Genomic DNA, 65320 nt, shown 5'->3' with positions numbered 1-65320 from the left:
AATTTGAGCAACAAAACAAAGTACTGTAGTACTTAATTATAATTCCAAGTATAAAATAAACATCTTTAAGTCGTACTGATATAAATGGTTGATTAAATAAAAAATTTGAGAGAGGAAACAAATCTCTCCTGCAGAAGACTCCAAATAATTTACATAGTACTCCATTCTAAAGGAGGGAAGAGTAACACTCTGTCCCCTGACTGTGGGCCAGGAATTTTGACTGTCTTCAGGAGTGCAGAGTGGCAATTGGCAGTGGGTGGGGGTGCGTGAGAGCAGTAATTTTATAGTGGAGAATGCTGACAAACACTATTTCAGCCAGAGTCCTAAATTATGTTGATAGTTTATGCCCTTGATCTGAGATGATTAAAAGGGCACTTTATCTGTGTCACCTTCCTTAGAAAAACACTAAACCTAGGCTAGTTATAGGTAAAACATTAGACAAATTCCAGTAGGTGGGCATTCTACAAAATACTCGAGAAATACTCTCTCAAACTGTCAAGTTTCTATATAAACATTTTGTCAAAAACAAGTAAAATTTGAGAATCTGTTACAGCCAAGAGAAACTGAAAAAGGTATAAAACTAAATGTAATTTGGTGTGTTAAATGGGATCTTGGAACAGAAAAAGGGCATTGGGTAAAAACTGAGGAAATCTGAATAAACTACAGTCTTTATTGAATAACATATTGGTATTGGCTCATTAATTGTAACAAATATACCCGAGTATTATAAGATGTTAATAACAGGGGGAAATGTGAATGGGATAGGTTTGGGGGTATTTAAAGGGGAACTCTCCCAACTATCTGATCATTGTTTTATCTTGTAAATCTAAACTGTTTTAAAAAATAAAAATATAACTAAGTGTAATAAAATAAAAAATAAACAAGAGAAAGTATCAAAGAACAATATTAGAATAGAAAAATAGAAATTAATCAATTTTTTTTCCATTTTTTTTATTTGTTTTTTTTACAGAGACAGAGAGAGTCAGAGAGATAGATAGATAGGGACAGACAGACGGGAATGGAGAGAGATGAGAAGCATCAATCATCAGTTTTTCGTTGTGACACCTTAGTTGTTCATTGATTGCTTTCTCATATGTGCCTTGACCGTGGGCCTTCAACAGAATGAGTAACCCCTTGCTCGAGCCAGCAACCTTGGGTCCAAGCTGGTGAGCTTTTGCTCAAACCAGATGAGCCCACGCTCAAGCTGGTGACTTCGGGGTCTCGAACCTGGGTCCTCTGCATCCCAGTCCAACGCTCTATTCACTGCGCCACCACCTGGTCAGGCAATTAATCAATTTTTAAGAAGTCTACTGGCCCTGGCTGGTGGCTTAGTGGATAGAGCACTGTCCTGGCATATGGATGTCTTAAGTTCAATTCCCAGTCAGGACACACAAGAGAAGCAACCATCTACTTCTCCCCACTCCTTCTCTCTCTTCTTGCCCTCTTCCCCTCCTACAGCCAGCTGCTCAAATGTGACCTCAGGCACTGAGGATAGCTCTATTGGGGCACATCAGCCTCAGGTGCTAAAAATAGCTCAATCCTGGAGCACTGGCCCCAGAAGGGGTCTCACTATCTCCCTTCCTCTCACCTAAAATGATTTCTAAATAAATAAGTAAGAACACAACATTGCCAGTCACTTGGGAGCTGACTTTTGCTACTCTTCAGGAGTGCAGCCCCATCTTCCTCTAACAGTAACCTTATCCTAAGTACAAGCATATTAAATTTGGTAAACAATATTAAAATAAAACTGCCCATTTTTGTAAAGTTCATAAAATTTTTATGCCCTAGCTGGGTAGCTCAGTTGGATAGAGCGTTGTCCCAATATGACAAGGTTGCAGGTTAGATTCCCAGTTATGGAACATACAAGAATCAACCAATAACTGCATAAGTAAGTGCAAAACAAATTGAGCTCGCTCTCTCTCTCTCTCTCTCTCTCTCTCCCTTCCCTTCTTCTCTCTCTAAAAATCAATAAATTTATTTTTTTTTAATTTTTAAATAAAAAGAAAGGTATTCTGTGTGCTCTACTTATTTAAATAAACCATTTAAAATAAAAATAAACCTTCATAAATAGAATACAAGTCGTCCTTCACCATTTCGCGGTTCATTTTTCACTGTCTCACTGTATCGCGGATTTTAAAATTGTATATATTTAATTTTGTATCCTAGACTTTTTACTATATTGCGGGATTTTGCAATATACAAAATTTATATATATTTATTATTGTAATTACTGTACTTTCATGGTAAAATAACCATTTTCTAGCCTAAAAATTGAAAACAATATAAAAATATTAATTAAAAGAATATTAAATCAAAATAAAGCCTACAAATGTATATAAATAATAAAGTAATTATAAGGTCACTACTTCACGGATTTTCGCCTATCACAGGGGGTTCTGGAACCTAACCCCCACAATAGACGAAGGACCACTGTACTGTAATGCATTCTTTTTTGTGTATTTTTTCTTCATTTATGTTGTTGCATATAGCTAGACTCTGTTCAGTTTGGGAGTTGTATTCAATTGTATAAACATCTCTACTGTTTCTTTTTTTTCTTTCTTTCTTTATTTTTTTTACAGAGACAGAGAGAGAGGGATAGAGACGGACAGACAGACAGGAACAGACCTTGCTCAAGCCAGCGACCTTGGGTCCAAGCTGGTGAGCCTTGCTCAAACCAGATGAGCCCACGCTCAAGCTGGCGACTTCAGAGTCTCAAACCTGGGTCCTCCATATCCCAGTCCGACCCTCTGTCCACTGCGCCACCGCCTGGTCAGGCCATCTCTACCATTTCTGAGCCTTTGGGTTGTTTCTTCTTCTGGCCACTTACTCCATTGTTCCAAACATTCCCCCACATGTATATTGGAACACCTCTCACTTGTGCCTAAAATTTAACCTCTTGGCCATAGGTTATATGAATTCAAATTTTATCTTGTAAGACTTTTTTTCAGCATTTTTTTTTCTTTACCAATTACATGCCCACTAGCTTTATATGAGTACTCACTGCTCTTCACTTTTGCAAATGTTTTGTAATCATCAGCCTTCTTGGTCTTAGCCAATCAGGTGAGGGTATGTCTCATTATGATTTGCATTTCCTTAATTATTAATGAGGGTGAGCAACTTTTTCATGTTTATCAGACAATTAGATATGCTCCTTCATGAAGGATATAATCAAGTATTTTGTCCATTTTTCTGCTCGTTTGTCTTTCATTCTATCTTTGTGGTGGTTCTTTATATATTCTGTATACCTGTATTCACTTTTTATTGTATATGGGTAATATAATCTCCTACTCCTTGATTCTTTGTTTCATTTTTTCTTATCTTTTGATGAACGGAAGTCCCACTTTACCTCTAATAATACAAATATTATTAAAACTAGTTAACACATATGGTGACTATCAAATGCCAGACACTGTTCAGTGTATTCTGAATAGACTAACTCATTTAATCCTCATAATGACCCTATAAGGGAGATCCTATTAACCCTCTTTCTCAGATGAGGAAACTAAGTCAAAGAGACATTAAGCAACTTGCTCAAGGAGATCTAGTAAGTGATAGTAGAGTCAGGTATTTAAATAAGAATTGGCAGCCCTGGCCAGATAGCTTGATTGGTTAGAGTATGATCCTGAATTGCAGAAGTTGTGAGTTTGATCCCCAGTCAGGGCACATACAGGAACAGATTGATGTTCCTGTCTTTCTTTCTCCCCCTTCCTCTCTCTCTCAAATCAATAAAATAAACATTTTAAATAAGAATCTCCAAGATGACTTTTTAAAAAGAGAAAAAGAGAGGTGACTTTTTTCCCTAACAAACTGCAATATTTGGGCTGGATGGATAATTACATCTATGTACAAATAGAAGGACCAGACATGATATATGTATATGAGGGAATCTGTATCTAATGAAAGCGGCATACCAAACTGGTGGAAAAAAAAATGGAAAAAAAATTAAAAGAAAAAAAGACCTGTGGTAGTGCAGTGGATAAAGCGTCGGCCTGGAAATGCTGAGGTCACCGGTTCAAAACCGTGGGCTTGCCTGGTCAAGGCACATATGGGAGTTGATGCTTCCAGCTCCTCCTCCCTTCTCTCTCTGTCTCTCTCCTCTCTCTCCCTCTCTGTCTCTGTCTCTGTCTCTCCCTCTCTAAAAATGAATAAATAAATAAATAAATAATTTGTAAAAAATGGACTGTTCCGTATGTGGTTCTTAAATAAATTTGGAATGGTTTACATACTAAAGATACAAAACAGAACTTTAAGACTGTTTGGGAGAATATTGAAGAATGTCTTTATGAACTCTGGGTGAAAAAAAAAATGTCTCAAGGAACCAAAACATTATGATGGGAATGTCTGATATATTTAACTGATTCCAATATAGTGACAAATGCGATAGTGAATTTTATGTATGGATCTGGTTCGGCTAAGAGATGCCCAGATAGCTGGTAAAGCATTATTTCCAAGTGTGTTTGTATGAAAGTCTTGGGAAGAGATTAGCACTTGCATCATTTGACTGAGTAAAAACGCCTTCACCAACACAGGTGGGATCATCCAAGCTATTCAGAGCCTAATTAAAATGAAAGAGCAGAAAAAAAGGACGAATTTACTATCTGCTTGAGCTGAAACGTTCTTTACCTATCCTGGCACATCTTACATAGGTACTCCTGTTGCTGGGCCTTTAGCTTAAGACTTGGACTTCTGTCATTGGCCTCCAGATACTCAGGCCTTCAAACTCAGACTGAATTACACCACCATGTTCCAGCTTCTTCAGCTTGCAGACTTGGTAGATCATGGGATTTCGTGGCCTCCATAACTTGAACTAATTCCTGTAATAAAGCTCCTCATATACCTATATTTTTCCTATTCATTGTTTCTCTGGAGAATTGACTAATATAATAATGTAAAAAAATGAAAAAAATTACAGGCTAGAAAAAGTTTCTCATCATACATAAAATAGACAATGAATCGATATGCTGAATATCACAAAACTGTCACCAAAACAAAAACAAACAAAAAAAACAGGAAACCTTCCACAGATCAATAAAAAAAAAAAATAGTTGACTTCAAAAAAGTGGGCAAAGCCTGACCGGGCGGTGGCGCAGAGCGTCGGACTGGGATGTGGAGGACCCAGGTTCAAAACCCCGAGGTCACCAGCTTGAACACGGGCTCATCTGGTTTGAGCAAAGCTCACCAGCTTGGACCCAAGGTCGCTGGCTTGAGCAAGGGGTTACTCAGTCTGCTGTAGCCCCCTGGTCAAGGCACATATGAGAAAGCAATCAATGAACAACTAAAGTGCCACAACGAAAACCTGCTGATTGATGCTTCTCATCTCTCTGCGTTCCTGTCTATCCCTCTCTCTATCGCTCTGTCTGTAAAAAAAAAAAAAAAAAGTGGGCAAAGCCTTAGGTTAAACATTTCACAGAAGAGAAAATCCAAATGGCCAATAAATATGAAAAAAATGTGTAGGTCACTAGTAATTAGGGAAGTGCAACAAGGTACTATATATTTTTCATCCATTTAGGATTAGGAAAAATGAAAAGGTCTGACAATATTAAAAAATGGCCAAATACATGAGAAATCAGCTCTCTCACACTGCCCAAATGGTAAACAAACTTGGAGGCCAACCTGGTTGTTCCTAGAGAAGTTGAAAATGAACATAAACACAATCCAGTAATTCTATTTCTATGTACTAAGCTATTCAGTAAACCATTGTTTAACAAAGATATGGAAATAACCCTATTGTTCATCACCAGGGGAAAAATACAATTACAGATCTAGTTCACTTCGTTGGACTGACCAAAGCCTCTACATAACAATGTTTTTAGATCTTGCAAAGATAATATTGACTTTTTAAAAAGAGCGCTGGCCAGTTGGCTCAGCAGTAGATTGTCGGCCTGGTGTGTAGAAGTCCTGAGTTTGATTCCCGGTCATGGCGCACAGGAGAAGCATCCATCTGCTTCTCCACCCCTACCCTCTCCTTCTTCTCTCTGTCTCTCTCTTCCTCTCCTGCAGCTAAGGCTCCATTGGAGCAAAGTTGGCCCAGGTGCTGAGGATGGCTCCATGTCCTCTGCCTCAGGCACTAGAATGGCCCTGATTGCAGCGGAGCAAGGCCCCAGAGAAGCCAAGCATTGCTCCCTGGTGGGCATGCCCGGTGGATCCTGGTCGGGCATATGCAGGAGTCTGTCTGTCTGCTTCCCTCCTGCTTCTCACTTCAGAAAAATACAAAAAATAAAAATAAATAAAATAAAAGATGGTGGTGGTGGGGATAAGTTGACAAAACCACACATGATATATTATTACCTTTAACTGTGTAGATTTTCATGATAACTTGGAGAATATACACTAAACTTATGATTATTTCTCAGAAGTGGAAAGAGGCCTAGGAGAGATTATGGCAGTGAGAACAAAGGTAGATCTATCCTTGCCTTTATGTACTTTTCAACATCCCTTGCTTTTCCAAGACCAAGTAGAGCAAAAACCTACTGGACATGAAGAGACAGCTGGATGTGAGCATCTTTTACTGGCACAAGTGTATTTAAATTAAATGTGTTGACATGGGCCCTGGCCGGTTGGCTCAGTGGTAGAGCGTCAGCCTGGCATGCAGAAGTCCCGGGTTCGATTCCCGGCCAGGGCACACAGGAGAAGTGCCCATCTGCTTCTCCACCCCTCCCCCTCTCCTTCCTCTCTGTCTCTCTCTTCCCCTCCCGCAGCTGAGGCTCCATTGGAGCAAAGATGGCCCGGGCGCTGGGGATGGCTGCTTGGCCTCTGCCCCAGGCGCTAGAGTGGCTCTAGTTGCAACAGAGCAATGCCCCGGAGGGGCAGAGCATCGCCCCCTGGTGGGCAGAGCGTCGCCCCCTGGTGAGCGTGCCGGGTGGATCCTGGTGGGGCACATGCAGGAGTCTGTCTAACTGTCTCTCCCCGTTTCCGGCTTCAGAAAAATACAGAAAAAAAAAGTGTTGACATGTGCAAAACAATTTTGAATAGACTTGCTCAAAGAACACCCTCCACTACCACCCCAGCTCCTTTTCAAGATAAATTTAGAAACTAGTTTATTGGTACAGCTAAAATATATTTTCAATATTGCTTGTCCTTACTGGGAAAAATGAATTTTAAAAATCTATGCAAGTAGCCCTGGCCGGTTGGCTCAGCGGTAGAGCGTCGGCCTAGCGTGCGGAGGACCCGGGTTCGATTCCCGGCCAGGGCACACAGGAGAAGCGCCCATTTGATTCTCCACCCCTCCGCCGCGCTTTCCTCTCTGTCTCTCACTTCCCCTCCCGCAGCCAAGGCTCCATTGGAGCAAAGATGGCCGGGCGCTGGGGATGGCTCTGTGGCCTCTGCCCCAGGCGCTAGAGTGGCTCTGGTCGCAACATGGCGACGCCCAGGATGGACAGAGCATCGCCCCGTGGTGGGCAGAGCTTCGCCCCATGGTGGGCGTGCCGGGTGGATCCCGGTGGGGCGCATGCGGGAGTCTGTCTGACTGTCTCTCCCTGTTTCCAGCTTCAGAAAAATGAAAAAAAAAAAAAAAAAATCTATGCAAGTAACTGAATGAAAACATTAGTGCAATGGGAGCAATATTTCCTGGTAAAAAAAAATTTCTTGCTCTCCAAAAACTCCATTTTATTTTTAATCCTACGTTTCCCAGGACATCTATTTGCCAAAGAATAGATTGTGATATTCCTGAACTATAACAAGGAAAATTTCAGTTTCTAAAATTTAATATAGGAATATGAGCCTTCAGAGACTTCTCAGAACCCTTTAATTTCTATGCACTGACATATCCACAATTGACCTAAGTTGAAGGACAAAAAAAGAAAAACAAAACACAACTCTCCAGATTTGTTACTTATCACAAAAAGTTTATTTCTTGCTCATGTAACATCTACTGTGAGGCCAGTCGCTCTCCAGGGCGCCCCCCTCCCAGGTGAGAACAGTCTGCTTCCATCTCGTGGCTCCACCATCTCAATATTTGGCTTAATCTCCTTTTCAGCCGGGCATCTTGCTCCCTCCTCCAGTACCCAGACTCCCTGAGTTCACACTCTCAGCTTCAATCTTCTACAGAATACACTGCCATCTCCTGTTATTAGGAAAAAGAAAGTTGCCTAGCTTCATGGTGGTAAGGATGTGACATGGGTTTCTGATGCTCTTCAATCAGAATGTCTAACCATCACTACTTCTTAATTATGCCTGTCTTCCATTTTATACTGTGCTTCAAATTCCTGAGCCTTACTGAAATTCTGTAAGGGAGAGCTGGGGACAGGGGAAAGATCATTTGCTTCTTTGAAATATTTCCTTCTGTATCCAAACTATCATTTTTAATTTCCAAAATTTATTCTGAGTTTGTCCACTTCTGTGCATTTTCAGTACTAACCCCTAAGTCAATTCGATGTTCTAAATAGTACTTCTCCTGCCCCCACACTGTCCACAGAACTAAGCTGATTATTTAAATATGTAAATCAGATGTCTAGAGCTGTTTTAAATTTCCAATACCTTCTTATTTCAAGTTGAAAAATATTCAAATACTTAACATACCTGCCCGTCTCCTCCCATTCTATGACCAAGCACGAGTGAGCTTCCTTTCTATTCCAAAATAGACCTATTACACTTGCTCCTTCCCTTAAGCGGAAATCAACAGTGACTCCCGTTTTGTCAGTTGCATTTGGGAAAGGTCTCCTGCCTAGGACACTTTCCCTGATCACCAGAAGCCAGGCCAGTCCCTGCCAGTTCTGCTCTGTCATCCCATCCCCACGTACTACCAATTCAAATTATCTTGTTTATTTATCAATGGACTTGTTTACTGAGAAGAAACAATGAATTAACCATGGAAAATATACAGACAGCTTTGAAAAAGCAGTACAATTGAAGAGAAGATATTTGAATGATGGTATTTTTGTCCTATGCTTCCTTATCTCTCCCAGCATCTTGGGCACTACTGCTCAGCCAAGTACCAGATGTTTTCCACCAAGTCATCCTCAAGATGATGCCTGCACATCAAATGCCCTGGCCAGCTAGCCAGCCAGAGCCCAACAGCCACCCCCAACTTCACTCACCAACTCCACACAATTTTACCAGGCCATAAAATTATTAAGTATCACTTAAAATGTTTTGATATAATTATAAAAAAAGTACAGAAAACAACCTCAACCTCTCAATTGGTTGAACGGACAATGTTAGAAAAAAAGTCAGATTTTTGTTACCTTTAATATATTTGTGACAAATACTGGTGATAACTTTTTAAATACATCAATGACTCAGAACGATCATAAATTATTTTCTGAGCCTCTGATTAAAAGAGCTGAGGAGAAGGAGGAGGAGGAAGAGGAGGAGGGGGAGGAGGAAGGGGAAGAGGAGGAGGGGGAGGAAGAGGAGGAGGAGAAGAGAAGGGAGGGAAATTAGAGGGGACCGAAGTCCCAGATTCTACAGAAGCTGGGCAACATCCAGAGTTGTTCTCGAGGATGGGAATTTGGAGTAGAACAGGCTTTGGCAAACTCAGCCGAACCTATTGGGTTTGCAGAGACACAAGGGTGTCCAGTGGATGAAACCTCAGTTGGTGACACAGAAGTTAGCAGTGTCCATAGACATTCCAGGGTCTGGGAGGAAAAACAAACTATGGTAAACTTGGTAAATAACACGGACTCAGCCCAACTAGCCGCAACACCAGAAACTCTCATGCAAGACCAGGCTTACAAACTTGCTCAAAGTTCTGAGTTGGAAATGTGACTAGTCTCAATGAGTCTCCACGCTAAAACAGCAATGGAGAACAAAGGCAGGCGTCCCCTGGGTTTAGGGAACAGGAACAAAGCAGCCTTCGGAAGTCACCCCAGGATGCCGGGATCCAGGGCTCAGTACCGCAGGATTGTTCGCGGAGGGTTTATCCGCCAGCACAGGCCGGACTTCGGAGTCCCTGGCTACACGCGCCGTGTCCACTGAGCGGCGCCTCTTCGCTCGAGACTGAACTGTTGACTCTTGAGTTCCCTGTTCCCGGGGACGACGACCACGAACACACTTGCCAGTTGGCTGAAGATCCCGGGCAGAGGGACCCGGGGTTGGCGGCAAGGATGGCTCGGATTTCGAGGAGCAGCGGGAGGCAGCAGCTCTGGCCTGGGCGGCAGACGCAGCGCCCCGGGCTGGCGAGGGGCGCACGGAAGCCTGGCGCACAGGGACGCGGCGTCGGGGCCCACTGCCCGTGCCCCCCGGCCTAGGGCTGCGCGGGGACCGCCGGGGCAGGAGGTACTTCAGGCCCAGCGCGGTTCTCCTCGCGGACCGGCCCGCCCTCCAGGTGCTCAGCTCCCGGCTGTCCGGCGCCGTGGGTTCCACGTGGTCCACAACAGTCCGGTCCTGCCCGCGTTTCCACTGCTCGTAGCGCTCGGGCTGCAGGATGCGCACAAAGGCGTCCATGGAAAAGCTGACCTTGGCTTCCCCGCAGCTGCACCGAGAGGCCACTTTGCCATAGTCGATCCATCGCAGGGTGGCAAAGTTGATGGCCTCCGCACAGTTGAAGCCATGGTTGAAGCCAGCGTGGTAGCCATAGGGAAACGTCACCATGAACTCTCCGGCCTCCTGAGTGATGCGACTGAAGGGGATCCCGTTCTCCCTGAGCACAGTGGGCGAGATGAGAGCCACCTTGTGCCGCAGGAAGGCCTCACAGCCCCGAGCGCTGCCTGGAAACAGCTCCCTGGCCAGGCGTTCCAGGCGCTGGCCGTGCTCTGGGGGCACTGCGTACCAGGTTTTGGGCTCCCCGAAGTGCAGGTAGTTGATGCTGTAAAGGTCCATGTCTTCCGTGTGCCAAGCAAAGGTGGTCTTCCACATGCCAAAGTACAGGTACGGTGTGTTGACGCCTTCGATGACAAGTCCACACTCCTGCTCCAGCAGGTCCTGAATGGTTCCCAAGTGGCCAAGGTTCCACTCTTTAGTGTTTACATCAAATAAGGAACCACTGATGTCAGCGCCATAGATGGGCGAATGGTAGAGCCGGGTTTTCCAATATTTTCGCTCCAAATCCTCAAAATCCAAGTGTGGTGGAGTGCGGTATTTTCCACTGTTTGCCAGGTGGCGGTACTCCCCCACAGTCATGGCTTTCTTCCTCTTGTGGTATTGAATAAACACGCCTGCTCGGCCATGGGCCACCTGCTGGAGAGGAGTGGTTATTAAGATGTCACTGATATCATCATAGGTCTGTCTGGCTTTCCATTCCTTGGGCGGAATTATCTTAGCCAGACCAGCTCGGTGGGCACCTTGGGATTCTATGGAAGCAATGTATTTATCAAAATCATTAAACTCTTCTTTGGTTGGATAAAATATCATTATATTACAATTTGGGTTCTGGGCACAATTAGCCTTAGACTTCATAGCTTCCATGAATACGAAACAAACTCCAACGATTTCTAGAGTGTTTTAGGTAGTTGAGGATGCTGGAAAATGCTACTTTTTAAAAAATGAGTTTGAACTGAGGTAGCAGGAACCACTAGTGGACTTTTATGAAAATTAGATAGTAGTGTAGGGCTTGCTGATTCACCGAGAGACTCTGCTCTGGTGGAAGCTTTGCCCAAGGCTGAGACTCTGCGATGTTCCTCAGTTGGCTGTGTCCTCTTGAGGTCTGTGGGGTCACAAGGCCTGGCTGGAGAACACCAAAGGTAGTGTCTTCAAAGCGGGTTTGAAACAAAACCTAAGGAAAAGAATACAGAAAGGTTTAAAATGTTAGGAAAAAGTTATTAGGGAACTACAAATAAAATACCACCCTGGGTTATTATTGCACACTCAAAGAAAGGCTAAAATTTTATAACATTGACAATATAAGAGATGGTATAAATGTGGAACAATTGAATTTTCATACCTTAGTAGAGAGAATAGAATCATTTCACTTTTGAAAACAATTTGGGCCTGACCAGGCGGTGGCGCAGTGGATAGAGCGTTGGACTGGGATGCCAAGGACCCACGTTCAAGACCCCGAGGTCGCTGGCTTGAGCATGGGCTCATCTGGCTTGAGCAAAATAAAAAATGCTCACCAGCCTGACCTGTGGTGGCGCAGTGGATAAAGTGTGGACCTGGAAATGCTGAGGTCACCGGTTCGAAACCCTGGGCTTGCCTGGTCAAGGCACATATGGGAGTTGATGCTTCCAGCTCCTCCCCCACTTCTCTCTCTCTCTGTCTCTCCTCTCTGTCTCTCCCTCTCCTCTCTAAAATGTATAATAAAAAAAAATGCTCACCAGCTTAGACCCAAGGTCGCTGGCTTGAGCAGGGGGTTACTCGGTCAGCTGAGGGCCCGCAGTCAAGGCACATAAGAGAGAGCAATCAATGAACAACTAGGGTGTCGTGGCGAAAAACTGATGATTGATGCTTCTCATTTCTCTCTGTTCCTGTCTGTCTGTCCCTATCTATCCCTCTCTCTGACTCTTTCTCTCTCTGTCCCTGTAAAGAAAAAAACAACAACAATTTGGACAGTATCTACTAAAACTGGGCATATGCATGCTTAGAAAAGAGAACAGATGCATGTAGAAAAGAGAACAGATGCATGTAGAAAAGAGAACACATACATGTGCTATAATCCAACTGTTATCACATGCCTAGAAAATGTGTGCTGCTGTGCACAAAAGTCATATTCAAGAATGTTCATAACAAAATTATTTCTAGTAGCCAAATATTATAATAACCCAAATATCCATCATAGTAGAATGGGTAAATATATTGTGGTGTACTCATAAATGAAGAGAAACAAAAACTACATTTAAATACAGAAATAATTTTATAAATATAATAATGAGCAAAATCATCCACACTCAAAGTAACACCTATTCCATTATGTCATTTATATGAAGATTAAAATGTGTTAAGGTAATCATGCTAGAAGTCACAGTGGTTACCTTTGGGAAAGAGAGAGATTGTGAGTGTGGACATAAGGTGGTCTCTGGTGTGATGTTAATATTCCGTTTTAATCCTAAGTGTTAGTTACATGACCATCAGAATAGCTAATGTGATAATTTGTCAAGCTTTGACAACTTTCATAAATTTCTGTATGTTTATTTAAAAATATAGTTTAGGGTGAAAAGCTTTAAAGAACAGTAAAATACATATTTCATTATATTAAAAGTAAAGGAAGGAATGAGTTAAAATAAATGAACTAAACATTTCATTGAAGAAGGTATAAAATAAGAAGAGTAAAGAAATAGTAAAGATTAAAGGTTATTAATGAAAGATAATACATGCAAAACAGAGAGGTGATGACCAAAAATGTTCTTTGAAGAGACTAATAAAAGCAACAAACCTGGGCATAACTGATCATGAGAAAAGAAGGAAGGTAAAAATAAACAATACTAGGAATCAAATTATGCTCAAAGCTAGTAATATAGTAGAGAATTCCTAAAACCTCCAAAGACAATCTTAGCAACTTGACATTAAGATTTTGAAAAGAGAAGGGAACAATTTTCTAGAGAGGAAATATACCCAAAGTGAATCCAAGAAAAAAAACTAGAAAGTTTGAATATACAGTATAAAAATCTGGTTCTGCCTGAGCAGGTGGTGGCGCAGTGGTTAGAGCATGGGACTGGGATGTGGAGGACCCAAGTTTGAGACCCTGAGGTCGCCAGCTTGAGCGAGGGCTCATCTGGTTTGAGCAGAGCTCACCAGCTTGGACTCAAGGTCGCTGGCTCGAGCAAGGGATTACTAGGTCTGCTGTAGCCCCTCGGTCAAGGCACATATGAGAAAGCAATCAATGAACAACTAAGGTGTTGCAACGAAAAACTAATGATTGATGCTTCTCATCTCTCTTAGTTCCTGTCTGTCTGTCCTTATCTATCCCTCTCTCTGACTCTGTCTCTGTAAATTAAAAAAAAAAAAAATCTGGTTCTAAGTATGATCCCTAAATCCTATCAAGTCACATCATTTTATAGGTGAATCTAAAAATGTAAGCAACAGTTAACTCTTATTATGCAAATTCTTTCAGAGCAAAAAAAGAGTTGGAGCCTGACCTGTGGTGGCGCAGTGGATAAAGCATAGACCTGGAAATGCTGAGGTCGCCGGTTTGAAACCCTGGGCTTGCCTGGTCAAGGCACATATGGGAGTTGAAGCTTCCTGCTCCTCCCCCCCTTCTCTCTCTCTCTCTCTCCCCCCTCTAAAAAAATGAATAAATAAATAAAAATAATTAAAAAAAAAAGAGTTGGCGAGCTGCTCAGATGATGCTGTCCCTGTCTCTGACAGCAAAATTAGAGGACAACAGAAAATAACACTACCAGCCATCTTTGTTTTTAAACATAGATGAAAACATGCTAAATAGAATACTATCCAAATATGCCAATGTATCAAAAGAATAATACTGTACATCATAACCAAACAGAATGTATCAGGAATAAAAGAATGTTATCCCAATAAATTTAATTAAAAACAAAAAAACTTTAAGGTACAGAGTTCAATGTAAAAAATAAATACCAAGTATTATTCTTTTTTTTTTTTCTGAAGCTGGAAACGGGGAGAGACAGTCAGACAGACTCCCGCATGCGCCCGATGGGGATCCACCCGGCACGCCCACCAGGGGCTACGCTCTGTCCACCAGGGGGCGATGCTTTGCCCCTCCGGGGCATCGCTCTGCCGTGACCAGAGCCACTCTAGCACCTGGGGCAGAGGCCAAGAAGCCATCCCCAGCGCCCGGGCCATCTTTGCTCCAATGGAGCCTTGGCTGCGGGAGGAGAGGGACAGAGAGGAAGGGGGGGTGGGGTGGGGGTGGAGAAGCAAATGGGCGCTTCTCCTATGTGCCCTGGCCGGGAATCGAACCCGGGTCCCCCGCAAGCCAGGCCGAAGCTCTACCGCTGAGCCAACCGGCCAGGGCCCCAAGTATCATTCTTAATAGTGAAACAAAAGAAAAATTCTCACAAACTCAGGAAAAATGTATCAGTAAATCATTTCATTAACACAATCTCAAGTGGTCCCTTAACAAAGATTGTACATTCTCTTAATTTTGAAGCTTTTTCATTCTCCAAAATATTCTATTTCACCTTCCCCTCTCAAACTTCGGGAATGCCTACTCCATCCTATTTAAAATCCTTCAAATGCCCTTAAAGTCCCTACATGATCTGGTCCACCATTACCTTGTGACTTTTACCTCTTCCTACCCTACTCCATGCTCTCTCTGTTCAATCATTCCTGGCTAGTGTCTCAGAAAAGCCCAGTATTCTGCACAGGCAATTCTCTTACCTCCTTAGTTTCAGCTCAAGTATCAACTTCTTAGGAAGAGCTCCTCTGATGGTCTTGTTTTCTCTGAAGAAAACATCTCCAAATGAAACTTGTATTGATGTTTAGGGCTCAAACATACGTGTCTTTGAAAGTCTAGTCAGATCAGCCCCACCCTAATTCCATTATCTTTAGTCCAATCACAGTTGAATCCAATCAGCTGTCTAACCATCTCTTCCAATTGAACTTCCTTGTTCTAGTAAAAAGCATTTTCGATGTTATCAGCTCAAAAACAAAGGTATTTTACCTACACTTTTTTCTTTGAGCTTTCTTACAAGAAAATATGGGAGAGTAAGGACTGCCACTCCTCAACAAGTCTGAAATCACATTTTAAAAATAAAACTAGGGGCCCTGACCAGTTGGCTCAGTGGTAGAGCGTCAGCCTGGCATGCAGAAGTCCGGGGTTCGATTCCCAGCCAGGGCACACAGGAGAAGCGCCCGTTTGCTTCTCCACCCCTCCCCCTCTCCTTCCTCTCTGTCTCTCTCTTCCCCTCCCACAGCCGAGGCTCTATTGGAGCAAAGATGGCCCGGGCACTGGGGATGGCTTCTTGGCCTCTGCCCCAGGCACTAGAGTGACTCTGGTCGCAACAGAGCAACGCCCCAGAGGGGCGGAGCATCGCCCCCTAGTGGGCAGAGCGTCACCCCTGGTGGGCATGCCGGGTGGATCCTGGTGGGGCACATGCAGGAGTCTGTCTGACTGTCTCTCCCCGTTTCCAGCTTCAGAAAAATACAAAATAAAATAAAATAAAATAAAAATAAAAATAAAACTAGGAAGACAGTTTGACTTTGGGTGATGGGTATACAACATAATCAAGTGTCAAAATGACCTGAAGATGTTTTCTCTGAATCTATGTACCCTAATTAATCAATGTCACCCCGTTAAAATTAGTTGTCTAAGTAAAAAATAAATAAACAAACAAGGATGGCAAAAAAAAATTAATTAATTAAAAAAAAAAACAATATGTAAGTTCAAACAAATGGTTTCCTCCATAGCCTACTGTGCCTGGAAAAATTGCTAAGAAGACCACAGGTAGACTTGCAGATGAGACAGTGGGATTTATGCCGGGTTCCCTAGGACAAGTAAAACAACTAAGACTCACCGGTCAGGAGGCTCAAACATGCCTACTCCTCTTTTAAGTTGGTGCATAAAATCAGAGGAGGCTTCCTAAAGATTCTGAATCCACTTGAAATCACCCTAGTAAATTATTGGAAATTTATGAGTTACTGGTTCTGGATAAATTTCCTGGAAGTTTGCCAGAAACCATGAACAAATCCAGGTTTTGGGGGGGCCTAAATTTAGGTTATGCAAATTTCAGCACCCTCTTTGGAACATAAAGATTTCTCTGCCAGAGTGGAGGGGAGTAACACAGCAGAGCCAGCACAGCTGTCAGGGCACAAAGGACCATCAGCATCAGGTCTGCGCAAGGACTATGCAGGGGAGGAGCTCCCAGGAGGAGGAAGCCCATTCCCTTTAGAGACCAGGCACTTCATCTTCTTCACCCTGCATTCTCCCCAATAAGACTACAAATATCAGCTTTCTGCCACTGCTCAAAATAATATAACCCTCGCCTGACCATGCAGTGGCTCAGTGGATGAGCGTCAGACTAGGACGCAGAGGACGCAGGTTCAAAACCCCGAGGTAGCTGGTTTGAGCACTGGCTTATCTGGTTTGAGCAAGACTCGCCAGCTTGAGCCCAAGGTTGCTGGCTTGAGCAAGGGGTCACTCGGTCTGCTGTAGCCCCCCAGTCAAGGCACATATGAGAAAGCAATCAATGAACAACTAAGGTGCCTCAGCGAAGAATTAGATGCTTTTCATCTCTCTCCCTTCCTGTCTATCTGTCCCTATCTGTCCCTCTCTCTGACTCTCTATCTCTGTAAAATAAATAATAATAATAATGATAATAATAATAATAATAATAATAATAATAGAACCCTCTACATCTCAATGGTCCCCTAGGATCTTTGTGCCAGAGATCCATTTAGATGAGAGAAAGCTGGGCCTAAGCCCAATCGTCCTCCATCCCCATACCTATGGAGGTTACCACAATCTGGCTTCTTTGACTAAACATAAATCCTTTTTCCTTTGGGTCTGGAGTCAGAGGCAAAAATAGCCAAGGAAGGTCTTGCTCTCTGTAACCATTTGCTTGTGGCTTTTCAAAGAACGTATCAAAGCAATGTAGCAATGTTTGCTGCTGACCTGAATGCTAAGGGGCCCTTTGAGAGGGCAGTAGTGGCTCTTGGCACCTCTTCCCCTGCTGGACCCTCATGCACCAAGGAATCTGCAAAGGGTGAGATAAGGAGGATCAATATACTCTCTCCTTTTGCCACTTTAATGTTAAGGAATGACTGAAGGGTTATAGCTGGTGAAACAATTTCTAGGTCTCTATAGAACTTATTGCTAATAAATGGAGGTGGGGGAGGCAAAGTGGATGACAATCTGGCTCATCCTTGAGGATTTCATTGATTTAGACGCTAAGTAATAACATTGCTCTCTTCCTATTTCAGATACATGTAGTGAGCATTCATAGTATTAGAGATAGACATTGTCCAAAAATGACCCTAGATGTTCACTCTAGAGTGCCTGAGCAATGGGCTAGCCCAGAGCTCTTATCAGCTGGATGGGAAATGCTCCTGTTCAGCTTCCTATGGGAAGAATGGCTTCCTTTCCATGACTAGAGGACAATATCATCTAAAAGGACACAAGGTCTCCAGCTGCTTCTTAAAGTACAGAGCCTCCGACTTTCTCAGACAATTCCTGTAAATGGCTGGCATGACATCTGGGCAATTTGATTCCCCAGGCAGTCTGTTTCCTGATAAAGTTACTGTCATTGAAGCCCCATATGAAGGAAGAGCAATGGGGGAAGGGACCCCTAACAAAACCCATGCCATTCCCAGCATCCCTCCTGAACATGGGATGCCTCTCTGCAAGTATGCTGAAGAAATGGGGAGACTGTGTGTGCCTTGGTCTTGATGTGTTCCCTTAAGTCATACTGTGTAACCTGTGGTGGTATTTTTCCCCTGCCTTGTACAACTGGTGGCAGGCCCACAAGAACTAATTTAGCACGACAGAATTTTTCCTTATAAGAAAGGAATATTAAAAAGAGAGGAAAAAAATAGTAAGGTTCCATCAGGATTAGGGTTTTTCCAAGCAAGTATATCTCAGAGGGAAGGGGACAAGGGTATTGATGGATTGAATAGAATGATTATAATGGTGGACCATTAAATCTATCTTAGGTTAAAAAGGAAATGAAAACATGAGGGGGGTGATGGAGAATGGAGCATTTGCTTTGTGGGATAAATTTCTCCACTATGTCAAATAATTCTGTTAGAACTAGGCAATGTAAGCTAGACATAAAATGGAATGCTTGATTTTTAAACTATGGACATTTTTTTTCAGTTGAGTATCCATTTTATTGATGTATTGAAATCTTTTTTACTTTATTCTGTTAAACCTCAAACTGTCTCCCTCTCCTCACATTCTCTCTTTCAAATTTCTCTTCCTTCTCAGTCCTGAAATTCCACCCCTTCTTAAGTGGATGAATTAGACCCCTTATCTTCTTTTATTGCCCCAACAAAATACCATCTCTTTTTTTTATCTCCTATAGCTTTCTCTTAGCACTTATCATTTTTATGTTATATTATGTGAACGGCAAAAATTGCCCTTATTTAGCACTTCATCTTTGCCAGGCCCTTTAAATAAGCACTTTCTATAAAGTATTTCATCCAAACCTTATAGCTAGTCTATCATTATCCCCATTCTATGGAGGAAAAGATCAAGGTGTAGAAATACGTATATTTAACTCAATAGCTTGTGTTCTCAAGCTGTAGAGTTATCTCTGTACTTGTCTTATCTTCCATATAAAAGTATTCTGAAAGCATGGTCTATGTCTTGTTCATCATTGTATTTTCCTTTGTACTTTATAGAGTGAGCACTTCAATAATTGGTATTAAATAAATACCTGAGTGAGGTCCTTTGTCACACACTGCAGCCTCTCTCATCATGTCATAGCCCATCTTTCTTCCTGCTCTCCTATCTCAAGGGAAGAGGAGGTACTTCTTCCTCTCCAGGGCTCATCTTTCTATTCAAACTCAGAGCAACACTTTACACTTGTTCAAGGATTATAGTCAATTAAATAATCACTATTGTCTTTGTTTCTCTTAAATCATGTTGTCAGTCTCTTTCATTTAAACTGTCTTTTCTCACCTTCCTTTCAATAGCAAACATGTGAAAAACAGAAATTACAGCAGTTTACATTTGCAAACTCATTTCCTCAACTCCATACCCTAGAGAGGCTCTTATACTGCCCTTACCTGCCTTACATAAGAATCCAAGGACCCAGCTTGCCTTCCTCTCCTACTTGACAATTGTCGCCACCCAAGCTAACCTGAAGTTCTATAAGTGCCACGATTACCAGCTCTTGGGGATAGTCTTCCCATTGCACACTCATTTTTTAATCATAAAAATTCTTCTACAACCCCCTGGCAATGTGCAAGGAGACACCTGATTGGTGGTGTTGCTCCTATATCAGTTAGGGGCAAAGCAGATGTACAGTCCTTAGCTCACTCTCACTTGATGACTGCTGTTGCTATCCACAGAGCTGTTTCATGCCTGGAGTACATATACAAAATCTCCTACAATTATTTTACTATAAATCTTTATGTGCTTTTTGGCATACATATCATTCTTTCTATCTGAAAATTTGATTGAAAGAAATGAAAAAAGAAAAGTGGAACAATTTAGGAGAGTTAAATATGAGAAACTTAATGCCTAACGAGACAGTGGCACAGTGTATAGAGCGTCAGATTGGGACACAGAGGACCCAGGTTTGAAACCCTTAGGTCACCAGCTTGAGTGCAGGCTCATCTGGCTTGAGCACAGGCTCGCCAGCTTGAGCGCAGTCTCATTGGCTTGAGCGTAGGATCGTAAACTTAAGCCTAAAGGTCGCTGGCTTGAAGCCTAAGGTTGCTGGCTTGAAGCCTAAGGTTGCTGGCTTGAGCCCAAGGTTGCTGGCTTGAGCAAGGAGTCACTGCTCTGCTGTAGCCTCCCCCCCTCATCAAGGCACATATGAGAAAACAATCAATGAACAACTAAGAAGCTGCAACAAAAATTGATGCTTCTCATCTCTCTCCCTTCCTGTCTGTCCCTATCTGTCCTTCTCTCTGTCTCTCTCTGTCACACACACACACACACACACACACACAAATATGAGAAACTTAAATACCATGCTAAGGGCCTTTTCTCTAAGAAATAATAAAATGCTGACTATGAATATCACATAAGCCCTCATGTCTTACTGAATTATTAATATACACTTAAAATAAGCTTTGAGTTGAGCAATTTGTATTTGTTTTATAAACTAAATTATTCCTTTCTACATGTCTAAGGATTCTAGGAAGAATGAGGCATGGTCACCATACACAGACACACAGACACACACACACACACACACACACACGCACACATAATCAATCTTCAGATATTGAGCATCAAATGGAAATATTCTGATTCTGTAAGTAAAACTCTGTGCTCAATACATGCTGTTCAGAATTGGCCTTGCACAATGACTATGATCCTTCAGTGCTCCAGGCAAATATGTCACCTTTATTAGTCTCAAAAGGTTGCCTTTACTGTGAAACTGCTTCATGCTTCTTTCAGTTGGAACCTCACGTACCATTAGAGAATAAATACCCTTGCACTTCAGATACTCATCCATTTCATCCTTATCCATAGTATCCATAGTAACACAGAAATTCTTCATCTAAAGAAACCTAACAGTTATGGTTAAAGTGAAGTATTTTCTTATTATCAGAATGATTTAAAAATACTCGGTTTCTTCAACTTGATGGATTTCTGGAAATTAAGAAGTCTTTATTCTACATCTTTTAAAAATAATTCCTCCAAGCTTCCTCGGTGTGTGTGTGTGTGTGTGTGTGTGTGTGTGTGTGTGTGTGTGTGTGTGTGTTTTAAAAACTGGAGAAGGTGAGGCATGAAGTAAGTTTAATAGTCCCTACTACTGTGGTCATTGACCAGATTGCTTTCCAATTTCAGGACAGCAGGAGAGTCTTTTTGTCCTTCATGTTGCATGAATATATCACATCTTTTATTTCAAATGGGAATTGTTGACAAAATATCTCAGAAATTAGCCATTGTTTCTGCTGATAATATCTAAATGCTGTGTCTAATAAATTCTTCTCAAGTTAGAAAGTCTACTTTCCATTCTTTGAAAACAATTTATAACCATAATATTTGATGGCTAAATAAATTCTTTTTTTTTAGAGATAAGTGACTCAATGTTCTCATTATGAAAGAGCTATTTTGTTTTCACTGTTACACAATTATTACTAGTCATTTTTTATAAATACCAATCCTATATTTCAGTACCTAGAACAGTATATACAGCAAAATATTGGTTGAATGAGTGAAACTTCTTAGTTTAGATAGATATCTGGGAACAGAATTACTGCATTGCAGGATTTAAATATTTTAAGATCCTTAACATATGTTGTCAAAACTTTGCAGAAATAATATATCATTTTACATCCTCACCATTGAGTAACTTTATCTTAGGAAAAAAAATCTTTACTAATTTGGTAAGTGAAAAAGTGAGCTCAAATTTTGATTTACATCTATTGGATTACCATTAAGATTGATTTTTTAAAAATTGATTTAAGAGAAAGAGAAAGGGAAAGACAGAGAAAGTGTGACATTATTTTGTTCCACTGATATATTCAGTCATTGGCTGACTTGTATGCACCATGACTGAACCCACAACCTTGGCATATGCCGATGACGTTCTAACCAATGGAGCGACCCAGCCAGGGCTTGAAAGATTGAGTTTTATAAAAATTAATATTAGCTATTTTGATTTTATTGTATGTGTTGGTTCATATCCTTTGCTGAACATTTTACATATTTTATAAATATTTTGCATATTATTTTACATAGTATATTTGCATAGTATTTTACATAGTATATATTTTACACATTGCTTATACAAATATTTTACACATTAAACTCTTTTACATATGTTCATAAGTTTTTCTCAGTTTGCCATTCTTTTTTACTTTAAGTTAATTTAAAATGTTTTGACATGTATTTCAGTGTTTTATGTTGAGCCCATCTTTACCTTTGTAATATCTTTCATGGCTTTTATGTTTAGAAAGTCATTTGCCCATTGAGAGGCAGATAAATATTATCTTATAGTTTTTTTTCTTTTATATGTCAATTGTACCTTTAGTTGTGATATTAATTATACTGTTAATGGTGGTTTTATTAACTTTTTAAAATTGTTTTATGAGTGTGGTGTGAAGGATGAGAAAAATGTAATTTTGACTCCTAGTCCTCCTTTATATGCAGCCTGCTAGCTGTTTTCTTTCTCTGCTGTCTTAGTTCATAAAAACTTTTCTTTGTCTCAGGGTTCTTAAATATTTTCAATCTCAAATTCTGGTTCTTTAGTGGTAGGGGAAGCTTTATTTACTTCTTTGATGACTCCCTCTACTTTTTCCCTCTGTACATTTATTCCTGTTATTTGTCTATTGGACCAGTAATTTTTGTATTTTTTCTTCTCTCAATTATCTATCCCTTTATCTCTATGTTTTATCTTCTGAAAAATTTCATCTTTCTCTTCCAAACCTATTTTCTTTTTCATTCTATCAAATTTTTAATTTCTAAGTCATTCCTATTTTCTTAGCATTTTTGTGCATGTAAATTCCTTTTTCCTTTCTTTTTTTATTGTCCTGTTCTTGTTTCTTGGGTGCATTTCTTCTCTCTAAAAATACAAAATGTATTTTGTTTTTTTTCCCCCCTCTATATGGTCTGTTTCTTCCAAGTTTTTTATTCATTTGTGGTTGTTGCTGGTTTCTACCTTTCAAGTTTAAGGCTTTCCTCAAATGTCTAGTGATCATTAATAGTTGGCTCAAATATGAGTATAGTACAAAAAACTGACGAGCACTCAGGGTGAGCAAGAGCATTGACTATGCTTCCCTGCATGGTGATCTGGTGGGGCTGTTTCCTGGACGAACCTCTGTTCAATAGTGAAGGCTGTTTTGATCTTCCTCCTGGAGGGGACAGGCTGGTTTCCCCCATGGAAAGCGGGTCCTTGAAATTTCCAATATCCAACTAGTGAAAGTCACTAGATCAACTTGTTTTCCCTATGACAGCCATATTCTTAACTGTTCCTGGAAATTTCCAGTCCGGAGACCATGAAGCTTGGTCTTCTGTCAGGATGAGAGAGGAGCAGCTTACTTTACTGCCCAAAGGAAGAGAGAGGATCTAGTGCTCTATCCTCTTAGACTTTTCAACAAATCCTCCTTAGCCTCATTTTAGCAGCCACATCCAGAGGTGCGTAGTGATGGAAAGTCCTAAGCCTTTGGGATTGTGTAGGGACAATTGTGTTGCTTCTTGGCTTTCCTCTCTGCCAATTTAGGATTCAACTTTTCAGAGTTTAGTAAATCATCTGTTTTCAACTTTTGCTACTACCTTATCACTTTTAGCATTTCTCTCTTTGTAATTTTCTTCTTAAAACAAAACTGCTCCTGTCACTTCAGTGGAGTTTGTGAGAAGCAAAGTAAAATGATTGTGTTTAAATCACCATCTTTATCTCTTTTTGTTTTCTCAAATGTTTGTTTTCTCTCAATAGTTCCTTACGCTCTAGTCAAATACTTCCAGTCATTCTCCCTAACTCTGTGCTTCTCCTCCCTCACTTCTCTTCCCTTTTTTAAAGTTATAATCTATGCCTCCCAGACAAATCTCCTACCTGAGGTATCCTTCCCTACCAGCCCTGGACCTTGGTGAGGATTCTGCCCTCCATACTCCATGAGCACTATTTACCTGAGCCATTTATTGAGTTCCTAATACAGACCGTTGAGGTGGGAGCTCTCCAGAAGGTCTTACTTGTTTGCCAGCTTTCATCTCCAAAGGGCACTTGTCTAAAGTAATAAATCCTTCCCATGAGATGTGCTTGCTTCTCTCTCCAAGATATCTGCGTGTTTCTGCCCCACACACATCAACATTTCCTTCTTGATAAGATGCATGGAAATGAGAAGATTAAAAGAGTGACTGTTACTATAACTTTTATGCCTCAAAGCCAATATCTGGTGTGGACTTCATATTTAGGAACATCCAAGAGTGGATATAGAGGAGAAAAACACATGGTGGGAAGTGTCAAGCATGAACTGCATAGATTAAATCATGACAAAGATCGGGACTTGGCCTTTAAATCAGCAATGTTGCTGTTGCATGGACACTGGCAGTCACAGTGGTATCTGGCAGCGAGAGAGGCAGGAGCCAAAAGTCTTCTCGAACCCAGTATTTGTAAGATACAGCCACTCTTTTGAGTTTTGAGGCAACTTCTAACATTTCTTTAGCAGCACATAGGCCTGCTTCTTGCATTCTCCCAGAAATTTTATAAACTACTTAATACAAAAAAAAAAAAAAAAAAAGATCTTTGGCTTAAACTAAATAGAGTGAAGTCTGTATTACGCAACTCAAGAACCCTGACTAACATAGTTAACACTCCCTCATTCCCACTCTTCAAAGGCAATCACTCATGTATTTCAGCTGTTTCTTGTTCCCTCCCACCAATATTTTGTGGAAAAACTCATACTGTTGAAGACATGGTTTTAGTTCTCTTATGCTCCATCCCAGCATACACAGACGCGGCCTACCCTAACCTCTCATATAGCCATATCAGATTTTTTGGTTAAATTAAGTCTGAATAATTACCATATATAATTAATCAGAGCTGAGTTATGTAGTTTACTATGACTACATTGCCTTTCATGAAAAAGAGTTTTATTTATCTTATAGTTAATACTTGTCTCATTATTTCATTTGCTTAGTTTTATATATCTCAAATTCATTTCCAGTACTCTAAATCTCTTCTAAATACATAAAACATATTAGTTACAAACTCAGATTTCTCTTTTCAGAAACATTCTTCCTGGAGCCTTCAATATGTTTACTTGAATCTGGACTAGTTACTCTTTAGGCTGTGGCACAGCCTGCATCCTGGGTTTCCCTTTTATCTCTACTATGTTCTATCCCCTGGTTCCTCCAGTTCAGCCTTCTTTCCTGGTTTATTCCTTTGTGTTGGTAGAGCCTATCCACCAGGAACACACTTGGGCACTTCATTAGAGATTAGGAAGTAGCTCAAAAAATCTACAGGAGGACCAGAGAATAGGGTTTAAAGACTATGCATCTGGAAACAATATACAAATTAACCAACAACCTATATAATAGGTATTTCAGTGCCTCTCCTCTGGTCAAAAGACCCTGAGCAAGGTACATTACCAACCAGAACCAATACCACTGCTGCCTCTGAAAGCTATCTCTTACCACTCTCCTCCAAGAATAGATCCTGTGCAAAATCTACTTCCTTACATTTCTTCATATGAAGGTCTTCCATGGAAGTGTCTTATTGAGGAAGCCTAGGTCATTGCTGCAATAGATGCTGGATATGTTGAATTCTGACTTCAACTCTGGCAAAGTAGGGGTCATATGAGAATTTCCCCAAACATAAAAAGGGAATTCTCAAGTTATTGGTTGGTCAAAATATAACTGTCTACATGAATTTGCATGTCTGAAAATGCCTGTGTTCTACCTTGATGCTTTTCTTTCAGGATTCTGAAGACATTGTTCCATTAAATTCTAGCTGCTAGAAACCCAAACCAATTTGTTTTCTAATCCATTTTGTACAACCTGTTTTTACTCTCTTGACCCTTTAAGAATATTCCTTTGAGCCTTGTTTTCTGAGATTTCATTAAGATTTGATTGGTAATTCTTTTTTGTCAACTATTATGCTAGACCTTCAGATAGAGAAATTCATATTCTTCATTACTGTGAAATGTTCTCTATTCATTTAATATATTCTTTCCCACTATATTTTCAGTCTCTGTGGAGTACAATTAGTCAAATATTAAATCACTTGGATAGATCCTCTCATTTTCTTATCTTTGTTCTCCTATCTTCCATCTTTTTGTTTTTATATTTTAAATTCCAAACTTTCTAGCAATTATTTTTCATTTCCACAAATTTTTGTTTTCTGAATATTCCTCTTATAGAGTTCTGATATTCTTTATGGCTGCAGATTTTCTCTTCTGTCTCTAGAAGTATTAATTATAGGGATTTTTAAAGTTTCATTTGCTCTTTACCTTGTGTCTGTGTCCTCTGAATTCACCCTTCCAGGATGCTTCGTTTCTGCCTTTCATTGTTAAGTGTCTTCCTCATGTCTAGTCATTCTTAGCTTACGTTTAAGAGCCCAGCACTAAGGAGGTACGTTTGCTATGAGTGACAGGTAGACTTCCCTGAGAGTGCTCCTCATGGACCTAGTTATTTCCTTTGGGGGTGGGGGCAACTGTCAGTATCTGAAGGTAGGAGTATAATGAAAAAACTCTAAATTTATATGGCTCCCTGACTTGAAATTAGAGCCCAGGAGTCTATGGTGTCTTAATTTTTTGTTTTTTGAAAAACTTTAAAAGTAAGAGAAAATAGAATATATAATAAAAACCTGCTCCAACCAGCCAGAATAGTCATCTTAATATTTTGTCATATTTGCTCCAAGTGTTTTTTTTAAAACAGCTTTATTGAGATATAATTTACATAACAAAAATTTCACCCATTTTATGTGTACAATTCAATGAATTTTGGTATATTTACAGCTGCGTAACCATCACAACCTAATTTTAAAACATTTCCATCACTCCAAAAAGAAACCTCAGGCCCACTTGCAATCACAGCCCATTTCCATGCTCAGCTCCAAGCAACCACTGATCTACTTTCTGTCCTTACAGATTAGCCTGTTCTAGATATTTCATATATATATGTAACCATATGTGTGGTCTTTTCTTCACTCAGTATGTTTTGAGATTCATCCACCTTGTAGCATGTATCAGTATTTTGCTTCTTTTTATGGTTGAATAATATCCCATTGCTATGACTATACCACCTTTTATTTATCCATTTAATAGCTGATAACATTTGATCTGGTTTCATCTTTGGGCCGTTATGAATAATTATTATGAACTTTCCTGTACAAATCCATGTGGGGTCACATGGTTTTATCTTTCTTAGGTAGATACCTCGGAGTGAATTACTTGGTCATATGGTAACTATATTTAACATTTTGAGAAACTGCTAGTTTTTCTGAAGTGCCTGTGGCATTTTAAATTTCCACTAGCAATAAACGAGGGTTCCATTTTTGCACATCCTCACCAGTTGTCAGCGTTTTCTTTTTTTTTTAATAGCCCTTCCAGTTGGTCTGAAGTCGCATCTTGTGGTTTTTATTGACTACTAAGGTTGAGCATTTTCCCCCCGTTGCTTATTGGCCATTCATATATCATTTTTGAAGAAATTTCTATTCAAATCCTTTGCTCATTTTTTGTCTTATTGAGTTCCAAGAAGTCACTATTTGTCCTAGTTATAAGTCCCTTGTTAAATATGATTTTCAAATATTTTCTCCCAGTCTATGGGTTGCCTTCCCACTTTCTTATGCCTTTTGAAGTGCTCAAGTTTTAAAATTTGATGAGATCCAATTTGCCCATTTTCTTTATCACTTGTGCTTTTGGTGTTGTACCTAAGAAATTGCCTAGTTTAAAATCATGGAAGTATATTCCTATGTTTCCTCCTAAGACTTTTGATTTTAGCTCACATTTTAGGTCTGTGATTAATTTGACTTAATTTGAGTCTGGTAGGCGGTAGGGATCCAAATTCATTCTTTTGTATGTGTGTATCCACTGTCCCAGCATTTGTTGAGCAGACCATTCTTTCACTGTTGGACTGTCTTGAAACCTTTGTTGAAATCAATTGACCATAAATGTTCAGAACAAAGGTTTATTCTGAACTTGCAATCCTATACCATTGAATTATATAGCTTTTCTTATACTAACATTTTATTATTTATTATAGTTATATATTATTATTTATATTATATTATATATTTATATGTATTATATAATACATATTAATATATATTATTTATTATATTTATATATTATTTATATTTTTTATTAATGCATTTCTCTACTGTGGGTATTTAGAATACTTTCAGTGTTTTTATTATAAACAATATTGCATTAAAAAAACCTCACATCAGCCTGTCCAGGCAGTGGCGCAGTGGATAGAGCGTTGGACTGGGATGCAGAAGACCCAGGTTCGAGACCCCGAGCTCGCCAGCTTGAGCGCGGGCTCATCTGATTTGAGCAAAAGCCCACCAGTTTGAACCCAAGGTTGCTGGCTCCAGCAAGGGGTTGCTTGGTCTGCTGAAGGCCCATGGTCAATGCACGTATGAGAAAGCAATCAATGAACAACTGAGGTGTTGCAACATGCAATGAAAAACTAATGATTGATGCTTTTCATCTTTCTCCGTTCCTGTCTGTCTGTCCCTGTCTATCCCTCTCTCTGACTCACTGTCTCTGTAAAAAACAAAACAAAAAAACCCCTCACATCATAATTATATGTAAGAAATTTAGATATATAGATGATATATTATAGAACTGTACACCTGAAAGCTAGATTTTATTAGTCGATGTTACCCACTCCAATAAATTCAATTAAAATTACACAATAAATCATCAAGGATAGATATTTTAAAGTATTTTTTTTAAGATTTTACTTATTGATTTCACAAAGAGAGGAGGGGGTGGGGAGTGAGAATTATCAACTCATAGTTGCTCCATTTTAGTTGTTCATTGCTTTGCTTGTTGTATGTGCCTTGAGTGGGAAAACTCAGGGTTTGGAACCAGTGACCTCAGCATTCCAGGTTGAAATTCTAGCCACTGTGCCACCACAGGTATTTTTAGGTGATACAGAAACATGTAATTTATGAGGCAATGTCAAGTTGCTTTATTTTTTTAAAAAAATATTTAAAAGATTTTATTTATTCACTTTGGAGAGGAGAGAGAGAAAGAGAGAGAGAAAGGGAGGGAGAGAGAAAGAGAAGGGGGGAGGAGCAGGAAGCATCAATTCCTATATGTGCCTTAACCAGGCAAGCTCAGGGTTTCGAACCAGCGACCTCAGCATTACAGTTTGATGCTTTTTCCACCACAGGTCAAGCTCAAGTTGCTTTAATATACTAAACAGAGTAGGAAAGTTTTCTCCACACCCCCAGATACATTTGATAATGTCAAATTTTTAGTTATTTGTAATTTGATGGGCAGAAAAATTTATCTCCTGTAAAATTATTAGTAGAATTGTGTGCCCTGTTTTCTGGTCAGGTGACATGTTTTTTATTGATTTATTTGACTTTTGGGTTTCAGTTTTGTGAATTACCAATTATATCCTTTGCTCATTTGTTTTTAGTTGGATTGTTTTTCTTTATATACTGATTGATAAAATTTCTTTAAATGTTTGGGATACTAATTCTATGTCTACTGTATTATAAATATCTTAACCCAGCCCACCCCCTGCATTTAAATTTATGGCTTTTTAAAGATATTTTGAAAATTTTAATGCAACCAAACTTATTAATCTTTCCCATTATGATCTGTTCCCTTATGTCCTGTTTAAGTAATCCACTCTTCCTTGAAATCACAGATTGTTTTCTTTTGTTTTAATTTCTTTGGTTTTCACCCTTGTTTCACCCATTTAGAGACTGTGTCATTGTTGTTGAGAGCTAAGGACTTAATTGCTTCCACCATTTTCCCACTGAGTTGGAATCCACCAAGTCTCAGTATAAGCATAGATCTCTTTCTAAACTCTTCATTCAAGTCCATTGATTTATTTGTCTATCTCTGAACTGAAACTTTACTGTTTTAATTACTATAGCTTCTACACTTAGTATTGGTAATTGGTAAGACAAATCCCTATTGTACTTAATTCACCTTTTTTTAGAATTAATTTGACTAGAAGTAGAGTTAAACTTCAGTATTCATATTAGAGTATATTTGTCAAGTTCTATAAGAATTTGGCCCTGGCCGCTTGGCTCAGTGGTAGAGCGTCGGCCTGGCATGCGGGGGACCCGGGTTCGATTCCCGGCCAGGGCACATAGGGGAAGCGCCCATTTGCTTCTCCACCCCCACCCCCTCCTTCCTCTCTCTCTCTTCCCCTCCCGCAGCCAAGGCTCCATTGGAGCAAGGATGGCCCGGGCGCTGGGGAGGGCTCCTTGGCCTCTGCCCCAGGCGCTAGAGTGGCTCTGGTCGCGACAGAGCGACGCCCCGGAGGGGCAGAGCATCGCCCCCTGGTGGGCAGAGCGTCGCCCCTGGTGGGCGTGCCGGGTGGATCCCGGTCGGGCGCATGCGGGAGTCTGTCTGTCTCTCCCCGTTGCCAGCTTCAGAAAAATACAAAAAAAAAAAAAAAAAAAAAAAAGAAAAAAAGAAATTAAGTTCTATAAGAATCCTATTGATTTAAATTAAAATTGCATGAAGTAAAAGAAAATTTTTGGGTGAACACAACTCCCATATTGAGCATTCCCACCCATTAACCGGTCTTCCATTTATTTGAATCTTGAATGTATTTCATAAAATTTCAGAATATTATCCATAAAGATAATGTATTTGTTTCCTTAGATATAGTCTTAGGAACTTTATAATTTTTTGAGTACTATGTGAATAGACATTTTTCTATTAATTTTTAGTATTTATTGATCTTCTATATCTTTTCAACTCTTAAATCCCTTATTTTCTATTAGTTCTACCAGCTTGACCATTGATTCTACAGTTTTCCATGTAGGTAATCATAATTTGGGAAAAATTATTTTTAAATTATATCTCTTCTGGCCTGACCTGTGGTGGTACAGTGGATAAAGCATCAACCTGAAAACACTGAGGTTGCCGGTTCAAAACCCTGGGCTTGCCTGGTCAAGGCACATATGGGAGTTGATGCTTCCTGCTCCTCCCCCCTTCTCTCTCTCTCTCTCTCTCTACCCCCCCTCTCTATAATGAATAAATAAAATCTTTAAAAAAATAAATAAATTATATCTCCTCTTTTCTAGTAGTCATAGATCTTATTCTTTTTTATTTTGGAGCAGACATGAAAGTCTTATCTAATTATATATAATCTCCACTAAAATGTTAAATGCTGAGTTAGTAAAAATTCTATACTTATTTCATATTTTAATAAGAGTTGTTCTAAACTTTAAGTTATACTCTATTATTGATCACCTAAAATCTGAGGTACCTTGAGAATGACAGGAACTCAAGGTAGACAGGCACACTCCAAGCCCTACTAAGTGATCATCAGCTGAAAACAATATAGAGTATTTGAGCAATGCAAAAAATAATATTGACCTAATGGGCACATATAAAATTTTGTAATCCCAAACTACAGAATATAATTTTTTCCAAGTACCTGTACTATGGAAATGTTACAAAATTGGCCATAAAACTGTGGCCATAAAACAAGTTTTAACAAATGTCAAAGGGCTGAAAGTAGGCAGAACATGTTCTCTGACCACTAAACAATAAAAGGAAATTTAATATTAAAAATATAACTAGAAAACCCCCAATTTCATAAAATAACACATTTCTAAATAAACTTTAATCAGGAAAAAATGAAAATTAAGAAATACTTAAACTAAATATTCTACCTTTTAAACCTTGTAGGATACTGGTAAACGGTGAGATTTATAGGCTTAAATGGCTAAGAAAAGAAAGCCTGAAAAATTAAATGAGCTCAGCACCTATCTCAGGAAGTTAGGGAAAAAAAATACAGCAAAGAAAGTAGAAGAGAGAAAAGAATAAAAAAGTAGACCAGACCTCGTTTCCAGACCAGGGAGGAGCAACGGAAGAAACATGAGCAAGAACGGAAGGAGAAAAAAAGCAAATGTTTTGGGAACTCGGAGGGGCCTCATTATGGCTGCAGATTAATAGTTTAAGATCCTGTAAATATTCCTCTATTCTGAACCTTTTTTTGTACATATTTTTATAGTCCTTCCCACTTTAGTAAAAGACCTTTTTCTGCTCTTAACTTTGTTCATAATATGTAGTGTTTGTGGGTTCTTCACATACTACAATCTCTGGAAAGATATGACTACCTTAAAGCTTACAAATTCTTCTAAATGGTTTTAACCTAAGTCCCTGTACAACTCAGTTTTCTAGTAAGACTCAGCCTATAGATTCTTTTTTTTTCTATCCTATAAATTCTTGAGCTAGATTTTTAATGTTGAGTTCTCGCTGCTGCCTCTAATATTAATAGAATTACAATCCTCTTCTAGGCAAGAGTATTTACCTGATTGTAGTTATACCACAAGCTTTAGTAGAAACTGAACAACAGTAAGCTGGGAAAAATGATCCTCTTTTTCCTCTAGAGAATCTAGTAATCTTAATGAAACTGTGGGCCTTAAAGGTTGGTTATAGCATCAATATTTTACCAATGCAAAGTGTTTTTTTTCAAGCTTATTCACCTTTGTTCAGATCACTTCATGTAATTGCCATCTCAACATATTCTTAAAAACAAAACCTCTATAGCTTATTCTAGCTTTGCTTATTTAACAATATACAGGGTTATATTAAAATTTGAGGGCTGCTGCTTTAAGGATTGAGTTGCTTAGCATCATATCCATGTTTGTTGCACCTAAATTGAGCTTCTCAGTTTTGTACTGCTTCCGATGTTCATAAAGTTTTTCTCAAGGTGGAAAAAAAAATTAGACCAGAAACAGAAACCAATAGAAAGTAGAAAGGATGAATAAAAGCATAAGATGATGTTTTGAAAGTCTAATAAAATTGATAACCCTCTGGTGCAAAGGGAAAGACCAAAATTAAAAGGCACAGATAACCAATGTCAGGAAAGACAGAGTTCACCAAGATATTTTAAAATTTAGATGAAATAAATTCTCAGGACAATTACAAAACTGGCATAAGAACAAATAAAATGTGAGTATATACATAACCATCTATAATCATCATGGGAACTGAAGGAGTAGTTAAAATTCTTTGCACAAAGAAAACTCTAGGCCCAAATGGCTATACCAGCAAATTTAATTCCAATCTTAGACAAATTTTTCCAGAGAACAGAAAAATAAAGAACATTTTCCACGTATTTCATGATACAAACCTTATGATACAAGTCTTCAAAAAACATACTAGCCTGACCAGGTGGTGGCGCAGTGGATAGAGTGTCAGACTGGAATGCAGAAGACCCAGGTTTGAGACCCCAAGGTCACCGACATGAGCCCGGGCTCATCTGATGTGAGCAAAAAGCTCACTAGCTTGGACCCAAGGTTGCTGACTTGAGCAAGGGGTTACTTGGTCTGCTGAAGGCCCACAGTCAAGGCACATATGAGAAAGCAGTCAATGAACAACTAAGGTGTCGCAACAAAAAACTGATGATTGATGCTTCTCATCTCTCTCCGTTCCTGTCTGTCTGTCCCTATCTATCCCTCTCTCTGACTCTTGCTCTGTCTCTGTAAAAAAAACAAAACAGTACTGAAAATACTAAAAAAAAAAAAAAAGCATACTATGAGAAAGGAAACTAATAGGTCAATCTCATTTATGAACATAAAAAGTCCTAAATAGACTCTAAGTAAACTGATTTCTCCAGTATATTTATCATGATCAAGATTGGTTTATTCCAGGGATTAAAGGTTAGGTGATATTTATCAAATAAATTAATATCATAACATGCTAAGAGGTTAAAAGAGAATCTCATTAAATGCAGAAGTGTTTGACAAAATTCATCATCCACTTAGCATCCTTAAGATTGTAGGATATTTTTAATTGAATAAAGCGCTTCTATACAAAACTTTCAGTAAACATCATACTTAAATAGTGAAAAGTTAAAAGCTTTCCCTTTCAGATCAGGAAAAAGACAGGGATGCCTGTGATCACCTCTTTTATTCAACGTGGTCCTGGATGTTGTATCCAACATACGAAGGCAAGGCAGAAAAGGGAAGAGAAAGAAGAATAATGGATAGGAAGAAACAAAGTTGTCATTATTCATAGCTATGATTGTATATGTGAAAATTCCAGAAGATCTATGAATAAACTATTCTAACGAATAAGAGAATTTAGCAAGGTCTCTGAATTTAAAATAGTAATATATAAAAAACAATTTATTTATATGTACCAGCAACAATCAATATTTAAGAAACATGCCATTTATAATGGCACTGAAAATTAAGTAGCACCTAAGATTAATGGTAACAAAAATTTGCAAGACTTCTGTGAAGACAATAATATAAATTTACTTAGAGGCAAAAAAAAAAAAAAAAAAATTACTTAGAGGCAATTAAGAAAGACCTAAATAAATGGAAAGATAGAAACTGTTAATAGATTTAAGACTCTATATTGTGTCAATTTTTCTTGAATTGATCTATAGATCCAACGTTATCCCAATAAAAATCTCAAAAGTATTTTTGTAGCACATCACACTTTACATTTCATACTGAAGTGCAAAGGGCCAATAGCAAAGCATTCATAAAAGAGAGACAGGTAAGAAGACTTGCTTTACCAGATTTCAAGACACCCCTCTATTACACTTTGAACAAAAATGAATTCATAGTGGAACTGTGAAAGGCATAACTACATATAAAATCTTCAGAAGATAGTATCTGAGAATATCAACATAACCTCAAAGTAAGGAAAAATTTACAATAACTTCAATACAAATTTTTTTTAAAATAAATTTCTTAAGAAAGGAAAACTTTTTTTTTTTTTTAGTGAGAGAAAGAAAGAGAGACGGGGACGGACAGGAAGAGAGAGAGAGGAGAATCATCAATTCATAGTTGAGGCACCTTAATTATTCAGATTGCTTTCTCATACGTGCCTTGATCAGGAGGCTCCAGCCGAGCCAGTGACCCCTTGCTCAAGCCAGTGACCTTGGGCTCAAGTCAGAAACCTTGGGCTTCAAGCCAACTACCTTTGGGCTCAAACCAGCGACCATGGGGTCATGTCTATGATTCCACGCTCAAGCCCATGACCCTGCACTCAACCTGGTGAGCCTATGCTTAAGCCAGATGAGCCCAAGCTCAAGCCAGCGACCTCAGGATTTTGAACTTGGGTCCTCAGTGTCCCAGGCCAATGCTCTATCCATTGTGCCACAGCCTGGTCAGGTAAAAGAAAAACTTTTTCTTTTTTTTTTAATTTTAGTAAAAAAAAAAAATTTTAGTGAAAGGAGGGGAGGCAGAGAGACAGACTTCTGCATGTGTCCTGACTGGGATCCACCCAGCAAGCCTATTAGGGGCCAATGCTCTGCTCCTCTAGGGCTGTTGTTCGGTTGGTCAGCAACTGAGCCATTTTTTTAGCGTCTGAGGCAGAGACCATGGAGCCATCCTCAGAGCCTGAGGCCAACTCAATGGAACCAATCAAGCCATAGCTGTGGGAGGGAGAGGGAGAGGGAGAGGGAGAGGGAGAGGGAGAGGGAGAGGGAGAGGGAGAGGGAGAGGGAGAGGGAGAGGGAGAGGGAGAGGGAGAGGGAGAGGGAGAGGGAGAGGGAGAGGGAGAGGGAGAGGGAGAGGGAGAGGGAGAGGGAGAGGGAGAGGGAGAGGGAGAGGGAGAGGGAGAGGGAGAGGGAGAGGGAGAGGGAGAGGGAGAGGGAGAGGGAGAGGGAGAGGGAGAGGGAGAGGGAGAGGGAGAGGGAGAGGGAGAGGGAGAGGGAGAGGGAGAGGGAGAGGGAGAGGGAGAGGGAGAGGGAGAGGGAGAGGGAGAGGGAGAGGGAGAGGGAGAGGGAGAGGGAGAGGGAGAGGGAGAGGGAGAGGGAGAGGGAGAGGGAGAGGGAGAGGGAGAGGGAGAGAGGGGAGGGCGATGGGTGGAGAAGCAAATGGTCATTTCTCCTGTGTGTCCTGACTAGGAATCAAACCCAGGTATCTATAGGCTGGGCTGATGCTTTACCAGAGCCAACTGGCCAGGGCCAGAAAAAGTTTCTTAATCAAGAAATAACATTAAGCAAAAAGGACAATACTGACAAATTGAACTATTCTTATATTAAAGATCTTTATATATGAAAATATACCAAAAAGAAAAACCAAGAAGTAGAAAACGTATGTATGTAGCACAAATAAAACAGAGAACTGGTGCCAAAGTATTAAAAACTTATAGAAACCAATGAAGAAAAAGACAATTCAATAGAAAGACATCTCACAAAGGAATAAATCCAAATGGACAAGAAACATATGAAACGTGATAATCAAATAAATGCAAATTAAGACCTTAATGAGATATCACTAGTAAACCTACCAGATGAGCTAAAATTGAAAAGTTGGACAATATCAAGTATGATGAGAATATGAAACCAGGAGAACTCTTATATATATATATATGAAATGTACACATTGCATCTCGGCACATTAACAAGAACGCTCAGTGGCATTATCTGTAATATCCCCATACTAGAAACATAATTATTAAAATACATTATACCATGTATTTTTATACAGTGAAATTCTACATAGTATACCACAACTACACATAAACAAAGTAGGACAAAACGCAAAATACAAAAGTACATATATAATATGATTCATTTTAAATATTTATATAAAGTTCAAAGTTTGGCAAGACTATAAACATTATCATTTAGAAATGATTACATAGGCATTTATTGAAATTTATTTGATGGCTTTATATTTTTATTATATTTGTAAATGTTCAATGTTTATTAAAAAGAATATGTATCTCTTATTTTGGTTGAATAATTTTATATACATATATAACTACAATATATAAATACAAATATAAATGCAATAAGTATAGTACGTATGAACACAATTCATCAATGTTGTTATTGATCTGTCAATCTGAGAGAAGTTTGTGTTAAAAATTCACACCATAATTGAAGATTTGTGTTTTCCTTTTAATCATTTTTGCTTCATATATTTCCAGACTGTGTGGTTACACAGTTCATACATGTTCATGATTGTAATATTTTCCTAGTGGATTTTTCTTTGTGATGCAATCAGATGCCCCCATTAATGTCCTTGTTAATGCTATTTATTTAAAGAATACTTTCGAGAATATTACTACATAAATTTTTTTGTTATTTAGACTTTGCCTGGAATATCTTTTTCTAACCCTTTATTTTCTATTTTAGTTCTTCAGTTGTAACTGTTTGTTTTTAATTGTCTTAGATAATGGACTGGCCAGCTAGTGAGGTAGCCATGTGCTCAGATTAGGCAAGAGGTGGTTAAATTATACTATTAGCCAGTAATCTAGTCTGGAACATCACCAAATTTCATTTCGAGGCTATCTCCAGGAAATCAACTCTCTAGGCCCCAAAACATCTTCATTTAAAATCAGGATTTTGTTAGTAGAAAATAAGCTACTTTTTTCACTTATCAAGACAGATTATAGCACAATCCTTCTATATTAGAAAATCGGTCATTTTCAGATTAAAAAATTTAAACTGATACCATTCTTTATATTTGTTCAAATTAAAATGTGATCTATGACTTGTGGCCTTGGGTTTTTCCTCCATTTGTTAGTAAAAGTCTCAAAGAAACATTGCCAAGCAAAATTTTCACATTTTGTGGGCTGATGATTTTGTAAATGAGGGAACATACTACGATTGGGGAAAGTGATTCAACTGGAAGAGGGAGGCTGGGTTAAATTGAGGTGTGAGTGGATGGGGGGGAGGGACTGATTGAATAAGAAACTTCATTTAGAGATTCTTTTCTAAATAGATACCATCTTTCTGGATCTTGGTATATCTTTATTTCAAATCTACATTTCAGACTAGCAAAGTATAAATTACTTTTTTCTCCTTTAAAATCTAGAAAGATTAAGCAATACTTTTTAGATCAAAATATGACTTTTTTTCCTGTTAAAATTCATTCACCCATTCATTCATTCATTCATTCAGTTTTTCACACACTCGGACAACACCTATGGATGCCAGGCATTGTTTAGGTGCATGGCCTACATCGCTGGCAAAAGAAAGATCCCTGCCCTTGCAGAATTTATATTTTGCATAAGCTAGGTGGAGAAAAAAGGAAACAACTAAATTATATAAGATCAAGGAAAATAATATGTGCTATGTAAAAAAGAAAAGTAGAGTAGAATAGGGTGATGAGGGGTGCAGTATGTTACAGGACAAAGCGGGAGGACTACAACTTTAAATAGGGCTGTCATGGCTGGCTGACTTCGTTTGAACAAAGACTTGAAGAGGATTCTTGGCCAAGGAAATAGCTAATGCAAAGGCCCTGAGGCAGGAGCTATGCTCAAGCAACACCAGGGAGGCCTATAGCCTAAAATGAGGAAAAATAAACAATTAGGAGAATATAAGGGGACTGGTAGGCAAAATTAAGGACCCAAAAAGATTTCTGTGGTAATTGGTTTAGAATGAGAATTCTTCAAAGGTTATATTGATATATGATTTTTAGCCAGCAAAGGTAACTGATAGAGTGAATTTTAAATATTTAGTAAACGTACTTTTCATTTTCTAATACTTCCAAAGGCTGTATCATTTCATTTTTTTTATTAGTACTTTAAAATCACTTAAGTAAAAAAATGTTTAGTTTCTTTTTCTTATTAATACTTTCAGAACATTTAAGTCAAAGCTCTTAATTTTATAGACTGATTATAATGTATGATATGTTGATGTTAATGAAATTACAGGAATAGTTATTTAACTATGGTTGATGATGAAAAGATTGAGGTAGTAGGCCAGCAGTTAAAATAATCAGTATGATTGGCTCAGGGCTTATAAGGGCAGCTGGAACATAAAAACCAAGGCATTTTCTATAATTGAGTTACCACCCTGACATTGTTACTTCATTCCTCCACTTCATAGTGCATCATCAATCATTCACTCATTCATTAAATACTTACTCAGCACCTATTATGTGCCAGGCACTGTTCTATATGCAGAGGATACACCAGTGAACAAGAGAGACAAGGTTCCTGCTTTCCTGGAACTTATGTTCTAATACAGGAAAATAGACAATAATAATAAAAATAATATTAATTATAGTAATAGCTAACATTTATTTAACAAGTACTGTTTTCTGAGACAGCTTTAAGCACTTTACAAGTATTAATTCACTAATCCTTATAACATTATGAAGTACAGACTAGAATTATTCCCATTTTATACATGAGGAAGCTGAGGGCACGGAAAGGGAAAATAGCTTGCCTAAGGCTACACAGCAAGGAAAGGGCAGAACTGGAATTTAGAAGCAAGTCAGGCTATAGCCCTTTTTCTCTTAGTGACTTTGCTATGCTACCTCTCAGACAAGAAACAAGGCAATAAACAGATAATGAATAAATTCAGATAGGTTTAGTGCTATAAATATGAAACATGTAATATAAAACAGGGTGATGTGATGCTATAGGTGTGTTGGAAGACTTGGGATGCCAATACAGATGCCAGGGACAACCTCACTGAAGTGACATTTGAATTGAGACTTGAAGCATAGTAGTAGTTATTGTGGGGCACAGGCAGCAGGGAAAATCTAGTGTAAAGGAATCTTTCCTTGCTTGTAAAACAGAAATGCCCAGTTGGCTGTGGCTAGAACTTAGTGTGTAAGAGTGACTGCTTTTAAGTGAAGTCAGGGAGACAGGCAGGCCAGGCCATATTAAGAACTTTAATTGCAGTGGGTTTTTATGCAGGAGATAACACTACTTGCAAAATTAAATGTAGGAAAAAGTGGAAGCAGGAAGACCCATTTGGAAGCAGTTACAATCGAGGTGGAAAATGATAGTGGCTTGGACTACGAGGGTAGTGACAGTGAAAGAAAATGTAGGGTCTATTTAGAAAGTTGACTTGGCAAGACTTGTGAAGGAACTGGAAGTGAAGAGGGAATGAAATTTAAGTAGGAGCCTTAAGGTTTCGTTCTGAGGGACTAGTATGATGGTGTTGTCCTTGACTGAGATGTGTAAGGGGAGGAGAAACATCTTCAGTAAGAAAAATCATTATTTACATCTTGAACCGTATGGAGGGCTCTCTTCTACTCCCCCCCCCTCCCAAATTTATGTTTCAAAGAAAAAGTTCTGGTGGTAAAAGCATTTTAATATTCCATTTTATAATCTCTTTAAATAAGAAACTTGAGAGAGCTGAATCTTCATTTTGTTTAACAAATAATTTATTGAACATCTACTCTAGCCAAGGGCTATGTAATAAAATAGCAAGATCATCTAAGTAAAAAGGTCCCTGCTGCCGGAGCGTCTGGGGGGACGGAGGGGACGGGGAGGAACGGACGGTTAGTCTCCCGTCCGCGGTCCCATTGAAACTTCACCTCCGCACGAGGAGCCATCTTACAGGAACCGCAGCTCGTGCTCCCGGCGGTTGGGCCCATCTTTCTCAACGCTCCACGTCAACTCATAAATGAATGAATCTTAACAGTGACATCTCCCCTCCCGCTAGAACTTGTTTGTTTTCTTTTTAATAAAAATTTTAATAAACAATACGAATACAACCTTTGCTTTGAAGACTAATATTTTTGCAGGAATGGTACCTTTATAAAGATCGTGGTTGCCCCCGTACATATTGGTTCTTTCTTCATATCCAATTAAATGAAAATACTAGTTTTTCCGTAGCCCAGCTCTCTAGGCTGGCTGGGTCTAGGTCAGGAGAAAAGCAGCAGGAGCCGTTGGATTTAAACAGTTTGGTGTAATCCTTTTCTACGCTCTCTCTCGCTAGCCGGGGACGTGGTGTCGGCTACCCGGGGCTTTCCGTCCACGCAGTACCGGAATGAAGGAGTCTGGGAGGGGGTCGGGAAGGAAAAGACGGAAGAGACATTAAGTAATTGGTTCTTGAAGGTATAAAATGATGTTTAGAATCAGCTCTAAGGCACTGATTTCAAACGCCCGCCCCCTGGGCCGTTTCGGCCCCGCCCCTCATTGTCGTCACATCGACTTCCACCTCGGTTTCTGCGGATTGGTCGCTGCCTCCGCCTCTGAAGTGCGGCGAAAGGGCCTGGGGTTTGCTTCCGGGTCTTGGGTTTTGGCTCCCCGGGTGCAGAGGATTCTGGGAGTCAAGGGTCGATATGGTGTCAGTGTGATCTCCGCAGGCTGCCCAACTGGACCTCGGCCGACGTGAGTGGTGAGGGGATAGCAGTTTGTCTTCGCATCCGAATGGGGCGAGAAGAGGCGGTTGGGCTCCGAGTGGCCGGCGGAGAGCCGCGCGCGTGTGGAGCGAGCCCCAGAGTGGCGGGCGGGTGGCGGAGCCGGGCGCCGTGGGCGCGTCTCGAGTTCCTGGCGCCGCGGCGAGCGCAGCGCGAAGGCAGCATCGCAGATAGTGTTAAGCAGGGTCCGGGCCTCCCCGCCCCTGCCGAGTCTGCAAGGCCAAGGGTCAGCCAGTTCCTGGTGACATCCCGAAGGCGAACACTCGGGAGACGGTAATGATAACTATCCAGGGGTGTGTGGGAGGCGGCAGCGCCCCCAGCGGCAGGAAACCCTGGTTCGTCTGCTTGGCTACATCCCTTTCCCTTTTTTTGGAAATCTGGAGACTTATGCCAGTTCCCCTAACATCCTCCGCATACTACACTTGCTTTCTGGGATTAACGGCGGTTTAGGAGTCAATTCTATGAGATGTTATTTTTGGCTTTTCCATAATCAAACGTAACATAAGTAAGGGGTCCCTGATTCTGTCAGCATCCTTTGAGGATGCGGTTCCTGTCTTTTGAGCATTGCTTAAATTATGACCTGCAATATATCTGATGTATGTTATGTTGTAAGAGACAGTAGGATCAACAAAAGGCTGCAGAAATTTGCACAAGTAACACTTTTTTATAGGCCATTCAGTAATTGCGTTTAAAATATATGTTTTTGTGATTTTTAAACTCTTTTTGTAGTTACTACCCCATTTTCTGTTGTGTGAGGTTTTGATAAAATGCGAACCTTAGGGAGTCTGGGGGAGTAAGGTGGAGCTGAGAATTTTTGAAATTTGGTTGTGGCAGCATTGTATAGGACTTTGCCTTGTCCTATTTCATAATACTGTAACTCTGGGAGGAATGTCTCCACTCCACAGATGACAAAGACTTAAGCTAGGCTAGGTGACTTGCCCAAGGCCATAGAGCCAGTAGGAGAACAGGAACACAAACTCCAAATCTTCGTTGCGGAATTTTTGTACTAGATAGATGTTACCTAAGAAGCCATATTCCTTGTACACCCTGTGCCTCATTATTGGTCGTCTTGAGAACTTTTGTTTGAGGTTATTTAATTAAGTTTGGAGGTATGGAAATTATGTTGTAAGGATGGATATTAATACTTTAAGAACAGAACATTTGTTGTGTGAAATAACTTGATACTACTTTTCTTCAAAGCATAAAAGATGACAACAGCAGCTCGGCCAACTTTTGAACCTGCAAGAGGTGGCAGAGGAAAAGGAGAAGGTGATTTGAGCCAACTCTCAAAGCAGTATTCAAGTAGAGACCTACCATCTCATACAAAGATAAAATATAGGTAACGAAGACTTCGTTTTTTCTTGTTCACAAAGCAAGACCAACTCTATATCACTTCAGTTATTTATTTTTATATGGGTAGAGTGCAATAAAATATGTAATACTAAAATTATGCTCTGCCCTGCCTGGAAGCTTGGTTGGTTAGAGCATTGACCCAATATGCCAGGGTTGTGGGCTCAGGCTCCAGTTAGGGCACACACAAGAATCAACCAATGAATGCATAAATAAATAAGTGGACCAACAAGTCAGTATTTCTCTCCTTGCTCCCTCAAATCAATAAATAAAATTTAAAAAAATTATCCTCTAATTGTGAAAATCTACCAGATATTTATTAAGCAAAAATTCCTTTAACTGAGAATGTCCATATGTGGACAGAAGAATAATGCATTGCTTCAGAGAGACAATGCGCTATCAACGCTTATCAATATGAGAATAAAAGTGTTACTGTAACGTGCCCCAAGTTGACCTACGAATATGAAGACATTTTCGTTTTTCTGTGCAACCTTATCATGGGAATCTATGAGATTCATTTGGGAGTTCATGAAATATTGGAAATATCACAAGGATGCCTGTTAGTAATCTTCAAGTTAGGCTAATTATCTTGTCCAGTTTCTTCTTTTGTGCTTGAGAGACAGGAGCTTTTTGTGAATTATCTTCTATTGCTACAGCCATGTTTTGTGTGTTTAGTTGTTTTTGTTTTAAGATTTTATTGATTTTTTTAGAGAAAGAAGAGAGAGAGAGAGAGAGAGAGAGAAAGGGCAGGGGGAAAGGGAAGTAACAACTGATAGTTGCTTCCTGTATGTGCGTTGACCAGGCAAGCCCGGAGTTTTGAACCAGCAACCTCAGCGTTCCACGTCAACGCTCAATCCACTATGCCACCACAGGCAGGCAACATGTGTGTGTGGGTATGTGGTATGTGTTTTTAGAAATATTTTTGCCCTGGTTTGTTTACACTGTAGGCAGACCACTCAGGATGCCCCTGAAGAGGTTCGGAACCGTGACTTCAGAAGAGAGCTGGAAGAGAGGGAGAGAGCTGCTGCAAGAGAGAAAAACCGAGATCGTCCAACTCGAGGTACCAGCACTGTCCCAGGCATTGACTCTCAGAAGTGCTGACAGTTGTTTTTTTTTTCACTTGGTAATTGGAACAGATTACTATTTTTGTTTTTACTTATTTATTTGTTTATTTGAGCGAGAGAGACAGAAAAACAGGAAAGGAGAGAGGTGAGATGCAGCACTTTAGTTGTTCATTGATTGCTTTCTCATATATGCCTTGACTGGGGGGCTCCAACCCAGCCAGTGACCCCTTGTTTATGCTAGTGATCTCAGGGTTTCGAACCTGGGACCTCAGTGTCCCAGGTTGATGCTCTATCCACTGGCGTGAGCTGCACCACTTTGCTAAATATGTATAATATGATATGATAGGATTAGATTAGACTAGACTAGGTTAGATTAGTTTAGAGATGATAATGTTGATTCCAGTTTCATCTTTTTGTGGCTCTATATTAGAAGGAACAGGATGACCTGGGGCTATTTAGCAGCCATTGTTTCAGTTGAGGCCAAGGAGTTTTTGATTATAAGAGCTAGACCTTTATGAAGCCCCTAGTTTCTGAGTAGGAAGTCCTCCTATTCTTGTCTCTGGCTATTTGAAGGCATCTAGGGGAATATATTTCCAGTTTATGTGAACTATTCTCTAAATTTCCTGAGAGAGGCTACAATTCCCATATTAAAAATTAATACTTTCATTAATTTACTCAGCAAATATTTATTACCAAGGGTTTACTTATTTGCCAGGCATTGTGGTTTTGATCTCTTGTCATGATAATTATACTCTTAAGTTCTTTGTGCCCACAGGTTCCTAAAGTGTTAAAAGAAATGCAATATTTGTTTCAGTAAGCTAAATGATGTTGTTTTTCCCCAGAACATACAACCTCCTCGTCAGTGTCCAAGAAGCCTCGGTTAGACCAGATCCCTGCCGCCAACCTTGACGCCGATGACCCTCTAACCGATGTCTGTTTTGTTTTCTCCTTTCATCTCCGTAGTAATTTATAGCATGTTATTTGTAGCATTTTTTATTCTTTTGGCTTTAAGAAGTGCGCTGTATTTGTCTTTACTAACTGTTAACCAAATGATAAGCTTTATAGTTGATTTTTTAAACTTTATAGTTGATTTTAAAACAAAAAGTGCTATTGTTTGGTTAATCAGATTTCAAGAATAAGTTTGATCTCTAGAGAACTAAATGAGGAAGTGATCTAAGGAGAATATGCTTACCTAAAAAAATAATTCCCTGTAATAAACCACAGAGTTTGGGCTGCCATGTTACAGACCTCCAGAAGGCACTCTTCAGACTGGGCTCTCGACCAGTAACAGCCCTAGACTGAGCCCAGCAGCCTCTGACATTATTAGACAGCAGTGATACCCCTCCAGGTGTGCACTGCACTTAATGGCTTCCTCTGCTTAGGGCGGGAAGTGATCTAAGTGGAAGGTTTGTGAGGATTAATGCTTTAGTTAATACTAAAATTTAATGGGATCCACAGCCTATAATGAATTTGTGGTTTTATACATACAGGGAAAAAATCTGAGTGACCTTTTATGAGTATCATCTAATTAAGCACCTATTCAGTAATTAATTCTAGAGTATCCAGATTGAATGAAATAATTCAGTAATTAGAGATAGAGAACTCAGTGAATCTGAATAATTATTCATTTGAAATTGGTTTCTTCTTAGACTTTAGCACCCTTTTTATTTTTTTATTTTATTTTATTTTTTTTCTTTTCATTTTTCTGAAGCTGGAAACAGGGAGAGACAGTCAGACAGACTCCCGCATGCGCCCGACCGGGATCCACCCGGCACGCCCACCAGGGGCGATGCTCTACCCACCAGGGGGCGATGCTCTGTCCATCCTGGGCGTCGCCATGTTGCGACCAGAGCCACTCTAGCGCCTGGGGCAGAGGCCACAGAGCCATCCCCAGCGCCCGGGCCATCCTTGCTCCAATGGAGCCTTGGCTGCGGGAGGGGAAGAGAGAGACAGAGAGGAAAGCGCGGCGGAGGGGTGGAGAAGCAAATGGACGCCTCTCCTGTGTGCCCTGGCCGGAAATCGAACCCGGGTCCTCCACACGCTAGGCCGACGCTCTACCGCTGAGCCAACCTGCCAGGGCCAGCACCCTTTTTATACTTTTGATTATGCCTACTTCCTAGCTTTAAGTTGTTTTGAGCTGTGTAAAGCTATTTTGAAAGGTTCTTAGGATGATGCACTCTGTACAGTTGTACTGCGTAATAGTGTAGAGTGATCCTTGTCTAGTTTTGAAATAGTCTCGTATCTAAATTCCCCTTTGGAAATTTGAAAGGTTCTTTGTTATAGTGTTTGTTATAATTTCTGAAACATCAGAGTTGACATTTTAATAAGTATTCATGAGTTATTTGTGGGGTTTTATTTTTTTGGTTGGTTAATTTTAATCATATTTAGGTGCATGTATTTTTCCCACTAGAAAAATTAAATCTCCTAAGATCTAATAAGTGCAATTTTTATGGGGGAAAAGTGAGTATTATGAATTTTCTCTCTAATCTGGCTACTTCTATTCTTTTTTAGGAGGAAGATGAAGATGAAGATTTTGAAGAAGAGAGTGATGACGATGATACTGCAGCTCTTCTTGCAGAACTAGAAAAAATTAAAAAAGAAAGAGCTGAAGAGCAGGCCAGGAAGGTGAAATCACAGTGTTAAATATTTACATCTTCTTGCAAAAACTAAAATAGAAGGATTTCTAATTCAAGTAATATACTAGAAATTGTCCCTGCCGTGTCCAGCACTTGTAGATCTATAAATTTGGTATTTTTGTGATATTTTAATTCTCTTGGTTATGTTATAAATTCTTTCCAGATAGTTCAGACATGCTTTATAATGTAACATTTATCAAGTTGCTCTTTATCCATTTAGTTTGTTTGCTCAATAGACATTTAGTTAATGTCTATCAAGTGTCAAAAGAATAAAGAATGATTAGGCTTTAGCCATGGCCTGCACAGAACTCATGGATATAATGAGGTCATTCTCTGTCTCTCCTCACTGCCTGCCTCAGCCTTCTTTCCAGGCACTTGTTGGAGCAGTCGTTAATATTTATAGATTTTCTCTGACCTAGGCAATCTAGCTAATTTATCTGAGTCCCCACAGTCTCTGAATTTACATAATTGGAGAAAAGTGTTATCTAATACAAAGTTGGCTATAAGCATTAAAAGGACCCTAGTAATAAAAATGAGGTGAAACTAGGGAGGCAAGAGCAGATCAGAAGCATTAGAGGTTGGTAAACCAGTGCTAAAGGAGTTTGGACTCTGTTCTGAGGATGTGAAAAGCTAGTCTCTACAGGAAATTGGTGAGATTGGATATGCGGTTTAGAAAGATACTGTGGCAGACGTATGGCAGGTACACTGGAAAGAACTGGTGTAGGAGGCCTTTTAGTAATCCTCACGTGCAGGCAAGAGAATCATGCACAATAGAGGAGTTGGAATTGAAAAGTAAACAAACAGATGCTGATAGAGCTATTGAGGGGGTAGACTTGATCAGATAAAGTAGCTGATCAGGGGTCCCAGTAAAGATGACCCCCATGCTCTGGGTAGATGTTGGTGCCATATACTAACAGAAGGATGGGTACAGTTAGGTGGAGAGGAAAGAGATGATGAGTTCTCTTTGGAACATGTTGAATTTAATACAATGTGAGATATTCAAGTTAGAGATACCAGCCTCCACTTTCAACCAGAATAGAGCAGCTTTTTTATGGAGTCTTTGTAAGATTTCATTTGAGCCAAGAATTGTTCCTATTTAAAAAAAAGAAGACTTAGAGAAAAAGGCTGACGTCAGTTGTTGCTTTGAATCTAGCGGGGTGGATTTCGTGTGGGTCAGAGGGTCAGGGCAGAACTCAGAAAAGAGGTTGAATTTGAGATAGGCTTTGAAGACTGCTAGAATTTAGACTGAAAAAAGAGAAGTATTTAAATATTCAGCTCTGATCAAAGTTTGGCATAGGATAGCATAACCTCTATAATAGCCTGTAAGTTTTGTATCTAATTGTAGAAATCAAAGAATTTAAGAATATTCCTATTACACGTGTACACCAGTAGAGGGCACTTGCTCTATTCCAAATTCTTTTGGTTTATGTAACAGATCTGAATACATAAAGAGAAGCAATTTAAATGCATTGGTTAACCTTTAGGGAGGATAAACATTTTAGATCTTTAATTTTGTGAGGTTCATCTAATCTCTGTACAGAAATGTGTTGGTGCTTGTTGGGGTTGAATGACAGTTTTTAATTCTTTTGTCTCTGTTGCCCTAGCTTTCTTAGTGGTTGATTTTTGAATGACCCAAAATAACATTTTAAACCAGTCTGCCTATGTCAGGGGCTGGGAAACTTTCTGGAAAGGGCCAGATATTAAATATTTATTGTCGGCCACACTGCTCTTGTCACAACCACTCAGCTCTGCTGTTGTAGCACCCGCAGCCATGGACAGTACATCTATAAGTAAATGGGGCTGTGTTCCAAGAAAGTTTGATACGTTGTATACTTGAGCTCTTAGTTTTCTAGCATCTCAGAAATGTCTTAAATTTCAGCATCAATATAATTGTTAAAAATAAATAGCTTTCAATAAACTGTATATCTGTTATTACTCTATGATAGCTATTCCTGACCTTCTTAAAGGTCTGAGCAATGGCCTAAATTATCTTTTTCATCTGAAAATTGCATTTGCTCACCTTCTAGTTTTGTTTTTTTTTTTTTTTTTTAATTTTTCTGAAGCTGGAAACAGGGAGAGACAGTCAGACAGACTCCCGCATGCGCCTGACCGGGATCCACCCGGCACCCACCCGACGCTCTGCCCACCAGGGGGCGATGCTCTGCCCATCCTGGGCGTCGCCATGTTGCGACCAGAGCCACTCTAGCGCCTGAGGCAGAGGCCACAGAGCCATCCCCAGCGCCCGGGCCATCTTTGCTCCAGTGGAGCCTTGGCTGCGGGAGGGGAAGAGAGAGACAGAGAGGAAAGCGCGGCGGAGGGGTGGAGAAGCAAATGGGCGCTTCTCCTGTGTGCCCTGGCCGGGAATCGAACCCGGGTCCTCCGCACGCTAGGCCGACGCTCTACCGCTGAGCCAACCGGCCAGGGCCTCACCTTCTAGTTTTATGGCCTCAGAACAAAAAAGTTAAGTGTTTACATCTGGATGTTAAAATGAAGTATTATTAGCCTGTATTAAAAATCGGGTTATTTTTCCAAGTGGTTTAATGTAGATTTATTTTACTTTTTTTAAAAATTTTTTGTTTAGGGACCTGGCCCTCCAGGTCAGCTTAGGGCCAGCTGGTAGTGTTGTGGATTCTTGACTTTATGCAGGAAAAAATTCACAACACGAGACCAGATGATTCTGAGGGTATGTTTATTAAAGCTGGGGACAGGGAAACAAGGAAGGGCCTAGACTAGAAGAAGCAGCAGTGGAGAGTCTGTGGGCTTCCTTGCCTGTCGAGAAATCTTATGGGGAAGAAATGAGCCTACACCGGGAAGTCAGAGAAAGAGGCCTCGGAGACGGGTTCAGGGGTTAGCCTGGGACAGCTGCCACTGCCATTGCAAGTCTCGTGAGGACCCCCAGGGTTTAGGAGATGACACCAATGGGGGAAGAAGAGAGGGAAGGGGAAGGGAAAGTGTAGGCATGCTCCAAGGAGGGAGAGTGCACCCGTAGATTTATTTTAAATGGACTTGCAGAAAGTCTCTTTCCTTGATCTGTTAAGTCATCCATTTCTATCATCCACAAGACACAGCAAAGTGGGATTTATCTTTGGTTTAAGACAGTGGTCCCCAACCCCTGAGTCACGGACCGGTACCGGTCTGTGGGCCATTTGGTACTGGTCCGCAGAGAAAGAATAAATAACTTACATTATTTCCGTTTTATTTATATTTTAGTCTGAACGATGTTTTATTTTTAAAAAATGACCAGATTCCCTCTGTTACATCTGTCTAAGACTCACTCTTGATGCTTGTCTCGGTCACATGATACATTTATCCGTCCCACCCTAAAGGCCGGTCCGTGAAAATATTTTCTGACATTAAACTGGTCCATGGCCCAAAAAAGGTTGGGGACCACTGGTTTAAGATACATGGAATCATATAGATCTAGAGGTTTAGTTGAGGATTTTAGACATTGTATGTTCCTAATTCTAAGAATGAAACTGACAGGGATTTGAACTTAAAGAGGTCAGTGCTAAAATGAAAGTGAAAAAAAGGCTTGTAACTTACAATATGAAAGGTATAAAAATAGAAAGTAACCGCCCTGGCTGGTTGGCTCAATGGTAGAGCGTCGGCCCAGCATGTGGATACCCTGGGTTTGGGTCTCAGTCTTGGCACACACAAGAAACGACCATTTGCTTTTCTACCCCTCCCTTCCCTCTTTTCTCACTCTCTTATCTCTCTCTTCCCTGTGTTGGAGCAAGTTGGTCCTGAAGTTGGCCCCCCGGGCACTGAGGATGGCTCCATGGCCTCGCCTCAGGTGCTAAAATAGCTCATTCGCTGAGTAATGGAGCAACAGCCCCAGATGGGCAGAGCATTGCCCCTTAGAGGGTTTGCTGGGTGGATCCTGATCTGGGCGCATGCAGAAGTCTGTCTCTGCCTCCCTGCTTCTCACTTAAGAAAAATTAAAAAAAAAAAAAAGAAAGATATAAACCATAGGAACAAAATGGATAAACTTCAGGTAAATTGGTAGAAATGCATGTTAACAATATAATTTAATAGCCTTATTAAATTTTAGGAAGTACTTGGTTGATAATTACTAGTCACCAATCCTAGAGATTCAAGTTTACATTGTTAATAATTAAAAATAAAAAGTATTTATAATCAGTTATGTATAGCCCTTCTTTAAAAATTGTTTGTTAAACATCTTATTTTTTGTTTTTTTTTATTTTTCCAAAGGGAGAAGCTGGGGGCGGGGGGAGACACAGACAGATTCCCACATGCACCTGACTGGGATCCACCTGGCATGCCCACCAGGGGGCAATGCTTGGCCATCTGGGCGTTGTTATGCTGCAACCAGAGCCATTCTAGTGCCTGAGGTAGAGGCCATGGAGCCATCCTCAGCATACGGACCAGCTTTGCTCCATTGAAGCCTGACTGTTGGAGGGGAGGAGAGAGAGAGCGAGAAAGGAGAGAGGGAAGGGTGGAGAAGCAGATGGGTGCTGTTCCTGTGTGCCCTGGCTGGGAATCCAACCAGGGACATCCATATGCTGGGCCGACGCTCTACCACTGAGCCAACATGCCAGGGCACTAAACATCTTTTTGATGTTTAATATGTTCTTAAATTATTAGAATGTTTATTGGTGTATCCTCTTACAATAAGCATTTATGTATATACTTTAAGAAATAAAATAGTTTGCCTGACCAGGCAGTGGCACAGTGAATAGAGCATCAGACTGGGACAAGGAGGACCCAGATTTGAAACTCTGAGGTTGCCAGTTTGAGCTTGGCTCTTCTGGTTTGAGCAAGGCTCACCAGCTTGAGACCAAGGGGTTACTTGGTCTGCTGGAGCCCCCTGGTCAAGGCACATATGAGAAAGTAATCAATGAATAACTAAGATGCCAGAACAAATACTTGATGCTTCTCATCTCTCTCCCTTCCTGTCTGTCCCTATCTGTCACTCTCTCTGTCTCATTCACAAAAAATAGTTTAAAGTATGCATTTGAAGTATTTCAGTCAGAAGAGACTAATGAATGTATGTTGGCATATGTGAAATATTTATTATAATGTCAAATTATCTTATTTTGAAATAAGACTTTTCTGGTATGTCTTGAAAAACAATACTACCTTAATGCTTATTGCTAACAGTCTTTTAAAATAATAAAGAAGATTGACCCTGGAGTTAGTATAAGTGGATGTAAACCTTCCCCTGTCATTCTCAGGAACAAGAACAAAAAGCTGAAGAAGAAAGGATTCGAATGGAAAACATTCTGAGTGGAAACCCTCTCCTTAATCTCACTGGCCCATCCCAGCCTCAGGCCAACTTCAAAGTTAAAAGAAGGTACGATACAATAATGAGTTTGAAATAAATACACGGATTATAAGTTTCATAGCAAACTGTATTATGTAAGGCTTCTACCTCCCACTTTCCACTGATACTCTCCCTGTCAGATTTTGGGATAGTGGAAGAGGGATAAGGGAAGGAAATAATTCCTGTTCAGTAGATATTTACAGTAGCTAGCCGTGTACCAGATAATTGTTCTAAGCATTAGAGGCGGAGCAGTGCGCTGAGGCTTTGACCCTACTAAGTTGACATTTTAGGTGTATGTGTCAAGGGGCCCCAAGACCACCCTTCACATTCAGAGACTCACGAGAAGGACTCGGGGCAGCATGTAGTTGTAGACATGACAAGACATCAAGGGTCCAGGTGCATGCTTCTTTACTCTCTGTCCCTTCCATGAGGGGTCACACAGAGCACGACCGTTCCCCTAGCAACGAAAACACAGTGACACGTGTGCAACGTTTCTGCCCAGGGAGGCCCATTAGAGACTCAGTGCCCAGTGTTTTTGTTGCCGGCTAGTCATCGCGGTAACCCCTGCCTAGCACATACCAAAATTCAGACTTCCAGAAGAGACATAGGTGTTCAGCATAAACCACATTGTTTTGTACAGACAGTCTAAGCGCAGTGATAGAAGATTCCTGGAGTCTAGGTTTCCACACACCAACCCAGTTGCTAGCCTTGCAAGCAGGCCTTCTAAGGGTGGCAGTTTTAGGCCCGCCACGCTCTTTTCTGTGCAGTGTGTGTGTGTGTGTGTGTGTGTGTGTGGAGGGGTGGAGTAGAGGGCTGAACGGGGAGAGAGTACAAACAAATACTGAATGTAGTACTTCAGATCATGATACATAGGAAAATAAACTGAACAGCTTATAGGAAGTACTGAGCGGGAGGGAAGTTGGTTGGTATTTTGTGTAAGGTGATCAAGGAAGCCAGTAGGCTTAACTTTTAAACTAGACCTAATATTTCTCACCACCTCTGCTGCTACCACCTCCATCCAGAGTGGCTCAGGGCCCCTAACCGGTCGTCTTGCACGCTCACCACTGTCCAGACCCACCTCAGTTTTCTTAACAGCAGTGTTGGCCTTTAAAATGAAAGATCACAGTCTCCTGGTTTAAGCCATCCAGTGGCTTCCCAACTCATTCATAGTAAAAACTCGACTTCTTACAATGGCAGCAGCATAGTCAAAGAAGGGAATTAGCTAGCGAGTGGCATTTTATCAGAGTCCAGATTCTAAGGTATTTGAACTGAACAATTAAAAGAATCAAGATGGGGAAGAATATAAACAAAGGTTGTGGTAGGGGAGGCAGCAGATACAAGACGTGAAGTTTGGAATGTTACAAAAATCTGTGTGGAAATGTTGAGTAGGTAGCTTGATAAATGGTTCTGGACTTAATCCAGGCTGGAGGTAATGAATTTGGGAGCTATCGACTTAAAGAAGTTTTCTATTGGCCCTGGCCTGTTGGCTCAGTCGTAGAGCATCAGCCTGGCTTGTGGATGTCCCGGGTTGGATTCTTGGGCAGGGCATACAGGAGAAGTGACTACTTCTCCACCCTTCCCCCTCTTGCTCTGTCTCCCTCCTTCCCTCTCCCCCCTCCTCCTGCAACCATGACCCAATTGGAGCAAGTTGGCCCTGGGCACTGAGAATGACTCCATCACCTCTGCTTCGGGCACTAAGAAGAGCTTGGTTGCTGAGTAACAGAGCAATGCCCCAAATGGGCAGAGCATCTCCACCTAGTGGGCTTGCTGGGTGGATCATGGTCAGGGCACATACGGGAGCCTGTCTCTGCCTCCTGTCCTCTCACTGAATTAAAAAAAAAAATTTTTTTTATCTAAAGCCATGAAGACTAGATGGGATAAGTACAGCTAGAGAGAAGTCCGAGAACTGATCCTGGGATAATGTTTAGAGGTTAGATAGCTGATTAGGTATCAATACCTGGAACATACTAGGTGCCCAGTACATACTAGGTACTCAATAAGTATTGACTGAATGAATTTTGAAGGAAAAAAAAAAATAGGCTGAGAAGGAGCATCCAGGAGCATCCAATCTCATTAAAAGAGATGGGGGGGGGGGGGGGGGTATGTTGGAAGCCAAGCAAAAAATCTTGCTTTTGAGAGGAGAACAGTGATTAGGTCAAATACTGATGACAGGGTAACTAAAATGAGCACCATGAAGTGGCTGTCGCATTTGATACATGATGGAAGAGCAGTGTTGGTGGTGAGAAGGAGGGGCTAAACGCCTTTGGGAGTAATCTGAGAGAATGGGTGAAGAAAAAAACTACATTGATTATACTAATATTAAACTATATAATTTGTTCTTCTGTCCTGTTTGGATGCGAATGGAATTGTTTGGAGATTGGGATGTGTCTTAATATGCAGGTCACATTTGAACTGGCTCTGCTTAGCTTTTTACTTAACTGTCCTGCACGATAGTGACTTTACTGACACTCCCAAAGATGACCACGTTCTTTGCTTACTTTCTATGTGCAGTTTCTCCTGGCACACATACATGGGCACACACACACATGTTACATGGGCTTTCGTTTCATGTGTATTTGTGAAAGTATATATGTTACATGATGGGTTTGTGATGGTATTTAAAATTACAGTCTTGATTTTCTGTAAAATGTGGTTTATAGCCCATCCCTGGGTGTGTTTATGCTTGTGCCTTGTGAAACCCAGCCCAGGGAATCCAACCACAGGCCTGCCCTAGGCTCTGCAGATGCTGTTTCTGTCCCGATTAGTGCAGCTGTGCTCCAGTACATGTGCCTTAATTGTTATAGGCCAGGCCTGTCTTCTTTTGTCGTAGAATGTAAATAGTTCAGCGACGATTACCAAATGTTAGCTGATGAAAGAGTAGATAAAGTCCTTAAACTACATAATCTGAACTACAGTAAATTGGTCAGTTATGAGCTGTCTGTGCTGCCCAGGCAGGTACCAAGTACTGCCTCTGTTTCTGACCTGAAAATTTTCAATATTTATGCAGTTAAAATGTATGTATTTCTGCTTTCTGAATTAATCGAAGTTTCTTATACTGGATAATGTTCTAAATAGGAATTGCCCTTTATGCTATTTTAAAGCAAGATTATACCTTATTCAGAATTACTTTATTCTTTTTGGTATAATTGCTGCCTCTATATACCTGCTGAGCATCTTTCTGTGTAATGACTAAGCTTTGCAATTTACATGGTGTTTGTCTCCTGATACAAGCATTATAAAAACACTAGATTTCCTTTTTTTCCTTCAGGTGGGATGATGATGTTGTTTTCAAAAACTGTGCAAAAGGTGTAGATGATCAGAAGAAAGACAAAAGATTTGTCAATGATACTCTGCGGTCTGAATTTCACAAAAAGTTCATGGAGAAATATATTAAATAGTACAGTTTTATGTGCTTAATTAGAGACTGTAAAATATAAACAATCATTCTGACTTTATTTTGGTTAATTTGTTTTATGTTTTCTCTTTCCCCCTATTTAAGTTAAGAATAGGCTTTCCTAATTTTAAGGTGCAACATATCTTTTCCTTGATTGATACCCTGTTTGTTAAGGACTTGGGAATTGGGTTAATCCAGTTTCCAGTATGTTTTTTTTTAATATGGGGAAGGTAATCTGCTTATAGTAAATGTTTTTAATCTAACCGTATCTGTCCCCCAGCATTTTTGTGCATATGTATGCAGCTTATAAAACATTGCATATTTTCTTTTGTGTATTATGTTTCTTTGTGCATTAATTTTTTCTCCTCACTTCTGTAGCACTGACTTAAAGTCAGTTAATTCATGATATCTTCTCTGTATTTTTGAATAGTCTGATGAAAGGTTAAAGGGATTGCATTGTAGACCACAGATGCTGTGGAAATGTGTCCTCAGCCAGGAAGCACCCCGCTTGCTTCCTGAGAGAGCAGGGAACTGGTCTGCAGAGGCCCCTTTCTTGGCCTAAGACAAGAGCTGCTGAAGCTTGCCTGGAAGCATGTGCACTCGCTTGTGTTCTCAGCACCCGACTGCCTGTTTCTCCTGAATGAGATGAGTTACACTCTGACGTACATTAGATACAAAGCCTAAGAAAGTTTTAACATTTACAATATATGTAATAAAACCTTTGGAAACAAGATTTTACTTGTTTGTTATCTTGGAGGATGTGTATGTGGGAATGTCTCCATACAGGTGGGAAATGGAAGTTTTTTCCTAAAACCTGGGCTGTAATTTTAAGGGTGTCACTTTGATAGGAATTTTGGGACCAAAAAATTGAGCTTTTTACAGACAGACCCATTCTAGGACCTTCCCCTCTTCTCCAGCACTCCCAGTGGGGAGCTTGGACGCGGGTGTAGCCGAGTCAGTGGCGCTGGAAATGGAGCCAGGTCTGGACGTATTCATGCTCTACAATTTATTTCCCATCTGAGCTATTAACTCAAAAAATTTTTTATTTATTTATTTATTTATTTTTTTGTATTTTTCTGAAGCTGGAAACGGGGAGAGACAGTCAGACAGACTCCCGCATGCGCCCGACCGGGATCCACCCAGCACGCCCACCAGGGGCGAGGCTCTGCCCACCAGGGGGCGATGCTCTGCCCCTCTGGGGCGTCGCTCTGTTGAGACCAGAGCCACTCTAGTGCCTGGGACAGAGGCCAAGGAGCCATCCCCAGCGCCCGGGCCATCTTTGCTCCAATGGAGCCTTGGTTACGGGCGGGGAAGAGAGAGACAGAGAGGAAGGAGAGGGGGAGGGGTGGAAAAGCAGATAGGCGCTTCTCCTGTGTGCCCTGGCCGGGAATCGAACCCAGGACTTCTGCACGTCAGGCCGACGCTCTACCACTGAGCCTACCGGCCAGGGCTCAAAATTTTGAATACTTTGACTAGTGGGTTTTTTTTTTTAAGCCTTTAATAATATTAAAGCATTTTTTTCTCCAACTTCACAATTTATAAGGTGCTTTTACATTCATTTTCAATTTTCTTCATAGTAACACTTATGGGGAATAAAGAACCAGGTTATTCATGATGAGACATGTATAAGTGCCTTGAAACTACATGAAAATGTGCTTAGAGATGTGAGGGGCATTAGATTTCCAAAACTATGAGGTCTGGTTTGGGTACACCATTACTCCAAGGTCCACTTCTGATTCCCTATTTGAGCTTTAGGAAAACTTTTGAGTAAGGCTAATTTCAATTTCTCCTATCCCTAATATTTTCCAATGTAAAACACAGTATATAACCAGTCATAGCTCCAGGATACATAAATATTACAGTTCCAGGTTTCAGATTCATAGAGCAGGTAACAGCCTTAGCTAAAATGCCTTGCTTCCTGGTCGCCAAACCTCTTATGTTGACTTGATTGAGGGATCTGTGCAATCCCTTTAATAGCCTGCTGAGTCCGGGCTCTGAAGCCACATGGACCAGGAGGTGACGCCTAGCTCTGTCACTTTGGGCTTGACTAGAACTTGACCGTGGCGGGGTGAACACACAACACAGTATACAGAGATGTGCTGTAGCATTGGGCACCTGAGACCTGTATAATGTTAACTAGTGGTACCCCAATTTAATTCAGCTTTAAAAGAAAATGACCATGTGTACTTGTTCTGCTTTTAATCACCACACCTTGTTTCATAGATTGGGAAATTGAAGTTTGTAAGAAAACCAAAAAGCAAGCAAAGTCATAAATCTTAATGGGGAATAGGGCCAGATTCACACCTGGAACTGCCTTTATTCTAAAGCCTATCACAGCCCTGGCCAGTTTGCTCAGTGGATAGAGTCCTGGGTTCAAGCCTTGATCAGGGCACACAAGGGAAGCAACCATCTGCTTCTCTTCCCCTTCCTCTTCCCCTTTTCTCCCTCTTTCCCTCCCGCAGCCAGTGGCTCGATTGGTTTGAGCTTCTGCCCCAGGCACTGAGGGTAACTTGGTTGGTCCAAGTGTATCAGCCTCAGGTGCTGGGAATAGCTTGGTTGATTCGAGCATCAGCCCTTAACAGGGTTGCCAGGTCGATCTCAGTCAAAGTGCATGCGGGAGTCTATCTCACTATCTCCCCTCCTCTCACTTAAAAAAAAAAAAGTTTATTTGGGCCCATGTCTTATCCCTCTATTAGACTGCACTTTCCCTCTAAAAATGTTACAAATTTCAGATTCCCAGCACTGCGTTACACAGAGCAGTCATTTCTTTCTACTTTGAATTCTACATGTTTTTGTTTAGATATCAGGGCAGGTGTTCATGGGTTAATCTAGGCTTAAAGTAGTTATAATGAAATGTTTTTACAGTTAAGCACACATGCACACCTGCCCTCTTTCTTTCACATACACAAACGTGTTTCCCTCACCCTATTCTCAATTGCCACAATGCATGAAGATTTACACCTCAGTTGCTTCTCTGTGTTCTGGGAGTTGGCATGCTGTCATGGCTTACTAACTGCTCCCGGAAAAAGGGATCTGAGAAGGGACTCGCCAGGTCCCAGGGAAAAGGATGAGGTTGTCCTTGTCAAGGCTAGAAACCGAACTCAGCCTTCGGCCTTTCCCTCCTGCTATCCAGGCAGTTCTGGTATTTATAGCATATTTTTGGAACAGTGACAATAAGGTGCCCTATCAGGTTAGGAAACTGTAGGTTTTGAAGTTATTTTTAACCTACACTAAAGCATTCTTGAAGTTGACTTATGGGTTAAAGCCCAGCATAGCTTGGCCAGAGCTAGACTAATTACATCCTGTGCGGGCATTTTAGATTCACAGAGAACCATGAAGGTCTCGGGAGAGCTATGGTTCTGACCTTGGGAGAATATGCCAATGTCAGGAAATATTTTATTGCTATATCATTAAGGGATCTAAGTTTTGTTCCAAAAAGTTCAGCTGTTCAATTTAGTGGTTCTGTGACTGTGGATTGGTTTTCCGTATCCACAAAGGTATTTTGATATGTCAGAGTTCATTTAAAAGTGTTATAAAGGTTATTTTCTGGTACATTTGGATAGGTTGGGTGACAGAACCTCTCTTCTCTGTCCCAGGGTTGACTGTGGCCACCCTCAGGTCAGAGCGAGTCAGGGTTTCTCCAGAACAGTCATTGCACGTGCATTGCCCTCCTGCCTAGTGGTCCACTGTGGACATAAGGTCAGCATCTGTCAGAAAATGGCTTGCCCCCTTCAGACTTTCCCCTCATTTCTGAAACAGGATACATATTGTCACTAATGAGAATTTTAAAAATTTAATGTTATTGATGCATTATTCTTCTTTAATAATTATTGTGTAAAAATCTCACCATGTTAGTTGATACATACACACAAGCACACATACTCACTACTGTCCTTATTTACATTCTTTGCCTCACTTTATTTCTGTTTAAAAAATTTTTTTAATATATATATAGCCTTGGTCAGGTAGCTCAGTTGTTTAGAGCGTCATCCTGATGCAGGTTATGGGTTCAATCCCTGGTCAGAGCACATACAAGAAATAACCAATGAATGCACAACCAAGTGAAAGAACAATTAGAACTTTCTCTCTCTCTAAAATGAATAAATAAAAATAAATTTTTTTGATATATATATATATTTAATTTTACATAAAATATATCTCACATAATGCTTTAAAAACAAACAGACCCAGCATTTTTCTTTTACTTGGCTTCTTCTTTTCTGTTTTCTCTCTTCTACTTCTTCTACATTAGCACCCACCAGGGCACCCATGTGTATCATCCACATTTTTCTCTGTACTCATATCCTCTCCCCCCTTCTCTCTCTCTCACACATACACACACGCCTGTGTTCACATACATTTTTTTGTTTTACATATATGAGATCATAGGACATAAATATATGACTGTTATTTTGATTCACAAAAATTTGTAGAAATATTTCCAAGATAACTGGTTCTAATTCATTCTTTTTAATGGCTATGTGTGCAAGACTCAGTGATGTTCTGCAACCATCTGGCACTCAGTAATTACCTCTTGCAAGAGCTACTTAGTAAATAGAAATTTTGCAAGCTAGTTATAAATCACAAGTAGCTTGAAATCATCCACAATGGAAGAATTTATACCATGGAAGTTGGCAAACACTACAAATCAGGACCTTTGTTTTTTCAGAGGGCTAGCACGCCATTGGTGAAAGTTCACAGTAGTTTACACAATCACCTTTTGACTAACTTCATTTTATACCTCTTCTTAATTTTTTCTGCCGTTCCCCTCTCCCCATGTGTTGTAATAAACTCAGAGGATTTGAGCAGTGTTGTAATGAAGAGGTTTGGGCAGTTCCCCCAAATCATTCTGAGTCCTGGCTGGGCAGGGTAAGGGGGTGGGGTGCCAGGTATCCGACCTCAACTGCCTATTCTCTTTCTGCTTCCGTTTTCGAGAATGCCCTCTGTGGACGCTTTCTACAGTGTTCTCCCACAGTTTTCACCTCTCCTCCTTCCTTCCGTTTCATACTTGCCTCCGCTGAGGCCCTTCCTGCCGTTGCCCTCCACTGCCCCTTCACATAGAATAGCGAAGTCCTGGTCCCCTGGGTTTGAAAATTCTGCATCTTGGGAGATGGTGAGCGGTGTGGAGGTTGGGTGGTGACGGGGAGAATTTGCCCCACTGGGTGAAGCTCCTCAGTAAGCATGGCATGGCTTTATGTCGCTGAGACCCACAGCTGCGTCTCCAGCCACATCTGTTGCCAGAGCTTCTGCTCTTATTTCCAGCTGTCTGCTGAGCATCTCCACTCATGGTGCACAAGCACCTCACACTTAACATCTTCGAGATGGAACTCCTCTCTCCCTTCCCGCCTTTTGCCGGCACCTCGACTTGGGGCCGCGCTACCACTTCATTGCTGTATACCCTGAGAACAGCAACGCTGGGGGATTTCAATGATACTGTGCAGGCAGAAAGCCCAGGTGTTCGGCCATGCTAGTCCTCTCACCTCATGTCCCTCTAGGTTCCTTTTTTCCTTCTGTCTCTTTTCAAGGGAAAAGAATTCCATTTAGGGAAAAAGCAAATTTCATAGCATTGCTAAAGAAAATTTGCTTGCACTTAAAGGTAGAAAATGTCCTTTAGACAGAGACGCCTGGCATGAGATTCTCAAGAGGAAAGTCACACTCAAAGTTGTTACGTTTTACAACTTTTTTTTTTTTTTTTTTTGTATTTTTCTGAAGCTGGAAGCGGGGAGAGACAGACTCCCTCATGCGCCCAACCAGGATCCACCCGGCACGCCCACCAGGGGGCGACGCTCTGCCCACCAGGGGGCGATGCTCTGCCCCTCTGGGGCGTCGCTCTGTTGCAACCAGAGCCACTCTAGCGCCTGGGACAGAGGCCAAGGAGCCATCCCCAGCGCCCGGGCCATCTTTGCTCCAATGGAGCCTCGCTGTGGGAGGGGAAGAGAGAGACAGAGAGGAAGGAGAGGGGAAGGGGTGGAGAAGCCGATGGGTGCTTCTCCTGTGTGCCCTGGCTGGGAATCGAACCAGGGACTTCTGTACGCCAGGCCGACGCTCTACCACTGAGCCAACCGGCCAGGGCCACATTTTACAACTTTTTTATTGACCAAGACTCACATGAGAGGTGAGACAGGTGGGTGACCACAGCGGAGCAGAGGGGATTCATCCTGCCTTTTTGTCACTATAAAAGGGACTCCGGTCCAGAGCCCACTGAAACTGATCATGCATCAGAGAATGCTGACCAGGCTGAGGTTGGGGGAATTGTTTCACTGAGGCCAAATAAATAAGAAAAAAAAGTTTCTCTTGAGTTTCAGTTTTAATTCCACTTGAGAATTAGCAAAGGTTGCAGGCACAAACATCAGGCCCGGACAAACACTACTACATCCATCCTCTCGTTAGCTCCTGAGTTGGGTTCTTGGGAAAGGCTCATAAAACATGTGAAGACAGAACATAATTATTTAACAGGAGGTCATAGGCTTGGGAGCACCAAGGTAGCACACCAGAAAATGTGGAAACTGCTCATGTGGAGAAGTTTGTGGTTTTGAGGTGGAAAAAAAAAAGAGAGAAAGAGAAAAACTATGGAGGAAATACAGTGTGATGTGTTTTTCTTATAATAGTGCTTTTAGAAGGTGGATCTAAAACGTATGCTTTAAAACTGAGCATCTACTATGTGCAAGACTCTTATAAATGTGGAACCTCAAAGATGTTGTCCTCTGACACAGTGCTATCTTCTGACACAGCTGTCTGCCTGTCTGAGGTCAGACAGAGGTGGTATCAAATTACAGATGCACCACTTAGTTGACTTTGGGCCAGTCATGTCATCTCGAGCCTCAGTCTGCTAACCTGAAATATGTGGATAATAATCCCATTTTGTAAGAATAAGACAAAACGTGTGAAGCTCTTTGCATAATGCCTGATACATAGTAAATGATCAATAAACCTCGTCTCCTGCCCCACCCTACCTTCTCTCACTCTCTCACATCAACAAGCTATGTTCTTTGTTGCTGTGTTCCCAGTGCCTAGAGGGGTGCACACCCGCGCACGATGTGTGTGGGGGAAGGGGTGTGGAGAGAGCGAGGTGTCAAAGTGCAAAGTTGCACTTTAGGAGAAATAAATGAACATGTTCAAAGGCAAACAAGAAAAAAACAAGTATGGTGAATGGGAACTGTTGAAAGAACCCCACGTTTGTGCCATGTTTACTCAGAGAAGAGAAGATTCAGGTTTTGGCTAGGAGGTGCCGGTGGCCTGTGTTCATCTTGGTAGGAGGCTGTCCTGTGCACCAAGGATGAGCCTTGAAGCGCCTGACCCAGACACAGATTTCAGCAGGAGAGGCGCCCTCTGGCGGTAGTGAGGGGCGAGCTGTGAAGGCTGAATGTTTGCAGGTGGAGTTACAGGATTTAAGTGCTGCAAGCTGTAAGGAAGGGGTGGAGGGACAGCTTCTGCTCGCTTTTCATCACGGAAGGCTCTGATTCTGAAATTCTGCCCTTTTTTTCACACTCTTTGCCCCTCCCCCGAGAATTCTGCACTTTTATAAACAGTCAGTGACTAAAGACGTCAATGGTTGTCAATTGTGGCCATTCCAAACTTCACCTGAAATTTCCCCGCTTCCTAAATAATGGCGAAAACTTTGTTGTCCAAGAGAATAATAATCACCATTTCACTCAGCCCATTTGCTTGTCTGCTTGTAGTTTCTCAAATATTCCAGTACACTCCCTGGTTCTTGTCCTTACACTGTTCCTTCTCCCTAGACTGCCATCCCACACCTTACAAACCCTCTATCCAAAGTATACCCTTTCCTTGTGATCCAGTTTAAATCTACCACGACCCTTCCCAGGTCCCTGCAGGTGCAATCAGTGATCCTTCTCCCACCATTCCACAGGTCTCCTGGGGTAACTATCTCCCACTATGACAGCTTCCGGCCTGTCATCCAGGCAAAGTGTTATTTATTCTCAGTTCCTCCTACCTTGAAAAAATAATAATAATAGTGCTCAACACTTAATTTTTTAAAGGTTTATTTTTATTTTATTTAAAAATGTTTCATTTAATTTTTAATTGAATTTATTGGTGTGATATTGATTAATAAAATTATATAGGTTTCAGGTGTACAATCCTAAAATCCATCATTTATGTATTGTATTGTGTGTTCACCACCCCAAGCAGTATTTAGTTTTTAATTGTTTGAGTAGCACAAGTAAACTACACATTATTCTCTCTCCTTTAAAAACAAAGAAAACAAGGCCCTGGCTGGTTGGCTCAGTGGTCGAGTGTCAGCCTGGCGTGCAGGAGTCCCAGGTTCGATTCCCGTCCAGGGCACACAGGAGAGGCACCCATCTGCTTCTTCACCCCCCACCCCTCCTTTCTCTCTGTGTCTCTCTTCACCTCCTGCAGCCGAGGCTCCATTGGAGCAAAGTTGGCCCCAGTGCTGAGGATGGCTCTGTGGCCTCTGCCTCAGGCACTAGAATGGCTCTGGTTGTGACAGAGCAACGCCCCAGATGGGCAGAGCATCGTCCTCTAGGTGGGCATGCCGGGTGGATCCCAGTCAGGCGCATGTGGGAGTCTGTCTGACTGCCTCCCCACTTCCAGCTTTGGAAAAATACAAAAACAAAACAAAACAAGCAAGCAAAACTTAAGATCCAATTTACAGTCATTTTCTGTTTGTCTACCTTGTTTTTCTCTTCATATGGGCCCATGAGAAGAAGAGCTACACCTATTGACTCACATTGTGAGTGACTGTGGGGCAATGCTTAGTTCACAGACTTAGGTCCTTACATATCACTTTTGCTTCTTTTCGCTATAATCCCAACAAATCCCCAGTAGTGAGGAGCATGAACCTTAAATCCTATTTGGATTTAAGTTCTAGCCCCAGCACCTACTAACAGGACGACCTTCAGCAAGGTGAAGGACGACCTTCACCTAATAGATCCGTGGATGGAGCCCAGCTTTTCTCAACCACCACACGGGATGGATGACAGCTTGCCCTTGGGATGATGTGGTAAATCCAATAAAATGCAAATTCCTTTACAAGTGTTAGTGACTAATTTTATTAGTATTTGGCCCAGTACTATCTTCTTTGCTATCTTCTTTGTTAAGCAGTTAATTCCATAGCAGATGCTTCAAGAAGGGCAGAAGACCACTTAACTCACTGCCCTCCATAGAGCTGTATGTGAACTCAAAGAGCACCATTGAGGTTGCTTTGTATTTCTACAAAGCACATTTCCCCTCCTAGGGTTTCTTGCTCTGAAAAAGAAGACAAGCACCTGTCCTGCAAAGCCAGGGCATCATTAAACACCCCCTTTCATCGACTTTAGTCCTTAGAGAAAAGAAACTCAGTTTTCTATTGCTACAGCATGAAAGGAGATTAATAACAACAATAGTTCATGGAGAGAACATTACAGAAAAATACCTCTCTGTTCTAGTTCTTTCACTTCAGAGAAATGGGGCCTGGGAGGTAGTAGAATTGAAATGATTATGAGTCATACAGAGAGCAATACAGAATGAACTCGATCACCCCTGAATCCCATTGCTTTCCTTGCCTGAGTTCTCCATTAAATTCAATTTGCTCTTCTTAGTTGAGGCCACATTTTTAGGAGTGACTAAAGCTAGCCTTGAAATTTGAGCCCACAGCACGACCAGATCTTCACTTAAAGTGATCAGTGCGGGGGGGGGGGGGGGGGGTATCATTCAAATTAATCTCATAGAAAGAGCATTGGCTTAGATATTGTCCCTGACCCCTTTTGGGCTGCGTGAGTCTGGAAAATATGGCTGCTGTGCTATCATTTAAAACAATGAGGTAACTCAATTGGTTAGAGGGCATTGCCTGGACTGGCCAAGGTTGGGGGTTCGATCCTGAGTCAAGGCACATATAAGAATTAAGCATGAATGTGTAAATATGTGGGACCACAAGTCAATGTTTCTCTCTCTCCCTTCCTCTCTCTCTATCTGAAAATCAATCAATCAATAAAAGATAAAAATAAATAAAACAATGTAGTAATAACAAGACCATGGTTGGTTGCCTGTGAGTGACAGGAATTGGCTAAGGGTTTCTCTCTTTCCTCTTCCTTTTCTTCACATTCCCTCGAAGTGCAAATTTAGTGCTTGTTTGGAGATTATCTCCCCTTATACTACTTCTAGGTTCCTGTCTCTTTCTTTTTTAAGAAATGTGATTTTATTTTGACATAAGTACTGAAAACACAAAAACTCTTCAGCATTCCAGTCATTATAAGAGCCTGACTTATGAGCAATTATGTTTATGGAGGGATGAATGAGGAACATCTAGTTCCTTCACTGACCTGCGTGTTACGAGTTTTATCATTGGATTGGTAGATCATGCAATACCTATGCTCTTGAACCAATGAATTTGACCTTCATAGAATCACTTTCAATTGACAGTTGCTCAGAGCGGCCCATTGTCTCCAGAGCATCATGAGAAGCATCCCCGGGCAATATCTGATTGTAGCTTTTCTAGGGTG

At 40.7% G+C, this 65320-nt stretch overlaps 2 protein-coding genes and 1 pseudogene across 4 annotated transcripts; 2 read left to right on the top strand and 1 right to left on the bottom strand.

Moving 5' to 3' along the window:
* Positions 1-9064: 9064 nt before the first annotated feature.
* Positions 9065-41066, bottom strand: KDM4D (lysine demethylase 4D). Of its 2 annotated transcripts, XM_066370934.1 has the most exons (4): positions 40931-41066; positions 40524-40769; positions 38899-38992; positions 9065-11650 (listed from the first exon to the last, which is right to left on the bottom strand). In XM_066370934.1, exon 4 carries the CDS (start codon positions 11341-11343, stop codon positions 9769-9771), a length of 1575 nt encoding a protein of 524 aa, XP_066227031.1. In that variant the 5' UTR covers positions 11344-11650; positions 38899-38992; positions 40524-40769; positions 40931-41066; the 3' UTR covers positions 9065-9768. The 2 variants fall into 2 exon arrangements, with proteins under 2 accessions (XP_066227031.1, XP_066227021.1); XM_066370924.1 differs by lacking the exon at positions 40931-41066 and having other exon boundaries at positions 40524-40858.
* LOC136389922 (small nucleolar RNA SNORA48) lies at positions 19679-19826 on the top strand (annotated as a pseudogene).
* CWC15 (CWC15 spliceosome associated protein homolog) lies at positions 40964-55593 on the top strand. 2 transcript variants are annotated; one of them, XM_066370944.1, is made up of 7 exons: positions 40964-41103; positions 42333-42471; positions 43430-43542; positions 44389-44477; positions 46058-46171; positions 51378-51496; positions 54735-55593. In XM_066370944.1, the coding sequence occupies exons 2-7, from the start codon at positions 42341-42343 to the stop codon at positions 54862-54864; spliced, it is 696 nt and encodes a 231-aa protein (XP_066227041.1). In that variant the 5' UTR covers positions 40964-41103; positions 42333-42340; the 3' UTR covers positions 54865-55593. The 2 variants fall into 2 exon arrangements, with proteins under 2 accessions (XP_066227041.1, XP_066227050.1); XM_066370953.1 differs by having other exon boundaries at positions 41009-41110.
* The last annotated feature ends 9727 nt before the right edge of the window (positions 55594-65320 follow it).

The sequence above is a fragment of the Saccopteryx leptura genome, chromosome 1 (assembly GCF_036850995.1).
Source record: "Saccopteryx leptura isolate mSacLep1 chromosome 1, mSacLep1_pri_phased_curated, whole genome shotgun sequence".
In the NCBI taxonomy this organism is placed as follows: domain Eukaryota; kingdom Metazoa; phylum Chordata; class Mammalia; order Chiroptera; family Emballonuridae; genus Saccopteryx; species Saccopteryx leptura.
The sequence above is the reverse complement of the archived record's forward strand: the minus strand, read 5'-3'. Positions and strand labels throughout refer to the sequence as shown.

Excerpts from the sequence above, each read along its gene's own strand:
- KDM4D (XM_066370934.1), bottom strand. The coding sequence starts at position 11,343 with ATGGAAGCTATGAAGTCTAAGGCTAATTGTGCCCAGAACCCAAATTGT.
- CWC15 (XM_066370944.1), top strand. The coding sequence starts at position 42,341 with ATGACAACAGCAGCTCGGCCAACTTTTGAACCTGCAAGAGGTGGCAGA. Across the intron at positions 46,172-51,377 it reads CTGAAGAGCAGGCCAGGAAG|GAACAAGAACAAAAAGCTGA; the intron begins GTGAAATCACAG and ends TGTCATTCTCAG. Across the intron at positions 51,497-54,734 it reads AACTTCAAAGTTAAAAGAAG|GTGGGATGATGATGTTGTTT; the intron begins GTACGATACAAT and ends TTTTTCCTTCAG.